The following is a 62133-nucleotide window of genomic DNA, read 5'->3' as shown; positions in this document are numbered from 1 at the left end:
ATTAAATTACGCGTTCAGACTTGATTAATAGTGAAATCTGACTGTAGAAGAAAGCCTACAATGACCCAATGTGCAGCCTCATCTACTGGCAAATGACCCACTGATTCCCAGAGCCTTTGCTTGCTGGCAGCCATCACACCCACAGCAATTTCATGCACAAAATCGACACAAAAGCCAAATGCAGGCAGAGAACAGAGCTCCAGCAAACCAGATTCTGCATTTATTGGACTGAGAACAACAGCAGATTTTCAGGTTACAAAAAGAGCTGAACACCAAGCACGAGGGGCCACCCTGTGGCATGGCTGAGGGCTCACATGGGCCCCAAGCATGGCTGAAGGAGAAATGAGAATTTTCATTTACCCCCAACGCGGTGGCATTGGTTTCCTTACCTGGGTGCCAGGCAGGCCCCTCTCTTTGGTTACACAAACAGACATCCTTCAGTCACACATGAGGACTTGTGAGTTGCAGTTGTCCTTAGGGCATCCTGCACTCCACCCCACTGGCCCCAGCAGCATCTGTCACCACAGTCCAGCCCCCATGGTACCAGAACACTCTGGGGCTTTCTCTTCCTTATCCAATGTTTCAGTTCCAATTGAAAAAAATAAAAACAAACAAAAAAGCAAACCAAAACAAAACACACAAAAAAAAGCAGCTGTATCAGCAATCCAACTAATTCCTTCTCTGGGAGAATTTACCCTCAGGTAAAGCTATAACTTGGACAAAGCACTGCGGTTCCAAATTGGGCCAGACCAGGCTGTGTGTGCTGCACCTGCAACACACGGTTTGTGGGGTCTCCAGGGTCACAGTCCCACCAAAAAGGGGCCAAGGTGTCCCCAGTATGATGCTCATCTCTCACCTTGGAGCCAGGAAAGAACCGGCATCATACCCCAAAGTCTCTCTGCCACTCCAAGGCTGCTGGCTCTTTTTCTTCTGGCAATGCTGTGGCGTTGGCTTCTCTCTTTTCCCCAGCCCTGGTGGAAGGAGCAATTGCAGACACTGGCCTTTGTTACTCCCAGGAACACAGCTGTGGGCTGGGAGCCCCCCCTCCAGGCAAAAAGGCACCAGCAATGAGCTTTTTGGCTTATTACAAAGAAAATAAAATATATCAAACAGAGAACTCTTATTATTACAGAGACATGTTAATAAAGAGAAACAGCATAAAATTGCCACAGAACACCAAATATCCGGCACAGAGAGCAGCTTTTATCCACTTGCTAAGGGTTTATGTGGGTGCAGAGATTTACTCCATGAGTCACAAGCACAGTGTCCCTCTGCTGCTGAAGGGAATGAGTGCAGGGAGCAAGCACCAGTGGGCAGGAGAGGCTCTACCCCACCCCAAGGGGCCAGGACATCCTGCCTGCCCACAGCCATCTGCAGTGCCCACAGCCAGCCCTGGGCCTGCAAACAGGTAGAACAGACACTCTCTGTAATCCCAGCATTCTGCCCAAATGTCTGAGGCCACTTTGTGCAAGTCAAAGAGGGGACAAACAAGGGACACTCCGTTGTTCCCCAAATGCAAACGCTGTCCCTGTCTAACCTCAAGAAGACACGGGAAAGCTGGAGAAGCTGATATCAATCCCAGCCTATGCCAGCGTGTGCTCTGTGCATGCCACAAAAAGGGAGACCTTTGCAAACTGGGCAGCACCCAGCAAGAAAAATAATTAAAAGCCTCCATTAAACTGGCACGTTCTGACTCATCTCCTGCAGACAATCCAGTACCTCAGTGTGCAACCAGAGAGGACTCTTAGAGCATGTCACTAAATAGATATCTTTAGCAATAGAAAATGGGCCATGCCTTTATTTTATATAGATAGATAATTTTAGCATACATTATGTTATTGAAACATCCAGGGCAAGAGCTCAGCAAGGGGAGGGACACCATGGGGACTGCAAGGCTGGCTGGTGGTGGGAGGTGACTGTGAGGGCAGCAGCTCTTGGGCTGGCTGGGAGGCAGGTGGCACCTCGGGTACCCCTCAGCATTCCCTACAGACCACAGCCCAGACAACCCCACGGCCCAGAGCAAGGAGTGGTACCGCAGGGAGGGTGCTGCCCCAGCTTCACCTCCCTCACTGAGCACCCTGTCCCCTGGGCCAAGCACAAAGGGCCTCTTGGACATTATGGCAGTGGCACGTGGATGCTGCCAGCTCTCCAGCTCAACCAGACTCAAGCACAGCCTCTCCAAGCCAAGAGCTGCAGTCCTGATGTCTTGCTCCTGCTGAGCTGAGCTCCCTGCCGAGGCAGGGGGTGCTGGCAGGAGCCTGTCAGGCTCAGGTGGGCACAGGTCGGTAATCCCTGCCCTGGGAATGCTGCAATGCATTGCACCAGTTGATCTGTCTCACTGCTTCTGGCATGACACAGGGCTGAGGAAGCATCCCCCATGCCCTCACCAAAGGCAGCATCCTTTATCCCACACCCTCTGTTATGGAATGGTGCCCATCCATGCACAAACATTGCTCCCAGGGAGATGCCAAAGTCTGGATCCCTTGTCCTCCATCTGCTGCCTTGGGCAGGAGCTGATGGGCTGAGCCACGACCCAGAGCGAGCCAGCTCAGAACCCCCCACACCTCTGAGATGAGTCAGGGAATCCACACAGAGATGGTTGGCTCTCAGCTGCCAACCCAGAGGGGCCCCACGCCAGGGCTCAGCAGCCCAAGGAGAGCCTCAGGGACAGCTTCTTTGGGACTGTGAACATGGTGAAATTCTCCTTGCTTTATTAAAGCAGAAGTAGACATGAAAAAGCAGAACAAAAAGCATAAAGATAAATGGCAGGAGTTGGACTTTGGTATTTCTTAAAGCCTTTTCTTCCCCAGTTCCTGCAGCAGCTCATGAAAATCCACATGGAAAATAGCATTAATTCCCTCAGCAAATACACACACAGGTGCTGCGAGTCCTGGCTCCAACAATTCCTGGTAATTATATTGTAGAAACCCAACTTTTGAATGAACACGTTGCAGAAGTTTACTGTGAAACTGAAGAGACAGAGAACACGACCTCAGTGCCCCTGCCTGCCCCTCTGTCCTGGGCTGGGGGTGCTCCCTGTGAGTTCCTGCCCTGCTCAGCACTCGCCATCCAGAGCAGCTTCAGAGACGGTGACAAGCCCGGGGCAGGTGATACACAGGCAGTATCCTTTCTCCACTCCCATTTCTCATTCACATGGTGCTCCCACTAGCAAAACAGGGTGGCCAAATCCTTGTTAGGTTTGGCCTCTTTCCAGTCTCCCAGCAGATTAACACCCAGCAGGACACTAATTAACCAACAAAACCTTCACTGACACGAGCCTGTGTGAAGCACAAAGCACTCCCAAACTGCTGTTCCAACTGCTTGGAGCCATCCTGAGCTGATAACAGGGACTAGGAATCACCACTCATCTGCTCACTGAACTCTGCTGTGAAGAGCCAGGGAAATTTCCAGAAGACAGGGATGCACCAGCTGGAATTTTTTACTGGTTCATTTGCAAATATCTGTAGCTCACACCAGCACTGTAAATGCCAGCAGCCCCTAGCATGGGGGAGCCTCTGAGAGCAGCAACCAGCCAGAAAGTTCATCTGTGGATTCTGTTGCTGCCTACATGAGAGGATTTTAGGTGGAGGAGTGGGATCAGGGCCATATCTAGCAGAAGAAGGAAAACCACTGCAAAAACCCTCCCTTCAATATGGGCTTTTTTCCCACTCTTTCATATAATGAAAACCCCATCAAATGGTTGGAAAGTATCAGGGAAATGGTTTGTTTTACTCCAAGTATGTAAAGGAGCCGCTCACCATGATGGCATTTCCTCGAGAGCTGGGCACAGGGTGGGCACAGGGCTCTGGGTGGTATCACTGTCCTGGGAGGGTCCAGAGTTTGCTGTTTGTCTGTGCCAGCACAAGGATCCCTTATGAATGTCTGGATTGGTAATGCCAGACATGTCACAGCCCATGATGGGATGTGTGACCCTGGAACCAGCCTGTCTGGGTCTGAGCAGGTGGTTTTGATGTACTCAGGACATGCAGGAAGAGGGGAACTAAAATACCACAGGGCACATAGGCTTGGCTGCTGTGTGTATGCTGTGGACAGGCTGGGTGTGTGGGGGGTGATGCACACGGGATGGTGTGTGTGGGATGGTGTGTAAGAGATGGTGTGTGTGGGATGGTGTGTGTGGGATGGTGTGTAAGAGATGGTGTGTGTGTGGGATGGTGTGTGTGGGGTGGTGTGTAAGAGATGGTGTGTGTGGGATGGTGTGTGTGGGATGGTGTGTAAGGGATGGATGGTGTGTAAGGGATGGTGTGTGTGGGATGGTGTGTAAGGGATGGATGGTGTGTAAGGGATGGATGGTGTGTAAGGGGTGGATGGTGTGTAAGGGGTGGATGGTGTATGGGTGGTGTGTAAGAGACGGTGTGTAAGGGATGGATGGTGTGTGAGGGATGGTGTGTAAGGGATGGATGGTGTGTAAGGGATGGATGGTGTGTAAGGGATGGTGTGTAAGGGATGGATGGTGTGTAAGGGATGGTGTGTAAGGGATGGATGGTGTGTAAGGGATGGATGGTGTGTAAGGGATGGTGTGTGTGGGATGGTGTGTAAGGGATGGATGGTGTGTAAGGGATGGATGGTGTGTAAGGGATGGTGTGTAAGGGATGGATGGTGTATAAGGGATGGTGTGTAAGGGATGGATGGTGTGTAAGGGATGGATGGTGTGTAAGGGATGGATGGTGTATGGATGGTGTGGTGCATACAGGACCATGTACATGGGACAGTGAGTGCATGATGGTGTCCTCCTGGGCTGCAGCCAATGCCATCAGCAGGAGCTGTGTGTGCTGCTGCCAAGGGCAGGAGGTCTCTTGGTGCTTCCCTTCCAGCCCCCAAAGCACCATGGTGGCACCAGCCAGTTCCCACAGCCATTTTCCCATGGACAGGATTCAGAGAGGAGTCCCATGGTCCCACAGGTCCCACAGACCTTGGCCTTGGTCTTGGCTCCAGAACACTCATCTGCTGGCATTGGAAAAAATAGTTGGGACAAAATATTAGGGGCGAATGAAGGGGAAGAGCATAGCTGGAATCCCAGGTCTGCAGAGCCACGACAGGAGCAGAGCAGGTGTGGGGGCAGGAGCTGCAGGTGCAGGGCAGGGGCTGCAGGTGCCCAGGGGAGCCAGGCAGGTGAGGTCTGAGGGCATCAGGCACTTTCAGAGGTGGGTTCAGCTTTGTCAATGAGCAGCAGCTGGCGAGGACAGGAATGTGACTGCTGAGCAGCTGGGGGTCTGTGGGGCAGACAAAGACCCAGCTGGACAGGCCATAGGAAAAACATCCCAGGTGGAAAACAGGAGCCAGCCACCGTTGGGTGATTTCCAAGGTGATCTTCTTGGCGGGCCTTAGGCTGCAGCCCATCCGCTCCATCGCTCGTGTCTCGGCAGCACAGGCAGGTCCCAGGGCCGAGCTGACAGGAGCAGATCCCACAGGGCCTGCAGGGCCCGTGAACTCTTCAGCCACAAATTTGTCTTGTCCCCCAGCTCTGCTCTGCTTCTCTTCTGCAGTGTTTGAACTTACCTGCTTCCCAGCACCATAATGCAAACAAAACATGGGGAAGGAGGCTGGCAACATAACCCACAGCCAAATGCAGAGCTGCAACCTGCTTCATGTTGTGTTCTTTTTATAAAAATCACCCAAAACCCACCAACAGCTGGCACTTCTCCTGCTGTCCCGTGGCCCTGGGCTGCTGGAGTCACAGTGACACAGGAGAACACTCAGACGTGGTGCCGCTGCCCTGCCTGCCCCCATCCAGCACCGTGAGCAGCTGGAGCCAGGCAGAGGCTGGTGCCAGGGGTTCATTTCAGAGGTACCTCAGGAAAATAGTAATCTCAGGAATCCCAGCAGGTCTGTCACTGCCTGTCCCCTTGGCCACCACCGCAGAGGGATTCCCCAAGGCACTGCAGGACAGTAGTGCAGAAGTAACAGGCAGGAGATGGCTGGAATGGGGGTGGCAGCACGGGGGTCCCTCTGAAAGATCACTGTGCGTGGAAGTAGATAGGCTTGACTTTTCCAGACAGGATCTTGGGAACCTGCACAGAGATGATCTCGGCCATCATTTCTGGGTAGTCCACGCTCACCATGTGTGCCTTGATTAGGAGATCAAATGTAAACTGATGCAGGTCCTTGGCAATCTGGGGAAGGAAGAGAGATGGTTAAACAAGTCCCTGGGCAGTGCTTTCTCTGGGAAAACACATGGCAGAGGTCCCACCTTCCTTGGGAAAGGGAGCCTGGATGAGTCTATCCAGTGCTCTCTCTGGCTGCATCTGAACTCCTCCCATGATAGGGCAGTTGTTCCAGGGAATGATCATTCTCACTACGGAAAGTTTGTTTTTTATATTGTTTTTTATGCATTTAGATGGACATTTCCCTATCCTCTCTTACCGGATGCACGGAGTCCAGGACCTTGGTGAGCTGGTAAAACCTCCGGGAGCAGGAGGTGGGGTTCTTCCTCTTGCAGGCAATGATACGGTCAAGTTCCTTAATGTAATTCATGCGGAGCTCATCGAAGAGCTTCTGGTTCTTCAGGCCATCCACTGGAACTGGGTGGGATGGGAAGGAAACAGTGAGAGGAACCCAGAGAGTGACAACAACAGGAAAGCAGGAGGAAAGCTGAAGCAGGGGAGAAAGCAAAGTACAGGCACAGGGAAAGCACCAGATGCCTCAAGGGCAATGCACCAGCAGGCGCTGGAGCTCTGTGGAGGGAAGGGTGTGGATACTTACTAATACTGAAGAAGAGGAGAGCCTTCATACAGAGGAACTCCTGGGGTGTGATCTGAAGCCACCCAAATTCCTGGGAGAGGTGCCGCATCCTGATGCACTGGCTGTACATCCTGGATTTGTGCATGCGGTACCTGGCAGGGCGAGAGGGGTACAGGTGGCACGGAGCCCAAAGTGCACGTGTGTGATGGGGAGGATGCTCCCTGACCCAGCAACGCCCCCCTGCCTGGCACACCCTGCTGCCAAGGCCCGAGCTGTGTCCCAAGGATACCACATGCAGGAGTGGAGCATTTTCCAAAATGCCTGTGTGCAATCCTTGCTGGACACAAATGGCTACAAGCGACTTGCAGCGTTTTGTCTGAAGAGCAACTGCAATGATTTCCCAAACATTTCTGTCTGTGAGGGATCTGAGGCTGTGCTGGAGCTCCCAGGCAGGTGGGGGTTTGCCTGCTGCTGTGCTCAGTTATTGGGTTCAGGCTCTTCTGTCTCAGTGCCAGCAGACCCCCCACAGCTCTAAGCTGATAGTACACCAAGGAGAGCCCACCAGGACCTTACAGTTCATTTTGTCTCTGTCTCTGCTCACTCAAGCTGCCCAACAGAGCTGGAAACTGGAATTCAAACCCTGTAGCAAAAAGGCAGAAATGGAGCAGCCCCTTACCCCACACCAGCTTCTGCTGCTGCCCCAGTGGGTGTCAGCCCATGGCAAGGCTGAGGGAGTGGGCAGAAGGACCCAGAGAGGTCACAGTGCCCTCACTGCTCCTGGAGGTCACCATGGGTGGTGGCAGTGGGGAGCAGGCTGGGCACAGCCAGGATAGGCTGAGCCAGGCTGGGTTGAGCTGGGCACGGCTCTGTGACTGCTCTAAGTGTAGTTTGTCACATGAGCTGACCCAAAGCTCAGCTTTAGGTTGTTGTTTCACACTTACTCATTGAAGACCAGGTCTGGAGCGAAGTAAAGCATCCTGGAATTGACATTGGTGAAGGATCTCCACCCCATAGCAAACACCATCAGGCCCATCCAAGAGTACTGGATTATTGACATCTGGTCATCCACATGCAGGTTGCGAAATCCTAATAAACAATGAGGGAGAGATGTTAGAAATGACTGTTGAGTTCCTGCAGTTTCCAGGGCTGTTTCCATGCAGACTCCAGCTCTCTTGCTCCTCTTAGGACAAGGTGGTCAGCCCACAGCCCAAGCTCAGCATGTCCCAGGACATGAGTTATGACATGGAGCTCCCACCTTGACTGGGAATCAAGAACAGACAAGCACAAAACTGTCCCCAGAAGGGAAGAAATGGGACTTCAGACACAAGGAGGGGAGAAAGTCCCATTAGGACTTCACCAAATTTAAGTTACCGGATTTTAATGTGATGCTCAGAGCCAGCAGGCAGCCCCAAGGCCTCCCACCATGGCTACAGGTGCTCCAGTTTCTGTCCCACACACACTGCATGGATCTAATGACAGTGGGAATGAGCATGGAAACCCCAGGTACATCACAGGAGAAACAAAAATAGCACCAGATTCAAATTCAAATTACCATTCCCAGATGGCAGCCCTGAGTTAAACCCCAGGCATGCTTACACCACCTCCAGTGCTGCTTTTTTCAATGTACTTGTAAATAGGCAAATATAATTGAGTTTCAAGGCAATCATGCATTATTTCAATCAAACATTCTAGCAATTTAACAGCTCCAGTGTATAATTACAACCCATTAAGGCAAGAATCTCTATGATTTGGAGAGCTCTTGAAGGCAAACAAGCCAGAGAATAAACCTTGCCCAGATGCCACCCTGGCACAGTCGGCGCTGGCCCTGGGGGGCAGCAGGGCAGCAGCTGACACCACTACACACTGAGGGGCTGGGCATCAGATGCAGTTCAGGAGAGTAAAACCCTCTGATAAGGGGGTGGCTATGATAGAAAACATTTTCCAAAGCACTCTCCCTTTCCATCAGCACTACTGCAGTGGTAAAGCCTCAGTCCTGGATGCCAGGTGGCTTTGGTGGTGTCTCTGTGTCTGATCTTCATGTCTGGTGTACATAAGCCAAAGAGGAAGCAGGATTTGTCCCTGGTTTTACAAGCCAAGTGACTCAAGAACAGCAGAAACAGAATGGGATATGTCAATGGCATTTAAGGATATCCAGACCAATATCCCATTGGGAGCACCAGTCTAGGGGGCTGCTGAACTCCTGGGAATGTCAGACACCTGACCACATTTCATCACCAGGGTTTGGCAGAGAGTGCCTCAGTCTCCTCCTCTGTCTGTATGACCCCACACATACGAGGAGTGGGGTCCCTCTTTTCTATGGTGTTCTCTGAGGAGTGGGGCCAGAATGGAGAAGGCAGCAGGAACTGGCCCCATGCCCCATTTTCCGGGATGCTGGGAAGTGAGCAGGGTCCTGCTGAGCTCAGCCCTCTGCAATTTCACTCAGCTCCAGGATTACAACGTGGAACAGGCAGCATGTCCCCAACCTCGCAGTGACGCCTTGCAGATCCAGCTCAATAAACACATCAATCACTGGGATGCTCCATTTACTGCACCTGCTGACCAGCATCTGGAAAATTCCTGACCCCTATTACCTCTCTGAAGGCATCATAAATATGTCCCACCAGGCTATCACATAGGCAATCTGAGTCACTGCCAGGAAGAGCCCTTTGGGATTCTACATTGCTCTTCTGCCATGTTGCAATTTACCCTTTTCATCACTTCAGGTGGGTCCTGGGACAGGCCCAATCCTTGTCTAGAGGGCAGTTCTGCAGGGCTGGCAGACTCAGCCTGGAAGTGGAGCAAAACCCCCATGGAGAGGGGGGAGAAGAGCAGGACCCTGAGCCCAGACCAGCTGCCACCCTGTCACTGGGGGAAATGCTCTGTGCCCACACAGTTCCACTGGCCAGGGGCTATCTGGACCCAGGGTATAAGTTCCAACACATTCCATCACTCAGTTCCCTCTGCCATTGTCAGCCCCTCTGGAGACAAGTCCCACGCTGCTTCCCAGGCACGGGACACACACACTGCCCATGGAGATGGTCCCCCAGGAGCTGTGTGATGGGACATGGGCTGCAGACCACCCCCTTTGCACCTGCCCCAGCAGTGCAGATGGGCTTTGGGACTGGGAAGGGATTTGTTTGCTTTCCTTCTCACCTGGCAGGGCCTTTGCCCATTTGACCACGTAGACCAGCTGCCGCTCCCCGAGCTCATTCAGGCTGGTCAGCAGGTTGGAGAAGGAGTCAGGCTGACTGTTGTCATGGCCAGCACACACCACACCAGGCTCGATGGCCTCCAGGACGTTGAGGAAGATGGGCTGGCACTCGTAGCCGTCAATGCGTGTCATCACCAGCTTGGGAGCTTGCTCCTCCGTGGGGCTGGATGAGCTGGCTCCCTCCATGTCATCCTGTGCCTTCAGGTTACCCAGCTTCTTCAGCTTGCGAGCTGTGGGAAAGATATAGTTTAGTGTGATACTTAAAAATATATTTTAAAACAAGTCAGGGCTTCTTGGCTCCATCATTATAGCTACAAGGAAAGGAAAAGTGATGACCAGCAGCAGCTTCTCCCTCAGTGGGCACTGCCCAAGGAGTGTTCTGGTATTGCAGGACAAGAGGAGAACACACTGTGTGATAAAATCCATTTCATTGTTAATCTGACATGGAAAAGAACCAGCATCATTTACATCCTCAGCCATGACCAGTCTCTAACTCCCACTTAGTGAGGAAGATCCAGGGAAAAGAGAGAAGAGGTTTTGACTCGACTCAAACAACTGCTCATATGCAATCAAAAAGAGGAGCAACACAAGATGATAAACTCACTACACAGTCACATTCATTGCACTTGGATGCCCAAGTGGGATTGTTCCATCCCAGACCAGAGCAGAAGCAGGATGCATCTGAGCTAAAAGCCTTCTCCCTGCAATGCGTGCTGCCCCACAGCCAGGCCCTCCCAAACACGCTGCACATGTTACAGAAAACACATTTCAGAAGCCAGCAGGTGGTTCCAGGGCTGTTTCCCTGGAGTCTCAGTGCTTCCCCCAGCGAGGGGGAGCAGTCCTGAGCTGGGTGGCCTCACTCTGCTGTGCAGCCTCTCGAGCCCCATCAGCAGTGCAGCCAGGTTGCAGGGGGACCAAAGCAGCCGGTGTCTGTGCCTGTGCCCAACACGAAAAGGTGTTTCCCCACACACCTGGCTCTTAACCACAGCTGCTGGTCTGCCTGCAAGGCACACCAGCACTCCAGAGGCGTGATACCAGAGGTCTTGGAGAGTCTGTGCTCCCCTCATTGATACCAGCATGACATTGACAACACAGGTGGCCTGCTACTTGTCCTCACCAAATCCAAACCCCAACTAATTAGAGAACAAAAGCCCATGGCTTCCTTCAGCAGGGAATACAACATCAAACCAGTTTTCCTCAGGGTTTTGGCTCCTTCATTATATGATACTTATCTCGAATTTCCTTTCAGCTGTAATTAGAAAAATAAGCAGCAAAACATAAAAATGTCAAGTCAAAGTGCAGCTCTGTAAATTAACTCCAAACATTGATTTTAAGCATTGTACTCTGTATGATCTGCTGTACAGGCAATGAGGACAGACTTCCACATAAAAAGGGAGGAGAAAGGATGAATAAAAATAAAGGACAGCGAGAGGAAAACAGTGCTGCAGCAGTGTGACGGCCTCTGGCTATCAGCCTCTCGTTTCTCCCTCACCTCCAAAGTCACAGCACTGCCAAGGCCATCACTAACCCATACCCCCAAGTGCCACATCCACACATCTGTTAAATCCCCCCAGGGATGGAGACTCCACCACTGCCTTGGATTTAGAAATAACCAGTGTCCCAGGTCATGTGCGTGAGTTAAGCCAAACCCACATGTACAAAGCACACACATGGTTTGGTTTAAATGTTTGGGGTTTTTTCCCTTGATATTTAATTATCTATCAGGAGAAGATACCAACTGAAGTGAGAAGACAGCAAGCACCTACTGCACTGGCTCTGAGACTGCAGCCACAAACCAGACTCCTGTGTAACAGTGGGTGATAACTGCTCTACCAGACCAGCCTTGGGTTTGTGCATTCCAGGAGCAGCTGTCCCACAGGTCACTGAAATACTGACATTACCAAAACCTTCAGAGGTAAAGACTGGCTTCTACACAGTCACCTGTGCCAAACCCCTTCGTGGTGGTAGCTCCTACTCAGCAGGTAACAGAAACAAAAAAAAATTAGAAATTAGAATTAAAGACATCTGTAATGTTTTTATTGTAGGATGAGCCAGGCTGGGCAGAAGTCTACATTGCACTTCTTTGAACCAAGGTGGGAGGAACCTTAGTGCATGTGACCAATATTGGGATGCTCCTGCTTGGCTGTCAGCAGGGACAAGGGGCCCAGGGAGCCTCAAGGTACTGCTGCAGCACAGCACTGCCCCAAGCTCTGCAAGCTGAACTGGGGGTCTCTGAGGAAGTACTGGATGGATTTGGAAAAAAACTTAAAGGACACAATTACATACCATAATAAAATATTGACCAGTGCAAGGACCCCTGGGAGCACACTCAGGGTGACAGCCAAAGTGATGCACATTTTAAGCATCTCCCTTACAGGCACTTCTAAAGCTCTGAGGAAGGAGCACTCTGGGCTCCAGCACCAATTTTCATGATGCCAGGACTCAGGGAAGTTATGGAGACCTGGAAGAAGCTGCTCTCACACCGGCTACGATGGAGACATCCTGCAGCCCCTGGCAGCACATGTTGAGCTCAGCTGCCAGCAGGACACTGAAGAGCTAAACAGGACTTGATTTATATCCTTCTTCCCTTTGCAGTTTTAATGAACTTCACACAAGACTTGTCAAAACCTGAACCTGTCAAACTATCAATCTTATCTGGCACAACAATTTCAGCTGATAATAACAGCATTACTGGTTTTAGCAGACACATTTAAGGGATCTGAGTCAGTCAGGTCCACATGAATGAAAAGAACTTGAAGGATGTAATGCTGAATGATTGCAAACCCCCTAGTGAAACATCTCAAAGGCAATTATAAGTGTTGAAACAACATCAGACATGTTTGTTTCTTACAAGGGTGGATTGTAAGGATGGCATTCACCCCAAAACCAGGCTTAACCATTTTTACTCAACCAGCCTGTATGGCAATGTATGGATGGGAAAATAGGGATGAACATTAAGGATGATCACAGAACAGATGGACTGAGGTCAGCAGACAAGGGCTGATAGGTGCTGGCAAACTGCAGAAGCCATGAGGACACTAAAGATTTGACAACACGCCTTGGAGCAAGGAGGAAAGGAATGTCACTTGGGTGGCTGTGTAGGAGGCAAAAGGGTTATTGAGTCACAGGTGACAAATACCCACTGTGGGGACAGAAAATAAAAAAAATTAGGGTTTTTAATCAAGCAAACCAAGGTATAATAAAGATCCAATTGCTGTAAGTCAGGGTCAGACAAGATGAAAAACCAGGTACATCCAACATAACACTCATAACTACTACAATAGTTCAGCAAAAACTGTGTCAGATTCCCCCTGGCTGGAATCACTCCCATCAATTCCCACTGTATTTGGTGAGACATGAGTTCTGCTCCACCCCAGCAGCTGAACCTGAATTAGGACTAAACAGAGCTATGCCTCAAGCCTGGGCTTTCACATGCTTTTGGCAGTTACTACAGGAGATTTCTGGCCCTATAATAAACAAAATTAAAGGAATTACACCTGTTTTGGGTTTTTGCTCCAGCCAGGACCCACATGTCTGCAGCTCAGGTGGCTGCCAGCTCTGGCTGTGGGCAAAAGAGCTTGGAGCTCCCCACAGGAACAACCTGGAACCTCACATGCTCCCTGGGCTCAGGGCTGGCAGGATCCCTGCTGCCATGCCCATTCCAGGATATTTCCTGGGCTCAGGGCTGGCAGAATCCCTGCAGCATCTTCCCCAGCAGCAGGCACAGGCGTAGTGGGATAATGGGCACAGGCCAGCACACCAGCAGGACCCAAAACACTAAAACAGCATTATCACCGTTTTTTTGCTCTTTTTTGTTGTCTTTTTTCTCTTCCCTCTCTATAGTGTCTTTTCCCTCTCTACAGAGAGAAGATCCTGGTTAGTGGATAGCAGCTTGCAGGTCACTGTGATCTCAATCAATAATGAAGTGCTTCAACACATTGCCATCCTGTTCTAGAGCAGAGCCTGAAGAAGGCATTCAGTGTGTCACCTCCCCCAGCGCAGCCTCCTCCTCCTCCTCCCCCAGGAGAACCGCAGGGCTGCCGGGATGTACCCCATCAGTGACTGTAATTAACCACCAGTTAAAAACAACTGCTTGGAGCTTGGGAGTGATTGCAAATGCCCTGCCTCCACCGTGGGAGAGGTTACTGCGGGCAACCACAAGCTTGCCTGTTTGCAACAATTGCCTTTACACCGACATCCAAACCAAATGTAAAATAGACCAGGCAGAACAGGTCAGGGTGACCCAAAGAGCTGAAGAAAAAAGAAGGGAGCGGGGTATTCGTATTAGCATTAATTTTGTCAGTGTGTTCTGCAGAAGAGGGTTGCATTGATGTATGTCTTCCCCCACTTAAGGAAACTTCACCAGAAAAAAGCACTTAAAAATAAGCTAAGAAAAAGGAGTTAGGACTGCACTGCCTTTTGGGACCTTTGAGGGAGAAATGAAACTAAACCCCCTGCTCCTTGGTGAACCACAAATTAGAGCCACTTCAGTAACAAGTCCCTCAAGACAGTGTTGTTTCAGCTCTGGAGGCTCAGCCCATCCCAGCAATGGGGTCAGGATTTATCCCAAAATGCTGACACACCCAGCCAGTCTGGGCTGCCCCTGTCCCCCTGCGCTGTGCCTGGCACTGCCAGGGCTCCTCTCTGCAGCCCCAGAAGCCCCCTCAATGCAGGGCTTCCCAGCAGGGAGAAAAATACCTTTTCCAGGGTATTTTCCTCCTCACCCTAATATCATAGTGTGGTTTGGGTTGGAAGGGACCTTAAAGCCCATCCAGTCCCAGCCCTGCCATGGAGGGACACCTTCTACTATCCCAGCTTCCTCCAGGCCCTGTCCAGCCTGGCCTTGGAAACTTCCAGGGATGGGGCAGCCACAGCTTCCCCAGGCGTCCTGTGCCAGGGCCTCAGCACACAGGGAAGGATTTCATCAAATGAACTCAACAAGTTCACCCAGTGATCAACACTAGCTTATAGACTGTGAGCAGAAATCAGATTTTGGATGTCGGCACTCTGTCAGTTTTGGTAGGGCTACAGGTTTGGGAACAAAGTGTAACAAGGACCCTGACCAGGGACACAGGTGCAACTTCCATGCAGCAAGGAAAACACTGAGGTAATTTCACCAAGAAATTGCCCCTTTCTGCCTTGGAATAATACCATCAAAAGAGGGGAGTGCTCTGGTCTTAGGCTCAAGGAGCCAGAACCAACTCACCCTGCCATTCGTATTTTTTGTTTATATTCACAAGGTCTGAAATCAGTGAAAAGTATGTTTCCTTAAACACAAACAAAGCCATTGAAATTCACAGTTTTGGTATTAGAACCCTGAAAATGCTTCCTGAGCGTTTTATCACCCTCCATCAGCCTCATTTTCCAGGCACTTACTGAGTGCTCACACAGCAAGTGACATGCAGGGACCCAGGAGAGGACCCCAGCCGTACCTCCGAGAGTCATCCCAGCCTCGTAGCATTTCCGCAGGCGGCAGGAGGGACAGTTTTTCCTTCGGAACTTGTCGATGGTGCAGTCGTTCCGGCTGGCACAGAGGTACTTCTGTTTACCTGAAACACCAGAGAAATGGAGCATGGGTGCTGGGTACCAACAGAGACACGGGCTGGGCTCTTTTGGGATCACTAAGAGCAGTCTGGAGAGTTTGGTTCTCGTTTTTTAAATGTCACCCATCTATTGCATGGATTTTGGTGGTTTTCTCCCAGGTACCACCTAACCCCACAGTCTGATTCTTCTGCCACAATACTCACCTATCAGTTCCCTTGTAACCATGATGCTGTACAGAACTTTTTGGGACTGAATTATTTTTTTTGTGCAACCTGTTAATAACAGTCAGGTCTGCTGTCTCCAGTTTACAGATATTGGGGTTGGGGAGCTGCAGCTCCACAGGTGAGTCTGATGCCACCCCGTCCCCTGGGATGAATCTGCAGTCAGCCAGGAGGGAACTGGGACCAGCAACTCCCTGCACAGTGGAGCTTGTGCAGCCATGGGTTTTGGGGAGGTGCAGAAAATTCAGAAGTTACTTATGGTCAGAGTCACCCATACCTCAGACTCACCCTGCACTCACTCAGAGAGCAGCCTGTGCAGCTCCAGGCCACAGCTTTTTCTCACTGCCCCATTTGCCAGACATGCCAAGAATCATCACTTTTCTTGACAAGTCTGAACACATTTACTGGATCAGGATTTATCTGATGTTCTTTGGGCTGTTCCAAACCATGCAGCAGAGAGGTGCAGCTAATAGACCCACGAGCAGCCCACATGGGAAACCAGCCCATGGCCTTTATTTATCATCCTGCAAGGGGTTACTTTCTGCATTCCTATAGGAACAGCCCTTTGGAGTCATCAAAAATCTATGAACAGGATGAGACTGAATCCAACCCCTTAATGGACCACTTTTGACATGAGATCCACCAATTTTGGTGCACAGATTTTACAACCCCCGCACCTCCACCACTGCTGCCCTCACTGCCACTGCCTGAGGCTCTCACGGTGCCCTCCTGGGTCCCCTCCACTCGTGCCTGGCCACAGGTTTGGCAGGACAGCTGCCACTGTCCCCCCCTGGCAGGGCTCAGCACCCAGCCCACTCCTCTCACAGCACCCAGGGGCTGCACAAACACTCCATGCTTGACCTTCTCACAAGCGTCCTCTTCCAAGTGGATCACCCACCCCTGTGCCTCAGCCATCACGTGCACTACCCACCACACCTCACACCTGTTAAATGATTTTAATACTGTCTTCAGAACAGCTCTTCTCACACTCTCCCTGGCTCATTTCCCATGGGAAGGATACTCAAGGCAAGCCTTGATGACACCTAAATCCCTAAGGACCCTAAAGAGAGTACAAACACCATCCTCCCTTTCAGCAGTTCATTGAGGAGGAGGATGAGTAACAGTGAACTTCAGCTGAAACTGGGTTACCGAGGAGTTATTTTTGTGCCAGGGGCACTGAGCACTGAGGCCAGACTCCCTCCACTCAACCTTCTTAGGTAGTCACAAATGGGTGCCCTACTTTCTCGGGAATGGAGGGCTGGAAGGAGATTTGGCTGGCTGAGCCCCACAAGGATGTTCCAGGATCAGGTATAGCTCCTCCAAATTCCCCTGTGTCAGGTGCAGCACCCCACAGCCACTCTCCTCATTCCCAGGATCTGGACAGATCCCAACATTTGGGCTCATCCCCCCTCTGCTCTGTCCCTGTTGGGCAGCCATGGAAGGGGAGCACGGATGAGGTTTGGGAGTCCATGCTCAATGAGGCCACTGTGCTGTTTCCTCCTCAGCAGCATCTCCCAGCTCCAGAACTGCTGAGAAGGGACACGGAGAGGGAGCTTCCCCCCAGAGCTGGGAGCAGGCAGAGCACCCTGGAGGACAAACAGGGCACGGAGGAGGCTGCAGGACGGCAGTGCCACCCTGGAGCAGCACACGCTGTGAGCTGCAGCCAACAGCTCTCCCCACGGTCACGGTACAGTGACATTGCTGAGATGGCCAGGCCAGCTTCATGGTTCATGGACGGGCTCCTGGGGGCAGGAACCTGTTTTCTGTTGCCTGGGCCTGCACAGGTGAGTCCTGTTTGCTTTATGCTGTTCACCAGTAGCAAAAAGAGAACCAAACAGCCACACCTGGTCATGGTGCTGCTGCTGCTGCTGCTCGGTGAGAATGAGCCAAGCTCACCTCACCCTAATTCCTGGGGATGCAGAGATTTCCCTTTAACCACCAGGAAAGGAACCACTAGCTCTAAAAGGTGGGAGAACAGCAAAGGGTGGCTGGAACATGGATGAGTTCCTTCCCTCTGAAGAAACATCTCATACACAGAGACCTATTTCTAATTTCAGGGTAATTCACTCTACATTTCAGAGCAAGGTGAGACATTTGCAATCACCTGTTCTTTATTTAAAGACAAATGCACTGGTTTTTCCTTCTCTAGAGTTCAACACTGCAACTACTTATTTGTTTTCCTTTTCTCCCCTGCAAACAGCAGAGATGTTTTCTTGTGTCACTCCAAGGCAGAGCCTCTTGCTTTGCAAACCTGTACAAACAGGTCCAAACCTTACACCCACTCTCTGGTGTTCCCCAGCAGTCCTGCTCTTTGCAAGGCCCATCACCCCACCTGTCCCTCCCCCAGGGCACCGGCGAGGTGCCCACCCGTGGACCACTGCCCAGCTGAGCACACTGCAGGTGTCCCCCAGAGAAGCCTCAGCTCCTCCCCAGCCAGCCAGGTCCTGTTTGACACATGCACAGGTGAGCAGGGAAGTCACACCCAGCACCTTCTGCTTTCCCAGACCAGCACAGGCACCCCCAGAGAGCATCTTTGCAGCAGCCCCCACCATGAACACTGCAGTGCCCGTGTCCCCTCTGCCAGGAACGTCCCTGCCACCTTGGGCCCCTCCTGGGCCGCCTCACACCAGGCAGAAAGAAGCTTCCACCACCTCTGAGCCCTCCCACTCATCTCCTGGGGCCACAGCACATGCTGGGAGCCAAAGGGAAGAACTGTTCTCCAGTTCCTCTTGACTAAAAATAATGATTTATGGAGGTGAGTGGCTCAGTCCAGGGGAATCATCTAAGTAACAGCCTGTTGCTACATGAGCTGTTGTGCCCAGACTAACTTTCTCCTCCAGACAACAAAGTAATCTGTGCAAACATCTGGAGCAAGATATACAACTGTAAATGTGAAAAACCAGTAAATGTTTCTTGGAAGAGAGAGATCCTCATATTTCAGGGCATAAACAGAATTTTAATAGCTGAGGGATAAGGCCAAGCTTTCCGTGAAAGCAACTCCCCTGGGTCTCATGTAACCATGGGGGCTCCAGAGCTCCCCTGGAAAGCTCCTGGTCCTTGGGGCTGTCACCAGCAGGGCCATGCCCAGAGCTGAGCCTGTGGGTCTGGGGCTGGCACCCCTCCCATGTGATGCTCCTGTCAGTAACTCAAGAGGGCTCAGCCACAAGGCTCCCAGGAGCCAGCACTGAGCCACTGCTGATGAACTACCTTTGCGAAGTTGTTTTCTGAATAGTCCTCAGTATTCACCAGATGGCTACAGTGAGCTTAACACCCAGAGTAAAGCTCTGAGTGCTTTCCCTATGCTCTGGTTGTCCCCCTTTTTGCTCTCCCTGTGTTTTTTTAAGGCAGGTAACACCCAATCATGAGAAACCCACCACTGGAGCATAGTGGTGCTGCAGCACCACTGAATCTTCTGCACACTCAACTTCTTTGAGTGTCACATCAGCCTGGGAAGGAGGAGAAAGCTTTTTATAACGTGGCACAGATCTTTGCAAATGTTCAGTTTAACTTGGTGTCATCTTGAAACCTGGCAAGAGACTGTTGAGCTGGCCCAGAGACATTTCTCTGGTGTAAGGCTAATCCTCAGTAGGTCAGAATATAGAACACTAATCCATATGGAGGGTGATGGAAGCACTCAGAGCAGACTGCACAGCAGCCTGGCTGGGTGCCTGCTAGGAAAATTGCCAAATACTGTGTTATTTTTTTCATTTTGCTCTCTGCTATTTAAAGGCAGCCCCATCAGGAACACAGCCCAAAGCATCCCAGTCCTACACGGCCAGGAATGCTGCACTGAGGCAGCTCTGGGCTGGCTAAGGTGGCCACCAGATCTCAGAAACCTCAGAGGGACAAGGAAGGTCTGCTTCTCTCCAGGGATATATGCAGAGACACAACGATCCACAATGGGACAGCAGGAACCCCTGGGCTGCTAACTGACACAGGGGCTGCCTTGTTTGAAGCAGTTTTCTGCCACAGAAAACCTGTTCATCACAAGGCCTGAACTCTCACGTCTTCAACCCACCCCAGCCATGCTCACCACAGAGGTGTGCCACCTACTTGTGTAGGGAAAAACAATCTGTGCTGGGCTGGATGAGTTTTTTGTTCACCAAATGAGGAAGGGGAGCCCTCCTTTGAGGGCAGCAGAGGAGCAGCAGCCCTGGTCAGAGGGCAGCCACCCAGCCCTCTGGACTGTCCCTGCTGGGAGCCTGGGGCAGGTGACTGCAAGGGAGAGCACAACTCTTCCAGCATCTTTCTGGAAAAAGCAGTTGAACCTGAGCTTGTGAAACCCCTCAAATCTGTCAAATATTTCATCAAAGCAGGGGTGACCTGCTCCTGCCTATAAACCCCTTGGTGTGTCTAAAGGGAAGAAGAATCAGTGTCACAACTTTATTTTTAATCTTTTCCCTTTCTCACCCCTTAGAATCCAGTGCATGTCTATAAAACCTCCTTAAATATCACTGAATCCCTGCCAGGCGAGTTCACTATCATCTCAGAAGAATATAATAAAAAAAGAAATTATGTGCCCAGCTATTTCCCTCCCCTCCAGGATGCTGTTTGTGCTGCTCCCTCCATTGAAGGCTGTGGCTTGACACCAGCACCAGGAAGGTAGCAGGTTTCTTTTCTCATGGGGAAGCATTTTGATCTACTGCTGTAAAGTCTCCAAGGGCAACCTAAGGTTTTCTTAGAAGCGTTTTATGGACTTTAAAATATGAGAACGCGCTGAAATATCGGCTTTCAGTAATGCTCCTCAGGTTTAAGAAGGAAGAGATCTATCTGGAAACTCACCAAAAGTTAGAACAGAAATCATCACCTGCCATCCCTGCATTCAGTACCTATAAAGGAGCACAATTTATTGTCACTTTCCAAAATAAAGACTTACCCATGTACCTCAGGGTAACATAAGATGAAACCTCACAATTTGGCAGCCCCCCCTGCCCCTCCCTGCGCACACATCCAGCTCCTCAGGAAAGCCAGAGGGCCCAACCCCAACACGACCAAATGCTCCCAACCCTCTGCCATACTGCGAGGCTGAAGAGCCAGGAAGAGACATAAATACCATTTAAATTAATGATATAACACAATCAGGAGAGGGAACAACTCCACAGCACGTGTCTTGGAGCAGCATGAGCAGCCTGGGCTGCTCCTCTGCCTGTGGACACCTCCAGATCCTGTCCCCCACAGGACAGAGCCCACCCTGGTGCCAGGGGAGCACAGCTCCCACCCGCAGACACGGGCGTTCCAGCAGCAGTTTGACTGAGCCAAGACTCCACTTACTATAAATCAACAATAACTTGCTGACTTAAACAAGCATCTGTTATTTACTCTGGCTGCACAAGCCAACCCACTTGGCTTGACACAGAGCTGGTGTGCAGCACAGACAGAGCTGCAAATGATTTACTCAGGAGAAATATGCAAAATGTATTAACTATTATTTGACTGCCCTTTTCGGCAACAATCCAACACTGATGTCCCCTGTGGTATAGCCCCTATTCTTCTCAGAACCAGGACTGGCAAGTTGGCTCCTGGCACAGAGGAATGAGGGAAACATGACTCCAGAAAGAGGCAGGATAATGAAAATTGATCTGATTGACATAGAAGCAGCAGTCTGACACCAGCAGGTGAGCACCCCCAGCCGGGGACCTCTGCTCCTATAAAGGAGAGGCTGGGCATGAGGAAGGTCATGGTGAGACAGAAGCTCTGTCCCCATCTCTGCTGCCAGCCCTCTCCTGAGGACACCACGGCCAGCTGCCAGCAGCGTGCCCACATAAATTGTGTTAGCACCAAGGAAGAATGATGGCTTGTGTTGGTTCACAACTGTGCTGGTTCACCTCTCCTGAACACAAGCCTCATGAGCACATTACATTGCTGGACAGTTCAACTTCCACAACAGAGAGTCTCACTGCCCAAGTGCCCAAGAACCACAGCTCTGAACTGCAGGTAGAAACCAGACATTGCTGAGGCACAGCCTGAGGAAACAGCTGGGCTGGGTGCTTCTGCATGTTCATTCCTGAGGAAAGATGGCACAAAGACCTCCCTGTTGAGAGGGAACATTTGGGCTCACACTTATCCCTGGAGAGGCTGGACATGAAAGAGAAGTTGCTTTCTCACGGGCTGGGGAGAAGGATCATGGACCCCAAGGTCAGAGCACGGCTCCTGATGGACAGAGGGTTGTGCTGTTTGTGGGCTCTGGAAGGGCACACGAGAGGAAAAGCCTCCCCTAAACTGGCAGTTGTGCATCTGAGACCACAGGTGGGCTGATGGGAGCTTAAAGCACTCTGGAGAGTCAAGAAGAGAAGCAGGAACTGACTGTTCCAGGGGCTCACCAGGTCACTAAGATAACTGTGGAATCAAAGAAACATTTGGGTCAGAAGGGACCTTAAAGACCATCTTGGTCCACACCCCTGTCATTGCAGGGACACCTTCTAAAAGATGAGATTGCTCAATGCCACTGAAATAAATGTATTTTGGCAAACTGGTTTGGCTACTTTTTGAGAGCAATCAGTAAAATGAAATGACAAACGCAGGAGAGAAAAATCAATTTATCCTTGATTTTTCTCCTTTTCTAGTTTAAGAGATCTTAGAATGCCACCACAGTGGGGCAGTGACCTCTCCTCTGTCCCCATTACCTTCAGCTGCCCGTTTGAAGAACACTTTGCAGCTCCCACATGTGAGGGCTCCGTAATGGCACCCGGACGCTTCATCTCCACAGATCAAACAGGTCTTCTGAGGTGGGAAGTAATAGTCAATGGGCAGGACATGGTCACGGCCAGCCTCCAACCTGCAGCATAAAACCGACAGCAAGAGAAGGGTCAGCAGATGTGGGCAGGACACGGTCATGGCAAACCCAGAACTGCAGTGATGGATCAGCCAAGCTCTGAGCAGCAAGAGAGAGAGCAACAACTGAGCCAGGCCTGGCCCTGACCATGCAGAGACCGTGCTGGGTGCCCCACTGTGGGAAATGTGTGACAAAGTGTGACAAAGGACAGTGACAGTGACACAGTGACAGCACAGCCTAAGGAGAGAAAGCCACTGAGACTGGCTACTGCAGTGCTCATGGAATTTTGACTCCAATAATGAAGCTCGTGCGCCAAACAAGGCAGAGCACGGCACTGCCAACCCCTTGATGCCACATTAACCACCATGCCAAGATGTCCCCAGTGCCTGATTCCCCTGCTCCAACACCTCGCCATTCTACACACCCAGATTCTGCCCTCTCAGCTGGTACTGTCCCCTCCCCAACCTGATCTGATCTGTGGAGAAACTGCTTTCCAGAGGGCATGGCAGGAGGACAGGGGCTTATCCAAATCAAGAGCCAACATGTGCAGGCAGCTTGGGAAGCACCAGCACGTTAAGTTAATTACCAGAACTCATTTTTCTGCAACCACTGGATGAGGCAATTAGCTTTTAGCAGTCTGCAAGTCACCACAACTTTTGGGTAAAATTAGATCCCCTTTCATTTTTGGCATTGTTTGTTGCTTGCAGGTGAGCTCTGAGAAATCAGGTTACATCAACAGTGAGTGTGACAAAGATGGGACTTCTTGAATAAACCTTTATAGCCAGAAAAGCCCCACTGTCCTCACCTGTCCCCCACCTGGAAGCTGTGCAGATCCCACCTCAGTTTCAGATCAGTACCTGGAGCAGCAATTTCATTCTCAGTTCTTATGGCAAAAACTTTTTGAGTGATTTCTCATCTCTTTAACAGGAGCAATCAGTGACTCATCTGTAGATGCAGCTCAACCAGCCTTCCCCAGCCATCTCCATTTCCAAGGATTTTCTTGAATTACTGATTCAATGGAGGAGACACAGTTGGCTGCACCGTGCCTGCCACAGTCAAGTCCTGTTGCAACCATTGTCCTCCTTTCTTGGCTTACATGGCATCCCTCCTGTGCTCCTGGTGTGATCCCACCACCCATCTCAGGGTCCTCCCACATCCCCCCATGCCATGTGCTACTGGCACTGGGTGAGAGGGGCTGCTGGAGAGCAGATCCTGCTGAGGAATACCAGCAGCACATAGAAAAGCCTGGCTAAAAATGTCTTATTTATCCAGTGTGTTTTAGATTCACACACAACAGGCCTTTCTGCTAATGACCCAACACCTCTTTTCTCCTCTCTGTGCAGTCAGAAATCCAACAGTGCTCATTTCCCTGCTGCCATAAGGCTTCCACTGTCTCCCCCACACTCAGTGCTGTGTGCCATGAGCAGCAGGGCCTCTCTCAGCAGGTGTCGTGACAACAGACACAGGACTCCCAGAGGACCCTGGGCTGGTTTTGAGCATTAATTATCTGAAACTGCAAAGCAGGTTTGTGATTGAGTGGCTTCTGAAACAGCTTTTAAAGAGCTGTTCATGTATGGGAAGAGCTGTGCAAGTACAGAAACACCCTCCAGCAGGTGTGCATCGAGTGTACCCCGTATATGTGCCCCTGCCAGGGACGGGATGGAGCTGGGCAGGGCTCCCCACACACCCCTCCATGCTCAGCCACCCTTGTCCCCACTGCCACCAGCTGATGGAGACTGGAGGACACTGGCTGACATGGAAGGGGACTCCTGGTCGTGGGACAGGCTCGTCCTGGGGTAAGGCTTGGCAGGGTGTGCACAGCCCCAGCACCCCAAGGAGATGGTGTTTAGGAGATGGTGTTTAGGAGATGGTGTTTAGGAGATGGTGTTTAGGCAGGTGGGGAGGGGCTCTCCACAGGCCCTGCAGCACCAGTGTGGTTCCCTGCCAGCAGCCGCTGCCCAGAGCTGAAGCATCTGCCCGGGAATGCCCTTGACTTTAAAACAACACCAATTTGCCTTTTCTATTTTTTTAGAGAGAGAACTGCAAGAAAACCATAATGTAAAAATGTTCTAACAACTCAGAGTGAGCTATGCTAATGATTCCCTTAACGATCCATTTTCCAGTTTCCAAGGGACATTTACAGAGCATTCTCAAAACGTGCAGGTAATACATAACACTGGCCAATGAGCCAAAGAGGTGCCTGGAGAAGCTGCAGGGCAGCAGGGCCAGCAGAGCTCTGGGCAGAGCCACCTGCCCCAAGGTGCCAGTGCACAGCAGTGCCATAGCCCCTCGCCCCCGTTTAGGGCACAGCAGGGGCCACGAGGGGCGGCTCAGTGGCCAGCTCACCACTGGCGGCTCCAAAGCTTTCCTCTGGGTGAAGTTTGTGGCCACAGAGCCACAGCAGCGCTCAGGTCAGACCAAAACAAGCCCTGCTCTGCGGGGGCTGGCAGCTGGTGCCATATGTGGCAAGTGTCAGCCCGGCTGTGGAGCCCAAAGCAGGGTGATAGCGCTCCAGGGCAGACACAACTGGGACGCGCTGACGGCGGCGCCGATGCCAGAGCCAGCGCTCCCCGAAGGCCAAGGTCGCAGCTGCCACAAAGGAGCTTGGTGGCTTTCAGGGGCAGGGAAAAACAACCTCAGTATCTCTTCTACAGCTCCAGGATGAGTTTTATTCTCATTTCAGAAGGGTTCTGCAAGGAAATGGAAGATTTACTGAGCTCCCCTCACACACATATATTTCTGGGGAGTAGAAGCTTTATTTTGCAATGAGGCATTTGTTTGTCATTAGTTAAATTTCACCAAACAGCCACATTTCACAACATCCTCAGAAAGCCAAGAGCAAACACTGGTAAAAGAGGAGCCAACCACTTTTCCTGATCCACAAAGAAAGTTTCCATCTCAACAACAGCCAGCACAGGCTGCTCGAAAGGAGCTGCCCACGACTTCCCACCCCGAAGCCAGACCAGGACAAAATGATGGCAGCTGCCACACACCCCCAGCTCATCCCACACAGGAACCCCAGAGCAGAGCACCCTGGTCCCATACTCCCTGAGGAAACAGGGTTTGCACCTTCACTGTGCTGTGTCCAAAACCTGCGCATCTGTGATGCTCAGGAGGGTGTGGAGACCAGAACTGAACCAGCACTCACGCACAGACTCAGGTGCTCAGGAGGATGCTGAGCGCAGAACTGAGCCAGCACTCACACATGAACTCAGGTGACACAGAACCCTATCCAGTCATTTCAAGTACTGTCATTTTTGAGGCACTCTGGTGTTATCAGGAGGAACCTCTGCCTTTAAAACAGCATCACCTGCGCATGACATTCTCTAATGCAATATTAAATTTAACTGGCTTCCCCTCAGTGCAGTTGTGGGGCTCCTGCCTGGATGAAATTCTGTCACTCCCATGAAGGGGCCAAACCCATGCTCAGCAAAGGGCACGACTGCTTACTTTGGGCACATCCTCGTGTCCCCTTGCACTGTCACTTGGCTGCTGCTGGCTCCAGCCAGAGCCGAGCCAAGCCTGCGCTCACAGCCACCACATCACGCTCATCCAGACAAGGCCTGCACAGAAACTTTAAAGCGTTCACCTGTTAAAACACTTTGAGCCATTTAATCTATAAACATGCAGCTTTGTACACTGAATTCATGTCCTTTCTGCTAAATAGCCTTGAGTGTGTTTCCAGCCTGCCCATGCCTTGTTTTTGTATGCGGTGGCAGCAAAGGCACAACAGCATCTGAGAGCAGAGCAGGGCACAGCACCAGCTCCAGGCTGGTAAACACACATAGGAACTGGATCCTCATCGGATTTAAATAAATATTAGCAGATGACAATGGGTTTTCCAAGCATCCCAGCAGTGCAGGCTGGCAGGAGGAGCGCACCTCAGAGAAAACAAACGTCCTCCCCCCAGCTACTCACAGGAGCAGGCTTGGCTCTCCAGCCCTGGCCCTACCTCCCAGCCCCAGGGGCACAAATAGCTTCCACAGGCACAGCTGCACAAATCCCTTCCCAAATCTCGACATTAAACTCTGGGTTTTTCTGTTTTCAGACAGTCTGTTTACTTATTTTGACAGTTTATTTTTCACACAGCGCATCCCCACTGCAGCTGAAGATTCCCCCCACCACTCCCAGCCCTTGGCTCTTCTCTCTCCTGCACTCCAGGCCTGGAGATGCATGACCCAGCCACTTTTGTTTGTCCCTGCACTCAGCAGACAGTCCCAACCTGCCACCTGACCAGCTGAGGCACTGCACACCTGTAAATGGGACAGGCGGCAGAGCCATGGCACGACCCAGCCTGCTGGGGAGTCCCCTCATTTAATGGCCATCCCATGATTGGAAGCTCTCACCTTCCAATCATCCATAAGGAAGAAGCAGAAAATGAGCTTAACAAGGTGAAAGCTGGCAGGTTTGCTACACCTGGAACACAAAGCCTGGGCAAAGCCACCCTGCAGTCTCTGCACCTCACCGGTGGCCACAGCGGAGGCTGCTGCCCATGTTTGGTTACAGCTGACACCAAAACTTCTGCCTCAAAGCCTGATGTCTAGCCAGAGGCTCAAGGAGCAGCTTAAATAAATCAGCTCAGAGAAGACGGAACACTTGATCCCCCCAGATGGAGCAGGTACCTACAAAAAGAGATGGCACAAGTGCATTGCAAGGTCACTTCAGATGGGAACTCACCTGATTATGAAGCACAAAGGGGACAAAAAAGCAAACAAGGAGCAGGAAGGCTGCAGGCAGGCTGCAGCCCTCAGGAGCACTCTGGAGGCCATCAGAGCCCTACACTGTATCCTCCTGGTGACTGCAGAATCACCTGGAGTTGCCAAGGACAGGACCTTGTTGCACAGAGAACCCTACTTATTTCCCAAGGAAACACTCTGTCCTCACTGATATTTATGCAGTTTGTTTAAGGCACACCATAATCTTCCATTTTCAAATCCATCTCCTCTGCTCACAAAAAGAAAATATGCCTGTAAAGAAAATCACAAATAATGAGACACTTGATACATATATTTCATGCTCCAAGAGACACTGCCATGATGCCAGATGCAGGTACAGGCTTACAGCTCCCATGAAACCATGCAGGGTGCAGACTTGTGATGCCACATACCAACATCTCTGCCTGCAGGAGAACTTTTATCTTTCTCTCTTCCACAATCAAGTGCAGCGATGCCTACGAAATGCTCTGGAAGAGGGGATGCGCGTTCTTGGTGGCTTTTCTCACAGCTGGTGAGGCAGATCTCCAGAGGAACAGAACACTGTACCAGTGTCCAGCCATGGGGCACAGCACCTCAGGTGAACTGGCCACGTGGCCCCCAAGGCCACCATGGCCCCCCAGCACCTCCAGCTAACCACAGCATCTGGTACGGGGCTACCAAGAAAAAGCCAAAGTAGAACGATTCCAATCAGTGTCACATGGAACTTCAAATGTATTTGGAATTTAACTTGGCAACAAGGATCAAGTTATGCTGGTGGCCAGAGGTCAGCTGTTCGCTCCCAGCTGGGCTGCTGAGGGATGCCAGGATTCATTCCCAGACTCAGATATTTAAAACACAAAATATTTTACCCGCTTCCTTTGGCAGTGGAATTATTACTAAGGAAACCAGTGCTGCACATTCTGCATTTTTATTTCTCCACTGGAGGAAGCACAAGGCAAAACCAGACAACAACAAGGGCGGGACCCATGATGGAAACATGAGGAGACCACAAATACCACGGATTTGGCACCCAGCTGGGGAGGCACTCGGCCGAGCCAGCACCCTCCCCCTGGCACAGCACAGAGCCCTGGGGATGGACGGGGACTGGAGCAAGAACCCCCCCATCTCGGGGAGCAGCCCCCCTCATGAGTGGGGAATAGCTGGGATCACTGCAGTGGCACTGCAGGGCGGGTCCCACAACTCACCAGCAGAACTGGGTTATTTTTATTACCTTTATACCAAGACCAAACCTTTGTGGAGACACAACTGCAGGGGCACAAAAATCATTCCCCTTATTATGTCTGGGAGTGGGTACAAGCTCTAGATGCAGAATTTCCCTTCATCTCTGCTGGCAAGCACAGAGTTTCTACAGGAGACTCCACGACTTGTGCAACAGTATCATCTTCCCGTGTCCTCCAAGCGGATCGTGCTGTGAGTCATCCCTGACATAAACACACTAATTAAAATGAACATTTCACAGATTTAGTGCCAGGTCTCCCTGCAACTCTTAGCCCCAGTCTCAGCAGAACAGACAGCATAAAAGCAACTTCCCCAGCAACCCACAGTCATTGGCTGACACCCACCAATGCCCCCCGCTCCTCAGCCCAGCCTTCCTGGCACACCCATTGCTCACAGCTGCCCACATCTGCCAGATGCACATGGATTGGGGCAGGATCAGGGCAGGACTGTGACAGGAGCAGGGCAGGACTGGCCCCTCAGCAAGGCTTGGATGGTGGGGATGGATGGATGGATGATGGATGGATGGATGGATGGATGGATGGATGGATGGATGGATGGATGGATAGATGGATGGATGGATGGATGGATGGATGGATGGACGGATGGATGGATGGATGGATAGATGGATGGATGATGGATGGATGGATGGATAGATGATGGATGGATGGATGGATGGATGGATGGATGGATGGATGGATGGATGATGGATGGATGATGGATGGATGGATGGATGATGGATGGATGGATGGATGGATGGATGGATGGATGGATGGATGATGGATGGATGGATGGATGGATGGATGGATGGATGGATGGATGATGGATGATGGATGGATGACGGATGGATGGATGATGGATGGATGGATGGACGGATGATGGATGGATGGTGCACCAGTACCAACTCTAGTGGCACACACCTGCAGCCCAGGGTATCCCAGACAGGCATGGCCTGGGAAACAGTGCTTTGATGCCACTTGTAGTGACATATGGCAGGGACAACCAGACCTGTTGTTTTGGGGCTGAGAGCATTCCCAGGAAAACACAGAGAGCAGAGCCCTACAACCGGCTGACTCCAGGGACCTGTGGGCATGGGTGGTCCTCCCGTTATCACAGACCTGTGCTGGAGTTTTGACTGGCCCTGCTGGGTGGAGATGTGCAGAGAGAGCCGTGGCACGCCAGGGATCAAAGCCCTGCCCACTACCCCTTGGCTGTGCTTTCCCAAGCAGGCGAGGAATGAAAGCAGCCAGGAATCATTTTCTTTCAAGCCTGCCTGCAAACCAAAACACAGATGCCACATCTAATTTTAGGCTTCCCAGCCTTGAGAGTGTTCTCCCGAGTCTCTCTGAGTGAGCAGGGAGATAGTCATCTTAGGACACGCCGCAGCCGCAGTGGCTGCGCACTCTCCTTGACCCCAGCTCTGAAATGATAGGAGGGCAGGGGCACAGCATGGCCAGGAGTTAACAGATCCTCGCTGATCCCAGGAGATCCTGCAGGACATGCTGAGCCTCCTCCACTAACTGCAATTGAGGGACTGGCCAGCCACCCTGCTAACTCCAGGCTGCCACCTTCTCCCTGCTGGACGTGACAACTACTTCAACTCGGGCCATAATCCAAGGGTTTAAGCACCCACATGGCAAAAGGGAGGGTGAACTGAACAAGCAGAGAACAGCTGCCCCCTGGAACCTTAGCTCCCATCTCAGCTCAGCTCTGCCCAACCCTCAGCACAGCTCCAGTGGGATGTTCTGTCCTGCAGGCTTCCCAGCACTGTGCTCTGCTCCCTCTTGAAACCACCCCCAACACAGCCCAGAATCAAGGACCCAGCACTTTGGCAGAGGCTGTGCTGTAAACAAGAAAGGGAAAAAGTGCCTGTGCTGCTATTGTTTTTCTAACCATTTAAAGATGCTCCAGAGGACTGGGGAGCAGACTGGGAAGTAATAGATTTCTTTGTAAGGGGAAGATCCTATTACCAGGGAAAAGACTTTTTGACCACAGGGAACACGTGAAAACAAAGCCAATTACGGAGAGCCAGAAAAATGAAATCCATGTGAACAGGCTGAGTTCATCGGGACGATGTCACATGTTCTGGAGCACAGGAGCATGCACAGGGACAAAGCCCAGGCCAGCCCACGGGGGTTACAGCCCACAGCAGACCCATGGCTCCAGACACACGTCCCCCAGCCCTGCTCTGCTAACAGAGCCGGCACTGCCAGACAGCAGGAGAGGGAGTGGGGGTGAGCTGAGGGGCTGGTTCTCAGTGTCTGAGCAGGGAGAAGCAGCAATGCCAATCCCACACCAAGCCCTGTGCTGCCCACATGGAGCTCCAGCCACCTCTCCTTCCTGCGGGCAGCACCATGCCCTCCAGGGACAGCTGCAGAGGGAACCCTGCAGGGTGAGGGCTGGGGATGTTCCTCATACAAAAGAGAACACACACATAATCTGTGTGTGGTGCTCATGGGAAGATGATGAACATCCACAAATGTGCACAGGAACACACACGATTCAAGAGAAACAGCAAATCATCCGAGCTCTCTTTGCAGGGGGATTTCATTTTCCAGTTAATACACCTCATTGCTTCCCAGATGAAAGATATCAACCCAATCAGCACAAAAATGCATTCCCTGTATTTCCCTTTCAAGAAGAAAGCGTAGCTGCCGAGATATCCCATTCCAGCCCTCCCAACAGCAGGTCGGGAGATGTGCGGACGCTGCTCGGCTGATTGGCGCGAGGGGGAGGAGGCAGGAGCCTTCACGAGGAAATTTGTGATACAGAAACTTGTGCCTGGGCTCTGTTCTCAGCACACAGGCCAAGGTCAAAGCATTTTTTTCTGCCATTCCTAACCAGCAAAGAAGCAAACACAGCTAAAATGTGTAACAGCAGCCAAAATGCTGAGGGCTGGTAAAACACCAGAGAAAGAAGTGTCGTGTCATTTTGGGAGAGAAAAGAAGCCCCCTCCATCCACCCCAGGCAGAGAGAGCACAGGGGGGTGGAAGCAAACTCGGGGGTTTTCCCACCTCATCCCAGGGACTGAACACATCCTCTGTAAAATGTATTCTGGAGATCTGCAGCCTGCCCTCTGGCTTTTGTAGGGATGGCTCCTGCTGGCGGCAATTCCAGAAGCACTCAGAGGGATGGGGGTCTGGAAGGTGAAGATGCTGATGGATTTGCCCCGAGGTTCTTCCCAAAGGCACTGGCTACAGCCAGCCCATGTCTAGTCCCTGCCAGAGGATACTGGTGCAGAGGGAGAGGTCACCCACCAGAAGGCACCACCCGTCCGTAGGTGACAAAGCCAGGCAAGACACGGCTCAGAGCAACATGGTCTAGTGGGAGGCGTTCCTGCCCACAGAGGGGAGAGGAATGAAATGGGCTTCAATGCCCCTTCCTAAAAAACCTTTCCCTGAGTCTATGACCAGACTCTCCAGGCCCCAGCAAGGGCTGGATCAGGCAGCCATCCCTCAGAAGCGCCTGTCACAGACACAAAAGGTAGATCGTTATGACTGCTGCCATGCCCTGCGCATGAGGGGCGGCCAGGGCTCTGCATGGAGCTCTCAAACAGCTCTCCTGCTCTGCACAGCCTGAGCAGGGCTCTGCCAGCCCTGGCACACCCCAAATGTGTCCCCAGGAGCACCCAGATCTCAGGGCAGGCACACCAAATGGAAAATGTGCCTGTGCCTGGCTGCTTGCCCTGGCAAAGGCTGCCCACAGCTCCTTCCCCACACCAAGCGTGTCCCGCGCCAGCATGGTCAGTGTCCCAGTATTGCTGGTTCTGCACTGACTCTCCCATGCTGACTTAAGCCTTCTCTTTTGCCCCTAGAGTTGTTTGGGAAGTGACAGCTGCCTTGCCTGTCATGAAGTGCTCAGCTGGTCCACCCAGCCCCCAGCAGCCCCAGGCAAGACAGACTGGCCCCTTCAGCAGAAACAGGGGCTCATCCCAGAAAACATTATTGACTTATGATGATGGGCTCCCTTCTCCTTCAGATGGCACAGGGAAGCCACCAGGACACCTGTGGAAAGCATGGCTGTAATCCACCCCTGTGGACACCCGAGCTGCCTGGGGCCTGGTGGCCTGGGAAAAGGGCAGAAGCTATAAATACCTGGGGAACTGGCTTCTACTTTTAAGATTATTTCTATTACTGCAAATCACTTAATCTGAGGTCTGTGTCCCTACAAACCAATCCCAACACTTCTGAGGACGTGTCAGCACCTGACTTTGTTCTCACTATTTGCAGAGGCGTCCCTGGGCGGGGACTGGGGAGCTCCAAGCCAGAGCGCAGCGGGTGACCTTGCTCTTTCTGGCCTCTGTTCAGGCTGCACTAACAGGGGAGCAAGCAGCACCACGAGAGCAGCTGAGCCAAGCTGACCCAAGCCAACCCGAGCCTGCCCTCCCATCCCGCACAGGTCCCCAGGGAGCGGCGGCTGCTGGCGATCCCGGGGTGCGGATGCTGCACTCCCGTAACCCCTCTCCTACAAAACCTCTCCAGGGGCTGCACAAGGGGCCAGGGGAGGTGAACAGGCCAATGGATGGGGAACAAAGTCCAGCACGCTGCTGCAGGACAGTCCCCAGCACCCAGCACAGAGCCAGCACAGCCCCCCGGGACCCCAGCGCTGCACCACTCACACAGCAAGGGGCTGCTGTCAAACCTCAGCCCCTGCCCACCAAAAAGAGACAATTCCTTTTTCCACAGTCACCTGGAGTCTGAATGAATCGCTGCTCATGAGTGCTTCAGCAGTAAAGTACTACTACTGGGAGCATTTTTATTACTGTTAGAGGATACTTTGAATCTCACTTTAAAACACTGGTGAGAAGAATCAGGGTTGCAATGGCTTGACTTAAAGCAGAACAAAGCACAAGCACACACCGCAGTAGCCACGAGCACTGCCCACTGCAGGCACCTGGCCAGGGTGAGCTGGCCACCCACAGGGAGACCTCCCCAGGGAAGCTCATCCCTCCCTCTGCCCCTCAGCCACAGGGGGATTGTGGCTGGACATGGATGAGTAGCAGAGGCAGATGAGGGAAGGCAGGCAGCAGTGGTAACAGCGAGAGAATATGGATGGAGAACCTCCGTCACAAGTCTTCGCCATGACAACTGGGCCAGTTCCTTTTCATTTCAATGAGCTCCCTCATACCGCTGTTACTGCTGACAAACAGGGCTGGCTCTGGTCCCCACAGTGTGCAGCCACGGTCGATACCAGGGCCACCAGCCTCTGCCAAGGCCACCACTGGGCATGCCTGCACTGCCACCCACTAAGGGGTGATGTGACCCTATCTGCCTCTTAATTGTTTACCAGGCAAAAATGCTCTGCTGCAGCAGGAGATGGGACGTCTGCCTCCTGTGCACGCTGTATGCTGGATCTCTGGAGGAAAAGAAAGAGCTGGAAAGGATCCAGTACACCCACAGGAAGAGTTGCCATTGCTGTTTTCCTGTGAACATGGTGTAGAGCTGGCCTCATCCAAGGTGAGAGCAGATCACTCTGGTCAATGCTCACGTCTTACCCAATGATGACCCCAGTGGGAGGTGCCTGTGCCCCCTGTGCCACATCACTACATGCACGTGGTGGCACCAAGCTGCCCTCCCCAGCTGGCCCAGGCTCTCAAAGGTGGCTTTGTGGCACATGCTTTGCATCAGTCTGAGATTTTCTTTTGCAGAAAATCTTCCAAAAAGAAAATTATCTTGCACAAAGCAATGAGGCTGAGGAGCTGTGCAAGGAGGAATCTTCACTTTTCCTATATATTTCCAAAGTTCCAGGGCCATCCACAGCTGCACAGATCTCTGGGATCTACCAGGGCAGCTCTCAGAAACAAACAGTTTTTACTAGAAGTCATAGAAAGTCTCCCACTGAATAGTTTTCTTTCAGTAAACACTCATTTGATAAATTTTAAATGTTCCACAGGGCGATAAAATAAATACAATTTCTTTCTTTTGTAATTTAGTCCACAATCACTAGTAGAAAGTATCCACTGCAAACACCAACCCAGCAGCCTCCAGTGAGTGCTCCAAGTCTAGACAGCAACTGGCAGTGGAGAACTGGCAAAATGGGACAGCCACTTTCAAACAAGCAATTTATAAAATATGAATGAAGGTTTGTGCCGAGAGTGAAATTCATGAGAATGACAGAAAAACACAAAGAACTGAGCTACTGCTCTCTACTACAAATTGTTCTTAACCCCATGGAATGAGACTGTTTTCATCACACCAAAAGACGACCACAAGATTTTCAATATTTTAGGGAATTTTGTGACTTCTTCCTGCAATACGTGGTGGTGTTTCCAGCTTTCCTCCCAGCTCAGGAGCATGCCCCCACCTTGCCTTGCACAGACTGACTCCTGACCTGCTCCAGTTTCCGCTGTGCCTGTTCCTCCCCCTGCCCAAGCGCAATCTGCTCCCGTTGGGACCCGGAGGTGACAGCTGGCACGGACACAGAGCTGGCTCTTGTCTCTGCTGGAGCCTGGCACGGCCTTGGAGGGTTCTGGTGCTGGAGCTGGCATGGCCCCTGGGATGCTGCTCACATTCACTGCCTCGCTACAGTGTTTCTGCTTTCATTCCTCCGGGACTGTCCCACACCTTCCTCGCTCTGAGAAAGGGGACACAGGCAGTGACTTCCAGGAATCATGGGCTCCGTGCCACAGGGACACGATTCCAGCGCCCACGGATGCCCATCCCCAGGGGCTGGTACCTGTGCCCATGGTAGGGATCTTGTCCTGGGAGAAAAACCCATCTCTGCAGTGGGAATCCTGACCTGGGAGTGACCCCTGTCCTACAAAACATGCTCTATCCCTCGTTCCAAATCAGTGTTTTGACACGCTCTTCGGTCCCCAGGAGCAGCACCAAAGCACTTCCCATTGTTAATTGGCTCTCAGTCTGGAATGAAGTTCTCCTAGAAGGAAAACCAATGGTTATGCCAGACTGGCTGCAGGGAGTGGTGCAAAGCACAGCTCATCTGTGCAATGGATAAATACCCAGGAATCTGTAAACAGCGGGAACAATGTAAAAGCTGCATAAGCAGGAGAAGAGCTGCCATGAGCAGATCCTGCACAACATCCAGCCCTGAAACCTCGGGAAAATGCACAAAATACCTGTGTGACTCCGACCCACCAACACTCTTCAAGCTTTTTGTGGATTGTTTGTTCGGCAAAATTTTCTGATTTCTCAGCTGCTGCTTCCAATGCCAAGTGCCACATAAAGCCTGTCCTTCCACTGCAACCAGCACTTGAGAGGAACCAGGGTGGAAAACTCACTGACTGTGGATCCAGCATCCAGAGGGTGTAAGAGCTCAAAAATTCAAGACACTTGGAAAATAGGATGGGAAAGCCTAGGGGAGGATGGGGCGAAGTCTGCCTTTGAGCAGTGAAGAGGCAAAGAGATGCTGTGCACCCACAGCCCAGCCCCTGACAGAGACACATCTCCTCTTCCCAGCAGTAAGGGACAGCTGTGTCTGAAGAGATCGGCTGCCCACATGACGTTCTGCCATGGTCCTCTTGTCTTCAAAGAAATATTTACATCCCATGGCCAATTGCCAGAGCAGAAAGGTCACACTGACTACAGCAGACAGGAGGGTCAGCTCCTTCCCAAGGGCTTTGGAGTTCTGCCAGTGCAGCGCTGGGGGTCCCCAGAGCCCTCCTGGGACTGGGATGCCAGAGCAGCTGCTGCTGGGCATGGACTGGGAGTGAGGGCAACCCTGAGAATGACCTCCCGCCTCATTCCATCTCTTGGTGTTAACAGCTGCCCTTCACCCCTTCATCTCTTTGTCAGCCTTATCTCCTCCCTCCATAGGAAGGAATTACTGCAGGTTTTATCTGTAAGCCTATCACAATTACAGAGCTGAAACGATTACACAGCCATCAAGCCAGGTGATGAATGAACACGTGGCACTGGCCCAAACTGACCACAGCCAGTCTAGGGAAGGGAACCAAAGGCAGATGTAACCAGCAAACACCAGGATTCCAACCAGTATCAGCACCGGGTAACAGCAGTGAGAGCAAATGCCACTTAAAAACATCTGAAGCTACACGGACAGCAGATTTTCCTGAGCTAAAAGGCCCTTAAATCCTCTTCTCCTCTTTGATTCCATTGCTTCAGTAACAGCTCCTTTTCTGATTCCATTTCATTCTAAACCAGAGGCCACCCCCTCCAATCCGCCACCGTAATTTGTCTTCTGATGGCAGAACCTTGGATTTATTCTGACAATGCTCCATCTTGCTCCTGAAACAGATTATATAGTCACCTCAAATACTGCTGGTAGTAATGATGCAACAATCAGAGCACAAAGAAAAACAGCTCCAAGTCCACAGAGCAACAAAACCTCAGATTAATTTCCTAATTACATGTAAGCCCAACTGGTGCAGTCAGGGACACTGTACCAAAAGCTTTAAATTAAACCAAATTGTCTTAATAACCAGAGTGTTTCTGAGATGTGAAAGCACCTCTTAACCCTGACACACCCCCAAATACTAAAAACTGCTCATGCTTTAGTGTCATATAAAGGGTGTTTAACTCAGAAAATACCTACCCACACCTAGTCACAACTGCAGCAGGGTAGAATTGGGGCTTGGGAGAACTTCATCTGTGAAGGAAGAGCCATGATCCTGCTGGCAAACAGCAGGACCATTCAGAGAGAAAAGAAAGTAGGAGCAACACACGTTAAAATGCTCCTTATTCTCCAAAGCAAGAGGGCCTAGGAGCCTCTGCTCCCAGCAGCACCCCGAGGGACAGGGCTCTGAGGTGCCCATTGCCCCGGGCTTATAAAGCCCCAGAAGTGCCCCTCACTGGCCTCACAGAACACTGAGGCTGTGACAGGAAAGCTTTATGTGAAAGGTCAAGTAGGACAGAAGATCAGACCTAGCACCTACAGCACAGGGGTGCACATCCAAAAGCCAATCATCCTTCCATCAGGGAATTTTAGTACAGAGCCTCTCAGCTGCCACAAACCTTTCTTCTCACAGGCACTGCTGCCTGGAATGCTGGCACACGACCGGCCGCTCCAGGAGCAGCAGAGGCTGTTCCTGTGCTGGCAACCACAGCTCCAGGAGAAAATGTAAATCTGCAGGAATGGGCCAGCAGCACGCTGGAAAGCTAACAGAGACTTTGCTGGGATGAAATGTACACCTGGCAGCGAGTAACACATATGGCTTGAGCCAGACCACGAGTGTTCCACCTTCCTTACGGCGTTTGAAAATTCCATCTGAACACAGAGAGACGATGTCACTCCATCACACCTTTGCAGCAGCACAGTAGTGCTGTACGAGCCTTGGAGTTCAAAGGACAAGACACTGCTGTTGCAAAGGCTGCTGTGCCAGCTCCAACCCTGCTGATCCCACAGAAGTCTGCTAGGGGAAGCAGGCAAAGCACACCCAACAGAGCTGCAAGGAAGAGGAGTATACAGCACTTCCCACAGGAATGAGGGAGATGTCGTTTATCTCCAAGGCAAGACCCGGGCAAAATGTACCTGCTGCTGCTTAGTCCAGCCTCCAAGACTGCCTGCAGACCTCCCTGGGAGCCCACACCTGCTCTCCTCAGCATGACATTCCCTGTCTGTGCAGGATCCCGCTGCACAGGCTCCGCAGGAGCCGCACGGAACAAACCTGCACTGCCATCACCAGCATCCGAATGCTGAAGTTTCCCAACTTGATTCCTCCCCGCCTCCTCCGTGCTGATTCCAGCAGAGATTTATCCAGACTCCAGAGGCACACCCGGAGCTCGCACAGCTCCTGCCACGTACGAAGCTCCCAGCTGGATGATGCTCACAGCTGCACTCTTTCTGACCTGTCATTACTTTTATCCTTTTTTCTTTTGCCAAGCCCTTGACATCTCTGTACAGTCCCCCAGCAAATCACTGTGTGGGTGGAAATTGCCCCAGTACCCAAATGAAGCCGTGGGCATTTAAAACAAAAACAAGCCCAGAGGCAGTGCACTGGCTTGGTGCTAATTTAGAGGTAAAATCTAACTGTTCATTTCAGCCTTTGCTCCCAGCATCCCGAGCATCACGGGGTGCAGGTGTGGATGCAGGACTCCCACGATGCAAACCCCAGGTGAGGCTTCACATACTCCTGGATGGGATCGCCTCTGAGCCAGCAAAAAATCCTTTGGGCAGCCCTTTCTCCCTCCCATTTCCATCAGCTCGGCCATGTTTTGCTGTGCTGGAAGGTGAGCATGCAGGTACCCAGTGCTGTAAGTGTTGTACAGGTATTTTACAGAGATGGCTCATCTCCTTTTAGAGGTTAATCCACCAGGAAAGATTATTCTTTGATTGAATCCTACTTCTCAAAAAAAAAAAACCAGAAAAAACCTCCCCTAGTTCATTCCCAAAACCTGTTCTAGCTCTACTTTAAAACACATTTTCAACCTGTATTTAAACAGCCCCGAAGCAGAAGTGATGTTTCTCTGCCACTATATTCGGGGTTTCCTGCTCTGCACAGAGCATTCCCGGCAGGCATTTCTCGGCGAGACAAGTTGCTGGGAGGATTTTAACTCGATGTCAAGATCCGTCCGTGCTTCGAGGCACAGCGTCCCGATCTCGCCCGCTCCCAGCGGCCGGGAGCAGCGGGATAACAGATGCGTAAGGAAACGAGATGAACACAACGACCTCACAGCACGGCGGGGACAGCGGGCGTGCACCGCGCTATTCCTGCCACGATCCCGCCTAGCTGCCCCAAACGACAGCATCCCGGCAAAAGGGAAGGTTCGGCAGCGGAGAGGTGCAGCAAAGCGGGAACAGCCGGGACACAGCGGGGCTGGACCCGCGGTGAGCGCGGGGCAGCCGCGGCAGGCGGAGGGGAGGCTGGGGATGGCGCGGGGTGTCCGTGGGGTGCGGGGTGCAGAAGGTGCCATGAGGGATGCGGGCACAGGATGCCGGTGCTGCCGGGAGATGGGATGCAGGATGCCGCTGGAAGCACAGCGCGAGGCGCGCCTGCCGGCGGGCTGCGGGACGCGGGTACTCACCGGAGGTCGCCGTAAGCGCCGGCGTAACCCTCGACCCAGGGCTCCAACTCGCTCTTGATGCCGGGAGCGGGGACGGCGAAAGGCGCCCGGCCCGGTGGGTACCAGGCATCGGCAGGACAGTCGGCGGGCCCGGGGGGCGGCTCGGGGCACGGCCCGTAGAGCTGCCCCTCCTCGGCGAAGAAGGTGGGCCAGGGGGGCGCGGGGCCCGGCGGGCCCAGCTCGGCCCCGAAGCGACACGGGCCGCCCCAGCCGCCGCCCGCGGCCGGCCCCGCCGAGCTCTCCAGCTTGACGCGGCCGAAGCCGCGGGGCAGCCCCGGCCCGGGGGGCGGCTCTGCGGCCAGGGCGGCCTCGAAGGCGGGCGAGGGGTCGCGGGCGGGCGGGCGCGGGGCGCGGGGCGGCCCGGCGGGCACGGCGAACATGCAGTCCTCGCGGGGCAGCGCCTCGGCCGGAGCCTCCAGCGCCTCCAGCGCCAGCCCCATGGAGGCGGACACGGCGCGGCACAGCTGCCGGGCGCTGTCGCCCAGCGGGTCTTCCTTGTCCGCCGGCTCGGTCTCGGGCGGCGGCAGCAGCGGCATCGCACCCGCCTCGCCCAGCAGCTCCCGCAGCTCTCCGGCGCAGGGGAAGGACGAGCCCATGGCGGGGCCGGCGGCCGGCAGCGCCTTGGCGGCGGCGCGGGGCTCGGGGGCCGGCAGGCAGGCGGCCGGGGGCGGCAGGCAGGCGGGGGACTCCGGCGGCGGCCGGGGACTCGGCGGGCAGGGCGCGTTTGGCGGCGGCTGCCCGGAGCCCGGCTCCTCTCGCGGCGGCTGGAAAGCGTCGCAGACGCTCTGGAAGAAGCTCTGAAAAGCCCCGCGGAAGGTCCTGCCCGCCGGTCGCGGGTAGACGCGCCCGACCCCCAGCTGCACCTCCATGCTCGCCGAGCGCGGGGCAGCGATCGCTGCGGCGGAGCGAGGCGAGGGCGGAGAGCCTTGGCAGCGCTCCCGGCCCGACCCCCGCGGGCCGCCTACCCGTGGCGCTGCTCCGCGGCGCCCATGGCAGTGACCGCCGGGCACGGAGCTCGCTGCGCGCAACAGGCAGGGAAAGTTGTCGGCGGGGGCGCGGGCAGGTGCGGCGGCGGCGGAGCGAGGGGCGGGCGCGGGGAGGGAGGCGCGGCGGAGAGACCTCCCCTCGGTGATACCTCCCCTCGGTGATACCTCCCCCCGGTGTTACCTCCCCCCGGTGTTACCTCCCCTCGGTGTTACCTCCCCCCGGTGATACCTCCCCCCGGTGTTACCTCCCCCCGGTGATGGCCGCGGCGTCCGCCCGGTCCCGGGCTCGGGTGGCCCCACCGGCAGCCCCGGAGCCGCAGCCCCGCCGCAGTGTCCGGGCTTGGCGCCTCAGCGGGCGAGCCGCAGCTGGATGTGGCTGCCGGGCCCGGCCCGCTGGGGACATCGCCCGTCACCGCGGCCCCTGGGTGAACGCCCGACCGGTCCCCGACCCTCGCTGGGCGGGACGGGGCGGGGATGGGGGCTGCCCCGGGTCCCAGCCGGGCTGCTGATGGAGCGGGTGCGTGCGGATCACGGGCCCCGGGCCGGCTGGGCTGCTCCCCGCTGTCCCCTCGGCTGACAGCTGGCGCAGCTGGGCGGACTTGGGTTAGAAAAATGCTCTTTTTCGCGCTGGCGTGTCGGCGCTCAGCAGCTCCCCACCCCCGGCTGGGCCCGAGCCGACCCCCGCAGCTCTTGGGTCGCTGCCTGAGGAGCGGCCGGCAGCTTCCACCTCCCACCTCCCCGCGTCGTGCCACAGCCCCCGCCTGCCAAAGCACGACCCATGCCGTGGGCATCCCCGCCCGGGTCACGCTCTGGGATGAAAAACACCTCGCTTAGCAGAGAGAATTAGTGTGGGACCTACCGTAAACAAGGCTTGAGCTCCCCTTGCTGGTCCTGGAATAACAATCCTAAAGCAACTTCTGGGAGGCACCATCCCCAGGCAACCTGGGAATGGAATCATTTTCATTCGAGGGAGTTTAAAACAAACCCGTTACTTTGAGCCCCTTTGGAGACAAAGGGGAAAAAAGTCATAAATAAGCAGAGCCCGTGGGGAAAACAGAGAGACATATCCCATCTTTTAAAAGCCTTTTTACAAGCTGTAGAAGATAAAAATAAAAATCCAAGTCCAGCCAAGCGAAATTTGGCAATGTCCTCCATCCTGCCTGCGTGATCAGAGCAGCTGGAGGAGGGGGAGCAGGGCCGGTGCCCCGGTGGGGACAGGGTCAGTGCTGCTGGCTGCTGCAGCCCGGGATGGCTGCAGGCAGGGGCTGCCACCCCCCAGGACTGTGCCCATCTCTCCCTGGCCACCAGTGAGGAAGAGCATTCGCAGAGAAATTTCATCAGCTTTTGCATGTGGGTGAAACACCAAGCTGGGCTCTAATGCCAAGTCCCAAGGCCCCCAAAGCACTGAAGGCAGCTCAGCTAACACCTGAGAGGGTAAAAACCAAGGGAGGTGCAGTAAGGTAAGTGCTGCCAAGTGGATGTGGGTTCCAGTGTCTTTGCTGTTCCAGCCCCTCAGAGTTGACAGGCTTCTGGAGTGAAATATACAGACTCTGGAAAACATCTAGGAGAGGATTCTCACTATCAGCCTCAAGAGCTGCGTTGAGAAGGGCTGAGGGCTGGGGCTGCAGCATGGTTTTGCTGCAGGAACAATGGCCTCTACACCTCAAACAAGACATGGGTTCTGACCAGAGAGCTTTGTTTGACCCCCACTGTTCCCACAAGGACGAAACATCCTCAGCTTGTACACCCTGAAGCATGTCAACCTGCAAAGACCTCAGCACAATTCAGACTTTTGGTATTCAAACCTTCCTGTCTGGGATGGGACCTGTTTGGGCCTCAGCTCCTAGCTCTGGAGCTTTGGCTTTGGTGCTGTTTGTGTTGCCTTGCCCTTTCCTCTGCAGCATCCACAAGGCCCTGGATTTTCCCCCTTCTGAATGTTTCTGTGGGATTTTTGGAATGTTGATCACTGCAGAGGTGCAGAAAGTGAGACTGCAAAATGGTTTGTATGCTTCAGCCTGCAAAACCAACATTTCAGTTCTGACTGATGATCTGTGGTAAAGATGCTTTTAATTTATTTCTTGAACAGGCATCTTCCCAGGGTTATTTGGGTTTTTTTTACTTGATCCTCACATTTAATTTAAAATTGATGAAATAGTAGTGGATATTCTGGCTGTATATGTGCACGACTGCACATGCTCTGCTTAAAGGCTCTGTGTATTTTAATCTTTATACTTGGTTGCCGAAGTCATCACACAGTGTTCTAGAGATGTCCTTTTCTCAGCTTGAATTTGATATGGATTTCAGTTACACTTTTTCATTCTCCCAGCAACACATATGCAGGCAATTTGTATTTGTTAATGGTTATTCAAGAGTGAATTTAACATCCCATACGGGTATTTATAAGACTTTCTCCATAGGCTGAGGTCTGAGATGTGTGTCACCAACAGTTTGGTCTTTCAGTTCAAAGTCAATTTAAATGCACGAGGAGTTAAACAAATGAAGATGATGGACTCGACTGCACATCATAGAACAGGCACTTTTCCTCATCGGAAGCAGAGTGAGCTCCAGTCTGGGCAGGGGGAGATGCTGAGGAAACCTAATCCAGAAAAACACTTCAACACAACTTCATCTTGAAGCATATAAATAGTCCCACTGAAATCTAGGAAATACTCCTGTGCTTAAGGTTAAGGATTCCCTTAAGTGCTTTGCTGGATCAGTACCAAGAAGATTATTTGCAAAGCTCTGTCAAAAACGTTGGACACCAAGAAGAAACTTTTTCTGATAAAATCCTTTGGCTCAGAATGTCCTGTGTGACTGCTCAGAACTGCAGCAAACAACATTTTTCAGAGAGATGGGGCCATTCCATTAAAAAATTTCCATCTAGACCCAAGAGCAACAGGTGGTTCTTTGTTTTGTTGCCTGAAAAAATATTCAACACCAGGTGATCTCTTAAGACCTCAAATGTTATCATCACAGTCCTGCAGAACTTGCCAGGAACAGAAACAATCATTTTTCCCCATTAATCTTTAGTAAAATGAGGCCAGTAACACAGAGTCTGTCACTTTTGCTTCCATTCCTTGAAGCCAGTTGCAGGAATAGCCCATTTGCCATCGCTTACTGAATTACTCTGACCCCACTCCTCCTCCTGTACCATCCCAGCTGTGAGGAGATGTAACAGCTGTGAGCCTGTCTGTGGTACACCTGCCCTGCCAACCACCCTAAGTGATGAACTAATGGACTTTTCTCCAGCTGCAGCAGCCTGCATGAGAAAAAGAGGAATCATTTCAGTGGAGCATTGAAAATAATGGCAGAGATTCAGGAAGTCACAAGCACAAGTGCTGTATCCCGCTCCCCTCCGGGGCAGAGGCAGCTGGATGAGCCAGAGGCACTTTGAGCCTCAGTGGTGCCTGTGCAGGCTGGAACGTGTCTCTGCTCTCACCTAATTGCCACTCGGCAAGGAGGACACCGTGATTTAGGGGAAAGCAGCACGCACACAGATGAGGGAGCCTGGTTTGTGCTCCCCTGGATGCTGAGGCCAGGGTGTGAGCCCATTAGGGCTGGAGGAGCAGCCAGCCCAGCCTTTCCAGCAGCCCACACCTGTGGGCAGCAACCAAGCAGGAGCCTGTAGAGCACCAGGCTTATTAATGCTGCCTCCCACCGCTTTTCCTCATTGTTCCATCCACTCTGTTATTCTTAGGCAGCCTAGAGATACACAATACCGTTTTCTTAAGTTTTCAAATATTTTAGCCATCTGTGTCAATCCTGGGCTGCTAATTTCCTTGTCTCATCAGACAGATATGTGAGTTCACATGGGTGGGCTAAGAGGCTTTCAAATTTACCCTTGCAGGAAGGTGCAGACAATGTTTTCACTTTCATCTGTTTTAATTCCAAACATTAATAATGGCTCACATCTCTCTTAGCTTGCACCTTTCTGATTTAGGGCACAGGTTGCTTAACTCTTCCTTGCACCTCTTCCTTGGTGACCAACACTGATGTTGCTTTTCCCCAGGAAAGCTCAGGCGCCCCTGGGGCAGGAATCACCTGTCCCTCACTGTGCCCTCAGTGAGTTCTGCTCAAGCATTTGGGACAGATCAGTGAGAGGATCCTGCTGTGCTCATGTCACCCTGCAAGCCTTCTTTCAGCAAAGGGAGATTGATTGAGCATTGTCACTGCTCAAAAAGCAGGAGGGGAGTTTGACCGAGACCTGGCTCGCAGCAGGATTCCCTGGCTGGATCCTGCCCAGGGCTGGCATCAGCCCAGCAGCATCAGGGGGAGGCAGAGCTGCACATTGCCTCTCAAATGCCTTTGTTCACTTCTTGGAACAAATCTTGCTTTAAATACAGGGCTAAGCGATGTCTTAGGTAATACTTCTGGAACAGTTACAATCACCTGAAGTGTTATTCTTCTCTTTGCCCAAATTCATCCCTGTCACCTCCACAGAATCACCAGCATGTTTTCCTTCTCTGACAACCTGGAGGCCGATTTGCAGAACAACCTGTTCATGCACCTTAGTGAGACAACTGAAGTGCTTGGTCCATTTGATCAATCCTTGCAGTGCTGAGGACAACACAAATCTTCACTCCTAATGAAACACACATTTGTACTGTTTCCCTTGTCTTACACAATTGCCTTTTGGGCAGAGTTTGGAGTTTTTCAGGAGCCAGGGAGGTAATACACAAGTTTGTGATGAGTTCCAGTATGAAATCTGATCCAAGGCAGATCCATTTTCCCATCCTGCAGCTGGGAGAAGACTGGGATAAGCCCATTTCCATTGCCTGGCAGGGATGCCCACCTCAAGTGAGATGCCAGAGGCTGATGGAGGTTCATTGGCATCACTGAAGCCTGTGGGCACTTTGGGCTATCTTCAGCAGACCAGGGCTCATCCAAGCTTCAGTGTGGAGTTGTGTTTGGTTATTGCTGTGTGTTGGAATACTCTGAGGAGTTCAAGAAGTGTCATAATGCTTTCTTTTTTCTGCAGTTTCAAATGCTGCTGCTCTTTGTGCCAGCTCAGCAGGCACAGCTCTTCCCCAGCACACCTCAGAGGTCACTGTATGTTCCAATTTCCAGCACTGCTCTTTAAAGACCCTGTAACACATCTAAAGAATATCAGAGAGGAAAGGTGTGCCAGGGCTCAGCTGAGGGTGACCAAGAGGATGAGGTTGTGTTGATCAAATGTAAGAGCTGCTGTGGGGAGGAAATTGCCCATTGGAAACTTCAATAAAACAACACACCTCTTTCATATTGTTACAGCACAGCTCACAAAAACACACTGATGCAATGTCCTAGAGGTGAAAGACTGCATCATTTACTTCATAGGTTTATTTTTAGTTGTACTTGGATACTGAGGTGTCCATTCTTTCATCAGGAAAACCTCCCATGCCCTTTCAAGTCATTCCTCTTGCACCTTGACTTCTGTTTTTATTCTCCCCATCTACTGACTGAGCTCCTTCCCTCCCTTCACTGAGCATGGAGCTCTTCCTCCATGGGCTGCTGTGACAAGCACTTTCTGTTGCCCGTGGATCCAGGCAAGCTTCTGCAAGGGAGAGTTTCCACCTCTCCTGTTCTGCTCTGTATGTGTTTCCCTTGCTGCATAGCACACACCCTGGGGCACTCACTGCAGACTGCACAGCATCCCAGGAAAACATGCAAGGTGCATCAGGGGTGCCCTTGGGCTCGCCCCTGGAGAGGTAAATCCAGGCCTGGATGGTGCTCACTGCTTCTTCAGTGATTTCTGAAGCACTTCCCTGCCCCTCTGGTACCAGGAGGAAGCGTGCTTGGTAATAAATTAAAGTAAAAACTAGAATAGTGTATCCCCAAGGGAGACAGTAGAAATGAAAAGTATTTGTTGAGGCATGCCTCACTTGGATGAACTGAAAAAAAGTCATAAATATGGTTAGTGTAGTGTCTCCAAAGTGCCTCCAGTGAATTAAAATAAAGAAACCTTTAGGCACAGGAGTCTGAACTCACCAGGACAGCTGCAACACAGGGGTGAAAATAATTTGCAGAGAATCCAGAGAAGCCGTATGGGTTTGTGTTCCCCACATGCTCTCCTGCAGCACAAAAGTAACCTGAAGGTGGAACAAGTTTCACTGATTTATCTCCTGCTGCCTTTCAATTAGTATTGAAAATTTTTGATTTATAATGTAAGAACCTAATTTTTTTTTTATTTATAATGTGACATCATTCCAGGGCAGTAAATCTTGGCATGAGGAGGCCACAGAGGCTCCCAGCCCTGAGCAGAGGAGTGATTTCTGTAATGCTGCTGCCGTGGGCAGTGATTTGGGGTGTTTATTCCTTAGGCTTTATCTTTGCTGCTCCAGCTCCAACCTCAGCAGCACACGCTGGTGCACACACGAGGGTGTGCACACAGACACCTCAGTCTGGTCCATACTGGGAACAGAGATTACACCAGTGCAGCCCTTCTCTGACACCTCAGGGCATGCTACCAAACTGAGTGTTGGTCTGGGCCTTGCTGAACCAATAACTGCCATTTATTGACTTTAAAAATTTAAATTTGCATCTGGAACCATATTGCCCAAAGCCTCCTTTGTAGAGCCCAGTTTTGTTTCTCATGTGATGTTCTCTGGGCACTTCCATAAACTGTTGCATGTTTCCTTGGGAAGTCTCTGTGGTTGTAAATCATCAGCAGATGTCTCATTTTTCTGAAACATCAAGAAACTGGCAGCTTTGCTAAGGGAAAAATAAGGGAGAACATTTTTCTTGTTGTTACGTAGCTCCCTGTTAAGCACAGAGGTCTGCAGTTCCTGCGTGTATTTGTATTTTGTTGTTTAGTCTTGCCCCCAAGGAATCCATCCCTCTGATATCCAGCCCAGTTTTGAAACAGACACTAGAAATGCCATTTCTGTACCGTCAGGTTTTGCAATCCTGACAGATCCCCAGGCTGTCCTGGTGTCCACCCTGCCCAGAAAGCCGAGCTCATTACCAGGGTCACTAATTGCCCCCGCTGTGATCCCCCGGCTGCTTTGCTGTCCCTCTCCCTGTCCCTGCAGATGCAGAGAGCTGCTGGCTCCTTCCTGCCCGAGGGAGGCTGGAGGGAAGGCTGCATGTGCCTCTGAGCTGGAAGCCAAGCACCACATTTCATTCCTGGTCTCCTCTCCTCCTGAGCCTCAGAGCACATCAGCCACAGCTGGCAGGAAGAGGTGGGGAGTTAAGCCATGCCTCAGTTAGTTCCTGCAGAGTATCATTTTTTTGTTTTGATAAATAGTTTGGGGTTTTTTTAATTTTTCATTTTTATTTTTTTTTAAATTCCATTTAGATACAGCTGTAACCCTGAAAAATGATCTGGTGCAGCACCACGTTCTAACCCAGTGCCTTTCTGTGCTTGTTGGCACCCTACAGGCAATGGCCAGTGAGAATATTAACCACTGTTGGATGGTGTTCCTTGCAGCAGCACAGCCCAGGTGTATTTCAGAGCTGGTCCAGCATATCAACACACACAAACACACACAAACACACAGTATTTTATTCGGGCTTGCACATTCTGTGATCCCTTTAGAAGAGGCTCTGCACTGCCCATCCATTCTGCAGAGGCTTTTGGCTGTGTTAAAATGTGAGCCATCTCCCTGGATTTAGAAAAGGGAGGAGGATTTCTCTCCTGTCTGCTGGGGGATAAACATTTTGTTTGCAAATCTGCAGCAAAAAGCTGGGCAAAGTATTTGCATTAGAGAGGACACAGCCTGAAAGGAAAATGGAATTTCCTGGCATTGCAGTCTCTGTGAGGTTTCTGCCAACCTTGTTTATCCTATTTTCTGGCAAGCCAGGAGTCTCAACCAATTATTTAGTGCTTCCTTCCTCTTTACTAGTGTTGCTCACAACAGCTCATATCAGCTCATCTTTTCTCTGCAATTAGACAAAGTACTGTTTGGTGTTACCAAAGTAAAGGGGAAACAAAGCATGAGCAGTCTGTTTCAAATCCACTGCCACTGCTCAGGTCCTGCCTCACAACAGATCTCTGAACACCTTAAATCTGTTCTGTCTGCTGAACAGGACCTGAACTGAGCTGCTTTTCACCTGGAAAACCACAACAGCAACAGCAACAGCAACCCAGCCAAAATGTTCTTAGCATTTTCAGCCCAAGAAAAACAAGTTTAGAAGAAATGCAAAATGTGGATGTCCCGAAGACCACGGTATAGCCAAGAAATTATTTCCCCATTGATATCCATGAATTTAGCACAGGACAAGGGAAAGGCAAAGGCTGTATGATTTTTGGCAGCTAAAGAACAGCGAGTCCAACAGGAGAGCCTCCTCTGCCTCCTTCTTTTAGTGGCAGTAGATCCTTCCTTTCCCTTTTTGATCTCCCTACAGCCCTGTAACAGGAGCCCCTCAATGCCTTGGTGGTTTTTATAAGCCCAGAGAGTCCTGCAGAGCTCTCCTGGTGCCAGCAGCCCAGCTGCTGTCCCTGTGCTCACACATGGCAGATGCCTTTGTCCCCAGCCACAGTCATCCATCATCCTGTGCCGTGTCCAGTGGGGCTTGGAAGATCCTCCATTCCTGCAACATTCCTGGGTTGTCATTGAACAAAAATGCAGTGAGAAAACTGATTTGAACAAAAAATAATGGGTCTGGTTTATACATAAATAATTTGGTTAGACCTGGAACACAAACACATTGAACATTGGGTCAATAAGCCACGAGACAAACAGCAAGGAAATGTGAATTGGCTGTTTCACACCGCAGCATAACCAGTATGAGGAAAGGCCAGGAAGGGGATCTGAGAATGTGATTTCTGCATGTCCTTGAGCATCCACAATCTTTTGGGCCCTGATGTTAATGTAGAATCCAAACTATCTGCAGTTCTGGTGGAACCTGACAAGGCATGAGGAATTCCAGAAGAATCAACAATTCAAGGAAGGAGAGATCAGATTGTGTTGCACTGCTGCAAAGAAGGTTGGAGTCTTATTCATAATCTTCTGGGGAAAAAAAAAAATTAAGAACTCAGAAAAACAGTAACATGAAAGGAATCTGTTGTTTTTACCAGTGCAAGAGCAAATATTTAAAGTTCCATTGAAAAACGCCAGAGTGTCTCAGAGGTGTGGAGTGGGCCAATTGATTGTATTTCCAATTCATCCTTTTCTCTGCAGAGAAAGGATCTTTTCAATAATTACCTGCTCTTGTTCCAATCCTCAGTAATAACAGTGCAAAGCCATATGAGTTGGGTATCTGGGATGTGCTGCCTCTGTCCTGCCTTATCTGCAAGAAGGTGCCAGATCCTGCCTTGTGTTTACTGGGTGATTGCTGCCTTCATTGTGTTGACTAATTTGGCAAAGTGAAATACGATTCCTTATCCAGCTCTATCTTCTTCTCAGCCCCAAAAGAAGGTTTTGCATGCAATCAGTTTCATGGAATGCTTCCAGTCACTTTAAGGGTGGGACCTTTCTGCTTTTGGAAGAAATTGTAAATGTTGAGAGGAAAATGGAGGACCAACAGCTGCACAGGCTACTTTATAATGGTAAATAAAGTAAAAAGATGTTGAGGGAACTTTTTTATGTCATCTCTCCCTTTCCTTAGGATGGTTATTGGGCTGCTCTGTTGGAAAAGCTGTTTTTTAAGGAGAAAGAAAACTCCTTTCCCTCTGTGTACAGCTACTGGCATGAAAGAGAGGATTCCCTCGGTGAATCTGTCCCTCTGAGTGGGCCAGCCCTTCTGCCTCTGTGCACAGCCCTTCCCCATGCCTCAGATTTGTTCAGTGCTGCTTTATATATATATATACACACATACACACATATTTATTTGTTTGTTTGTTTATTTATTTATTCAAATATATGTTTATGTATCTGTTTAATCTTTTACTCTCCCACTCCCCAGGTGTGGGAGCAGCTCACAGCCCCTGTGCACTCCTGGTGAGGAAATAAGGTGAGATACATTCTTGCAGATTGTGCTCAATAAAAACACCACCAAACACCTCTCTTGGGTCTGCTGGGTTCCTTGAAAGAGAGGGTTTGAAAAGCCACGTTTGAACTGATCTCATAGGAAGGAAGTATTGGGAATGGCAAAGGGGAATATTAAGGTTAATCATAATTAGGAACTGGGTAGAGAGCAAGAGTGGTGCTCTTAAGGCACTCAGGTAAGGAAAAGATCCAAGGTAAACCAGTATGGTCTCTGATTCCTTCCAGTGTTTTGCCATAATTACAATAATTTCATGATTACTCTCAGCTGTGAGAGGCAGAGTCTGCTGCACCCTCCTCTGCTGCTGCAGGGACCCAGCACAGTTGTTGGTCAGGAGGGCTCAGCGTGGTCCCAGGCTGATCTCTACCTATGCACAAACCTCAGGCCACTGCAAGCAGCTTGCACTGATGGAGTAGAGGAATCTGAGTGGGATGTACACGGGAAAGGGAAAAGGACAGGACTCTTCTGTTTCCTCCACCCTCTGATCTCCATCAGGGATCACAACTTAGGACCCTGATAGGATGTGAGCAACCTCTTGTTTCAGAAGAATTCCAGGAAGGGTTTGTATAAACCAGCTGAGGAGTTCCTCATTCTGTATGTGACTCGGTGACTCCAGGATCTATCCTGTGCCACTGTGTATAAAATTACTTTCATTATCCAGTCTGCTTCCTTCTCACCCAAACATCTATTCAGTGACTATTTCTGAGGACCACTAGATTGACGTCAATCTAATTTTCATCTTTCACTCCTTCCTGAGGCATAATTAAGGTCATTCCCTACTGCTCAGTTTCAGTCCAGGTTCCAACACTGGGCAGTGGCTGCCCTGTGTCCTTGAGAGTCCATTTGGTAATTGCCTGTCACCCTTAGGAATTCTCACTGTCCGTGGTGGAAGTGAGTCAAGGCTGTCACTCCTTGACAGCCCCATGGCCTGAGAAATGGTATTTACTTGGTTTTCTACACCATTCCCATTCCTTTCTTGTATCTGAACCATTCCTGTTGCTCCCACTGAATTTGTAACAAATTTTAAAGCATTCTCAGTTTATCTGTGGCTGTTTGTAAATGTTACCAGGTGTATGTCCCGGCACCTTTCACATGCAGAGCACTAGGAAATGCACCCAAATTAACCTGCCAAACTTCCTTGTAAGGTGGGTGAGCTTTCTGATCCTCCATCTATCCACGCTGAAGTTCTCTGGTTTCTCCAAGCTCATAAAAGCGTCAATGTCAGAACCGAGGTTAAACTCAGAAATCCTGAGCTCCTGTTGCTGGGATCTGACCTTGCTGCTCCCACGGAAACCTCCCCATTCCGTTTTCAACTGACACACTGCACATTGCAATCCATCCCTGCCCACATCAACCACCCCAGGAGATTTTAACCCCTTCCTGTCCCCACCACACCGGGAAAGGCTGCAGGTATGTGCAGGGATGGGGACAGACGGGTCCTCCTGCCTGAGAACAGTTCAGGCAGTTTTCCCCCAAATGTCAGAGGGAGCCTTTCAGCTTAGTGTGAGATGTCCATGCTCAATTTTACATGCCCTGGACTGGGCATCTCTTATTTGCACTAAAAGTCACAGTAATTACTTTCCCTGTAAACAAAGAGTTTAATACGCGGAGGGGAATTCACTTAACTCGAGGCATGGCAGATTTATAGTTATTAAATGGAACACCAGGACGTTGTTAGCACTTTGGGAATCCTGCTTTGTTATTTCATAATCACATATTTATGGTTCCCACAGCACATTGTTTTTGTCTTGCCGTTCATTTATGGCAGGTCTATTAAACTGCCACCGCTAAGCTTCCAGGCCCTGGGCTGTAACTCTCTCCAGCACTGCTGTGATTGCACTTTCATTCTTCTGGGGCTGCTTTGATGGAAATCGATACCAATACCCTGGAGAATATAGAGGGAGCATGTTCTGCCCTATGAAGCAGGCACAAAATGAAGCCTGTGAATGATCCATCAGCTGTGGAACAGAATCCTTACAAGAGGGATTCGTTAGCGGCAGTCCCAGGTGTTGGATCTTGGAGTGAGCGTGGATAAACAGAGCCCACAGTCTCCACACTGGTGAGCTGAACACTGGCTCTGCTGCTGGGCTGCGAGGGGAGGGGAGGGGAGGGAGCAGCTCCTCACCCCTGCCACCCCTGCCACAGAAACTTCACAGGCTTTCTGCCCATCACCGCCAGCACGTGCCCACACCAGTACTTCTACCTTCTCCAGGCCTTTATAGGTTTTTCAGTAAACTTGCAAGTCTCACTTGTTCTCATTTTTTCTGCTATTAATTTATCTCTCTGCCCTGCTCTTCTCCTCCCTCTCTGTTTCCATCAAGGCCCAGGGTGTTTGTGAAGCTTTGCCAGAGCACCTGACCCCATGGCACTTGTCACATTTATGGAGGAGAAGGACTAGAGCCCAACAGTGCTACTCAAAAGCTAGGAAATCAGGTGAATTTCAGCAAGAATTTTTTCACAGAAAGGGCTGTAAAGTATTGTAAAGGGATTCCCAGGGAGGTGGTGGAGTCCCCATCCCTGGAGGTGTTCAAGGAAAGTCTGGACATGGCACACAGTGCTCCGAGCTGGTGACAAGGTGGGGAACGGTCACAGGTTGGACTTGATAATCTTGGAGGTCTTTTCCAGCCTTGGTGGTTCTGTGAAATGAGATGCATTTGCAGAGAGCTGGTATTATTTTAAGGGGCCTTAGAGATGTGGTTTTGTCACAAAGGCAGTTCTGGAATTCTCTCAAATTCAGGCCACCAATGTGCAACTTCCCATCAGTGAAGACAGAAGTGTTTAGGGCAGAACTGGAGTGCACTGCACCACAAAGAATTCATCCTCCAAACAGAGCTTTTTCTTCACTTTTTTCTTTCTTTTGTAGTAAACAATTCAGATGATACACTGAAAATCCTTGTCCAAATATCAGTTTATTTAGTTGACTCGTTCTCACAGAAAATAACCTGGAGAGTGTTCTTTTGTTTTCCTCCTTCATACCTCTGCCTCTTCTTTAGAAAAACATAAATTTTAAGTTAATGGATAATAATGCTACAGCTTTTCAGTCAAGTTTAAAACGCACATACCAAAATAAACCCAAAGTTTCCACTTTGTACCCAAAACAGTAAAAAAAAAAAAAAAAAAAAGCAAAGCAGTGCATGAGGGTTTTAATTCAGCAGCCAAATCACTGACTGCATGTTCCCAAGGACAAGCAGGCATCGCTGAGCCTGTGGGAGCTGTGGGAGCAACTCCCAGAGACCCCCGAGCTCTGGGAATCTGTGGCAATAAGAGATCATAAGAGAACCTAAAAGTAAAATACCAAAAGGCATATAATGAAACTTGGGAATCATTTGGATCATTTAAAAAATGGAGAATAAGCCAAAGTAGCAGAAAATAGAGCAGGAGGAATCTGAGGTTTATTCAGTTGTTACTGAAAAGAATTCCTGAACAGCAGTGGAACCAGGGCCAGAATCCTGGGCTCCGTGAACTCAGCTGTGCTCCTGTCCTTGAGACTATCAACAGAGTTTGTTTTCTCTCCAAGTCTTGCATTCATTTCTAGGAAAAGAAGTCAGCAGGAACAGTGGGAGCTGTTCCCTTTTACGTATAACCAGGAAGGTTAGTACCTAAGCACTGATGTGGTCTTTTCTTCCAGGCTTGATGCCCCCAGGTCGGGAAATAATTACAAGTATATTAGTCATAGGGCCAGTAATAGTGGAATAAGGCAAGTGCTGTCAGTGTCCTGCCCAGAGCACACATTTCACTGAGATGAGATGGCAGTGAGCAGAATCAGCACCACTGGCAGCACTTCAGACATCGACACAGATGCTGCTTAATTTTCACTCCTGCAGTGCCTCAGCTCCTCGAGCTGGGTCAGTTAATCATGCCCAGAACCAGATTCACACATTTTCAAAGGAACTTTCAGGTCAAATGAGGATTTGTCATAGTTAAAAGGTGGCTGAGAGAGGTGGAACTTTCCCCTGGTTAGAATGCAGGGTCTGCATTAAGCATCTGTTGCCTGCCCATATTTTGGCTGGGGCTGGAGCCAGTGACCCTGGTGGACAGACAGAGAGAGCAGGGGGGGAGCTCAGCCTCCCCAGCGCTGCTGCAGCAATAATTCTCATACCTCACAGTCTGTGGTGGGTGGTTTTGGCTTTTCTGGCCGGCATCCAGCAGACAGCAAGGATATCAGCTCTTGTTATTCCAGCTCATTTCGCTGTCTACCTTCTAGTTCCTTTGTGGTGTGAATGCAGAAACTGCTGTGCATGTGTGTAGAACACTACAGTCCATTCAGACACTTACAAAAAGGTTTAAAACTATATTTTTAAATTTTTTTTTGCACTTAAAAAACTAACAGATGCCACTGAAATTCTGCTCAAGGGCATAGCTGAATAGAGGAAGCAGAGAGTATTGTGTTTGTATAAAGGGAGGATGACAAATAACAGAGTGGTTAGCAATTATTGGTTTCCATTTTAAATATTTTTAGGTTTTGTTCACTCTGGAAGTTTCTCTGTGAGACTTGGACTTTCTAAAGAGACTTTTCTGTGCAGCAAATCAGCATTACCAGTGCTGCCCACTGTACCTGTCCCATATCAGGCTGTGATCAGGATCTTTTCTGTCTGACACCAAGGGATAGGAAGTTGTTCATAGGTGTTCCTAGCATCGAGAAAAGCATTTCTTACTGATGCTGATCAGTTCTGGGCTCTCATTAGACAGGCTTGGCCTTGCCCCAGTCCTCCTGCAGTGCTCAGGCCATCCCCAGGCTCTGTCAGTGTGTGCTGGGATGGCTGCAGTGTTCCTGGCAGGCTCCTCATCCCATCTCAGGCTGCTTCAGCTCCTTCCTAGCCCCAAAAACCATCCTCACCTTGGCCTTTCACAAAGCTGCCCCTCACCAAACCCAAAGGGTGTCTCTGGGAGCTCCCACAAGCCCTGCTCACCTCTGCATTCTTTTCAGCCCACTAAAGCAGCTCGAGTTCTCCATGCTGAGGTCAGTGCTGCAGTGGTGTGTGCAGCTGATGGATTTGTCACTTCAGACAGCCTGCACATTCCTGGCACCCAAACAAAAAAAATAAATGTCCTCAGCAGTGTCAGCTGTCCCAGGGATGTGCCCAGTATGATCCAGTCAGCACTAAAGAACAGGAGTAAGGAAAGCACCTGGAATGCAGAGATACAAGGGCACCTGGGACAGAGTGCTTCTCATTAGCAAGAAATGTCCTCCAAGCATCCTGCCAGGGCTCAGGGGCTCCTTCTCTCCCTCCCTCCACTCTTACAGGCTCACAGCTGTGCAGGCTGTTTGTGCTGAATCCATCTGCATGGGATTTGCTGGACTTAAGTGCTAACAAATTTGTTAGGGATAAATTTTTGCACAGCTATTACCAAATGTAGCTCTGGATTTAGAAGAGCATTTTTGAGGTCCAGTAATCACGGTGTGTTTGGAAACAGGACACACACACTGAAGTCAATATTGTTAGAACACAGACTTGACAATCTTACACAGAATCACAAAATAATGGAATTGTTCAGGCTGGAAAAGATCTTTAAGATCACAAAGCCCAACCATCAGCCCAGCATCACCACCATGTTTACCAGTAAATCCTGCCCTCCAGTGCCACATCCACAGGGATGAATCAGGATGCTGAATGCAAACTTCCAGCAGAGCTTACAGCCCAACCTGTGCTACAGGATAAAATACGAATGTGAAGTGTTTCAATTGTTTAGACATTCACATATTTCAAGTTTTCAAACAAGTCCACAGGTTCACACTGAGAGGGACCAGTTCTAAAGCAGAATAAGAGATTAGGAGACACTGAGTCACATCCCAAAGTCTAGTCAGCCCTCAGTCAATAACCACCCAGCATGTCACAAGACTCAGTTTAGGAGCATTTAAAAGCAAAATTATGTGCATAATCAGTCCAACTACTAAGTCACAGCAAAGCTAATGGTAAAAACAGCTCTTGTACTTTGACTTTTGCGTGCAGCTGAGAAAACTATTTCAGGGGAGTCCCAGCTCTATGATGTGTTGTGGTTGTACAACTGTAACTTTGTCCCTCAGTGATGTTCACACTCATGTTTATGGATTGCCTGGGATGAATTTGTGTCTCATAAATCACACCAGTAAGGCAGGAAGGCTGATTCTACCAGGGATATTCGACCTCAGGCAAGGTGCAAGGGTGCAGACATTTCACCAGGGAAGTGGTGCTGCAGCAATTCTACCCCACTATTCAGATCCTGCTCCAGAGTTGAAATTACTTGTCTGCTGCAAAATATTTCTCTTGAGCACATAAAAATCTGAAATAGGCAGCATCACTGGCAACATTAGTTGGATAATTTATTCCTTTTCTGACCAAATCCATCTCTTCTCTCTGAGGCTCCTGTTTCCCACCTCCCTGAAAGGAAAAGATTTAGTGAACCACCAGGGGACTGTCACAGCACCCAAACACGGAGCAATGCCTGGTTTTATCTGGTTGAAAGCCTATGAAATCTACTCTAAGTAGATGTTGACCTCTTTTACAATAACTGGTATTTTTAAACATCCGTATTTGTCATGACCTTTCTGAACTGATGAAATATTCATTCAAATCCCTCTGCACAGGGAAATGAACTCAATACCTGTGCTCAGACCCTTCTCCTGCCCTGGCTCATCAGCTTGCAAAGCCCACACTGAGGGGCAGCATCACAACTCTAAATTCTGTTTCCACTTAAAATAAACACAATTTCTGTTATGCACGCTTCGGTTCACATCTCATCTCCTTGGGTTAGGCTTGACACCCAGCATGAAAATGTTGCAAATATGTAGAGAATTTGCTTATATTAAATCCAGGTCAATATATTATGCCAAATTAATATAAATTTAGGAAAGGTTGCTAGTTTAACAGGAGTCAGAGCTGTGTTCAAGGATTTGTCACTGGCTTGGGAAAATCTGATTTCTGTTGCTGTCTAATCTCCAGTTCATGACCTTTCCTGTGCCTGAGTGCCAGCTCTCCTGGGTAACTGCTGCCTGCAGGTACCTGGGGAGGGCTGAGCTGGGTGAGGCTCTCCTCGAGCACAAACACATCACACTGCTCACACTCTAGCTCTGCTGCAGTCTCCTGGGCAGTGTTACATGGTGAAGGGAGGAAAATCCCTACCCACAGTTTCTTTACAGCTGCTCAGGGAAGGAGTGACTTGGAATTTTTAAGATAGCCACTGCCCTGACTATCTTGGTAGTGGGGATTGTTCCCAGTGGTTGACATGCTTATATTCAAAGCAGAAAAATCCTTCTTGTCCACTACACTTCTAAATTATTCAGAAGTTTCTGTTTACCCTGTAAAGAGCTGAGAGAAGACACTAAACAAGGTACAAATAACAAAGGTCCTTTCCCCTGAACACCCCATATAGGGTGCAGCAGTTGCTTTATGACCCCTCCATTCCCACAAGAGAATTCAGAAAGCAGAAACCTTGTCTAAATAAAGACAACCTTGGCAAAGCACATCATTCCAGGCAGAGATTTCTGTCAAGGCAGCGCGCGGTCACCGCAAGGCCACGAGGCAGGAACGGGGAGCGAAGGAACAAGAGAGACATTTTTGTGGAAATAAACAACAGAAGGGGCCGATGGTGAGAGATGCATGTGAGTGCAGGGGCTGCCTCAGAACTGCCCAGGGGAACACTCCAAGAATGGTTATTTCATGCCAGGTTCTCTCCAGAGCTGGGTTTCCAGCCTTTACACCCTTCCTAAATCCCAACAGCCAATGCAAGCAGGAGAAAAGCAGCGCAAGTTGTTGTAAACATAGTGCACACGTCACAGAGGTTAATTTGTCACATGTATTTGTTAACCCTAACCCTACCTACATCTTAATTTCCTTATAGGATCTGAATTTCCCTTGAGAAGATGGTATTCCTTCAGGAACTCAAAAGAAGTGGGATTTCAGCTCTGTGGAGCTCAGGGAGAGCAGGGAGTGAGCACAGCCATAAATCACAGAGATTACCTTCAGTGATGGCTTGCTACAGCAGCAGCAGCTTCTCACAATGTGAGCTCTACCAGCGATGATAGACTCAAGCACACGAGCCTTCTCCCTAATCCAGCCAGGTGGCTGCACACAGACCTGAGATTAATTTACTTCTCTAAGACAGGACCTTGGAAAGTAGAACCCCTATGCAGAAATGTCCCTGCTGTTTAATACAGTCCCTATTTCACACAGTAAATGTAGTCCTAGATCAACTAGAACTGCCATTCAGTCAGCTGTGGAACTCATGATAGCTGGGATGAAAATGGGATTGGCAGGGAGATATTCTGAGGTACCCTCAGCAGAAACTGGAAATGAAAGAGTGAAAAGCTGAGCAGCTCCTTTCACCCTTTGGCGGGAGCTGACGGCACCAGGAGTGGGCAGAAAAGTTTATCAGATATTTGGATGTTCATTCTTCTCCAGACAGATGGTCTCTCCTACCTACATCAAGGGAAGAGAAGCGTTAGTGGGGTGGTCACAGCTGACTCCACCAGTCCCTGCAGGAGACAGAACCCTGTGAGAACCTTGACAGAACTCCTGTCCTCTCACAGCTCCCCAAACACCCAAAGGGTCTCCAGCCTGCTCCAGGCACTTGCTTCCCTCTCCAGCCATGCACAGGCTTCTGCAAATGTGGTTGTCCACCTGCGAGAAACAAGAAAGTGAAATATTCATTTAATGTGAAATACTGGGGACTCAGAATTTTCTGCTCCCATAATGATAAAGCATAAATTCCTAATCTTTAAGGGATATTCTGTATATCCTATTGGGCTCAGCAAATTATATTTGAGGCAAGGCCTTACATTATCAAGTTCAAGCCATGGCCCAGAAAGAAACCTAGAGAGAATGTGGCACCAAGAATGAAAGATTGGTTCCTTATTGGGGTGTCTGTTCCAGGGTTTAATCACCTTGCTGTTAAAAATGAGCCTGTGATTCCTATTTCAGAGTCTCTGACTTAGGAGCAAATTCCAGCCAATGCCTTTATTTTTTCCCTGTCAGACCAGGCAGGAATGGGCCACATATGCTACACAAAAATGTGATTAAGGATTTTTTTTTTTTTCTCTTTCCTCTGTTGTCTTTTTGCTTAATAAATTAAGTTAATGCAACTTTAAGGCCATGTTCCTTTGCAAAGGTTGTATGTTGCAAAATCCTCCTGACTCTGGAGCATTTCTAAAGCTCTCTGGTGTCCAGAAGTTTTGCTGATCTCAGAGCTGGTGACAAACTCATGAATTCTTCTAGGAGCCACATGTGACAAACCAACAGTAGGAATGAGACCTCAGACAATAGAGTGTGGATCAAACAGCATCATTACTTCTGTATCACACAGATGCTCTGAAGACAAAAACCTCAGGTTTTTGAGCCTCAGACCCAGCACTGGAATTAAAATGTTGACCAAAAAAGCAAGGTACCAAGGTCATGCACTCCATGGTCTCCTGTCAGGAGTCACAACACGGCTCCCCAGGGTCCTGTGAGGCACATGCAATTACAGAGGCAAACAGAAGCCCTTTCTGTTCAGACAGGATTTGTGGCTGTTGTCCTTAAATGAAAAATACTAGTGTGGTCAGGGAAATGACGTATGTAGGATCCACTTTCTAATTTTGTACTGAATTCTCACTTAAACTTCTGGAAGAAACAGCAGAAAATATCCACCCCAAGGCCGGGAATGAAGACAAATAAATAAATAAGTAAATACTGTAATTTGTCTGGGTTGCAGTCGCTGCAAAATGGCCACTAAATTCAACAGGGTGAGTAAAACTTTACAGTTTGGTTGTTATTTTGGAACACTGACAACAGATCTCATCTTGCAAAGAAGAGTGATTCATCCAAGTGCTTAGAGGATGGGAGCCCTGGACAGGTTCTGAGGATGATGACCAACATAAACAGGCTGTAAATTCAGTAGGTAATAGTGCAAGTCAAAGTAAAAGAGGTAGAGAAAGGAAAACATATGGCCAGAGTCAGAGAAGTAGATCAAAGTTTGAACAGTGAAAACAAATCCAGAAATTCAGACAGGGAAATATTTGCTCCTGCCTGAGCACATACAGCAAATCCTGCTGAGGAGATTGTGTGGGACACAGAGCCTCAAATGGAAACTGAACTCAGACACCTCTGAACTAATGGAATCTGCAAACCCTCATCCATATTGAGGACCGAGGAGGCCCTTGACTTGAACTCTGAAGGAGTCCAATTACAGATTCTGTGGCTCTGACCCTCTCTAACAAACACCTCCTCCAGGCTGCTCTGCAGCAGCTCCACTGCCTGGTGACAGCTAACACAGCTCAGGAACTACACACGGATTTTAAAATGTGGAAGGATTTTGTTCAAGAGCTTGACCAACACTGAGGCATAAAAGAGGTTGTGAAGCAATGTAAAGACATGAGTGGTGCTCCCCTGGAGCTGACAGTGGCTGGTTCTGTGTGCAGGTGGCTTCATGGCTTCATCTCTGCCAGGCAGGCAGCAGGTTATAGAAACCATTTTATTGTTTGCATGGCGAGCTGAGACTTCCCTGCAGAGCAGTTTGCACATCAACATAATTTATTTTTGGCCTTGACAACTCCTAGCTTCTGTGGTGAGTGAGAGCACTCATCAAAACCCACTCAGATGTAGGTGAAGATATCACTCTTAATGGCTGAGCACAACCAGCACTGGTAGCTAATCTCAGTTATCTTTGAGATCTCATGACAGAAATAATTATGTGTGAGAGTGTATCATTGCCACAGACCCCAAGCACACAGAGCAGGTTGTGCACAGTGACATGGGCTTCTCTGTGCAAAATGGCAACATTCCACTTTCAGGGAAGGAGTTAGTGAGGAAATTGAAGAGGACTGGAGTATTGGTCCTGCACAGCAAGGACATATCTCATGCATCATCACAGCTCCAGTTTGTGTCCCTTGCCTTTCAGGTGAGTGATATTGGAGACACTCCCCATGCTCCCCAGCCAGGCCATGCCCAGCTCTGAGCACTCATTGCAAACAAGGAGGGGCTGGGGCTGCTGTGACCAGAAGCAAGGGACATTCCTTCTCACACTGTCCCAGCTCTGGCTCCTCAGGCAGCACAGTGAAACCTCCCAGCGATGCTGAAAAGAAGGAACCAGTCTGGATCTGCAAACTCAGCCTGGACTTGGAGGTAAAGAGGGGTTGAATGCACCACAGGGATGTACAAGCAGCTAAGCCCCAGGTAGGCAGGGGGGCAGCTGAGGTTGGAATTCAGGAGAGAGCTGATGCTGGCAGAAGATAAGAAGGCATCAGAGTAGTGAATTCAGCTTGGAGTAAGTTTTTCTTGGGAAGAACTCTGTGTTTTCCAGCACAAAGCATATTGACAGTCTGCAGCTGTGGACAGCAGCAGAGTGTGCATCCACCTCCTGCCTGAGCAGAAATCATGGGCCTGGAAAGCACTTGTTCTGGCAAACAAGTATAGAGAGCTAATGCTAGAGAGCTGGGTGACACAGGCACAAATAAAACCCAACAACATAGTTCATTGTTGGTGAAGATTTACCCTTTGTCCTTATTAGCTTGCCTTTAAACAGATATGATAAATGCTGTTCATTACTCAAATGTATTCTGAAGGAGTCTAAACTTCCCCAGCTCACTCTTTAATCATGCTCTGGCTTTCACGTTTGTGTTTCCTTCCAAGATGCTGGTAATAAATAAAACTGTTGAAATGGTCACAGTGCTGTGGTGAGCCTGCAAGCTCATACATCTTGTCTTTGGGCTGTTGGTGTTTTTTAACTGCCTCTATATTTCTTAATTCAAAGACTGGAGAAGTTCAGTACCTGTTTTCTGCCTCAAGATGTCTGGTGAAGTGTCTGCTGACATCTTGTCTCTGGTGTTAGTGGCAATGGCAGGTGAATAAGCACAGAACAACAGAGCAGCTGCCTGGTGCCTGGGCCACAGCACAGGGATAAAGGAGGGGTGCTGCTCATTTGTCTCCTTCTTGTCC

General features: G+C 50.5%; 1 protein-coding gene across 2 annotated transcripts; it reads right to left on the bottom strand.

Moving 5' to 3' along the window:
- Positions 1-5607: 5607 nt before the first annotated feature.
- AR (androgen receptor) lies at positions 5608-40772 on the bottom strand. 2 transcript variants are annotated; one of them, XM_058847439.1, is made up of 8 exons: positions 40585-40772; positions 22299-22450; positions 15343-15459; positions 9853-10140; positions 7641-7785; positions 6721-6851; positions 6382-6539; positions 5608-6131 (listed from the first exon to the last, which is right to left on the bottom strand). In XM_058847439.1, exons 1-8 carry the CDS (start codon positions 40740-40742, stop codon positions 5976-5978), a joined length of 1305 nt encoding a protein of 434 aa, XP_058703422.1. In that variant the 5' UTR covers positions 40743-40772; the 3' UTR covers positions 5608-5975. The 2 variants fall into 2 exon arrangements, with proteins under 2 accessions (XP_058703422.1, XP_058703421.1); XM_058847438.1 differs by lacking the exon at positions 40585-40772 and adding an exon at positions 39315-40463.
- Between the last annotated feature and the right edge of the window lie 21361 nt (positions 40773-62133).

This window comes from Poecile atricapillus, chromosome 12 (genome assembly GCF_030490865.1).
Source record: "Poecile atricapillus isolate bPoeAtr1 chromosome 12, bPoeAtr1.hap1, whole genome shotgun sequence".
Taxonomy (NCBI): Eukaryota; Metazoa; Chordata; class Aves; order Passeriformes; family Paridae; genus Poecile; species Poecile atricapillus.
This window is presented reverse-complemented; position numbering and strand designations above follow the sequence as displayed.

Coding starts and splice junctions, on each gene's coding strand:
- AR (XM_058847438.1), bottom strand. CDS start 40,222: ATGGAGGTGCAGCTGGGGGTCGGGCGCGTCTACCCGCGACCGGCGGGC. Junction 7,786..9,852: donor ATGGGCAAAGGCCCTGCCAG/GTGAGAAGGAAA, acceptor ATTGTTTATTAG/GATTTCGCAACCTGCATGTG. Junction 6,852..7,640: donor CCAGACCTGGTCTTCAATGA/GTAAGTGTGAAA, acceptor TCGCCCTGCCAG/GTACCGCATGCACAAATCCA.